At 40.7% G+C, this 59,659-nt stretch overlaps 1 protein-coding gene across 1 annotated transcript; it reads right to left on the bottom strand.

Annotated features, from left to right (window-relative positions):
• Positions 1 to 21,786: 21,786 nt before the first annotated feature.
• Positions 21,787 to 52,796, bottom strand: LOC135702728 (3 beta-hydroxysteroid dehydrogenase/Delta 5-->4-isomerase). Its single transcript, XM_065223779.1, has 4 exons — positions 52,757 to 52,796; positions 39,189 to 39,296; positions 38,679 to 39,092; positions 21,787 to 22,506 (listed from the first exon to the last, which is right to left on the bottom strand). The coding sequence occupies exons 1-4, from the start codon at positions 52,785 to 52,787 to the stop codon at positions 21,899 to 21,901; spliced, it is 1,161 nt and encodes a 386-aa protein (XP_065079851.1). The 5' UTR covers positions 52,788 to 52,796; the 3' UTR covers positions 21,787 to 21,898.
• Positions 52,797 to 59,659: the final 6,863 nt, after the last annotated feature.

The following is a 59,659-nucleotide window of genomic DNA, read 5'->3' as shown; positions in this document are numbered from 1 at the left end:
GGACGAGGGAGCAGTAAAGCGACTTCAAATAGTAGATGTCCGTGAAACTTTTAGCTATCCTGAAAATGAAGCCGAGCGTTCTGGATGCCTTGTCGATCACCTACGAGGTATGCTGGCTGTATGTGAGTTGACAATCTAAGTTGACTCCCAGTTCCTTAATGTTATTCACACGATGTACGTCAACGCCTTTTAGGATATAACTGAATGTAATTGGAAGTTTTTTTCCGTGAGAACGTAAAGAAAATTTTATTGGATTTACAACCATGCGGTTCAGTTGGCACCAATTAGCAAAAGCGTTGAGTTGGAGTTGGACAAGGTGGCAGTCAGCGATGGCTCGGATTTGGAGATAGATTTTCATGTCGTCTGCGAACGACAGTCGTGGACCGTCGAGGACGAAATTGATGTCGTTGAAATACACAAGAAATATCAACGGGCCGAGATGTCTACCTTGCGGAATACCCGAAGTGGCAGGGAACGATGGAGATCGGCAGTCGTCGATTGCAACTTCCAACTGAAGATCAGATAGATAGGATGCGAACCATCGTAGGAGACTGCTAGGCGGCTGATAGGTCAATGTAGATGACATCTGTTTGTCTGTCATGCTTTCCTTAATGTACGAGGTGAGACACAGAAGGTTGGAAGTAGTCGACCGCCCTGCCATGAAACCATGCTAATGGTTCCATAACAAACAACTCGAACAGTCAAACCCTTCTTATGCACTGGAAACATCTCAGCTGATTGAAGGAAACAGCCCACTGACGAGGGACATTTCGAACAGAAGGCAGAGAGGAGCCACCAGGCTATTGATGTGTTGCTTGAGAAAGACGGAAGGAATTCCGTCAGGTTCAGGCTTAAACGAAGACTTCAGTTGTGACGCCGCCCAAGTTATCATAGCGAGGTCGATGTTGATAGCTGTAAAAGACATTGGAACATTACTGGCTGCTAGAGAAACCTGCTCCTTAGGTAGGTTCTCATCCGTTCAATACCATAGTCGATGGAAGGCCAGACTCCTTTCGTTGCTCATTCACATAACTAATTCCAAAAAGTTCTCGGGTGAGATCGAAGCTTCCGTTGAACATCTCGTTGATAAAGCCACCAACATTGGCGACTGGTTCGTTGATACGCATGATTGATCCTTGAGTTGTAGGGTGTGGTACTTGGTGTATTTTCTTAGCGCGGCTCTTTTGGAAGCCTTTAGGAGTGATAGCTTTGATCGAAGAAACTTTTTTCGCTGGGGTAAGATCTTATATCCGTTATACTAATCATAACCCGCGCACTTTACCTCTCCTCTTTTTCGCACGGGTTTGAACAAATCGAAATATGTCCACTAAATATTCACTAAAGTTCCTGGATGGGAATCGAATAAGGTTTCTGCTATCACTTTCATTTCTAAATTTGGCCTTCCCAATTCTGGGAAAATCAGTCATGATAATACGCGAAGTTTTAGTATACACAATTTGAAAAAAAATGTAGCAAAATACCTAAGAAGTAAGTTTCTTCTATACCTTTCAAATGGACTTTAGAGAATCAAAATTGGACGTAAAATGGCAGAGATATGAACAAAAAACCTTTTCATGTTTTTTGGGGGTGGCCCAAATTTATGATCGGGAGTGTAGTACCGGGAACCTCCGTTAATCTGAACAATACTTCGTGCATATTAACGGGGTTTGTTTTTATATTTAACTTCTAGTAAGCCTAAGACCATCAGAAAAACGGGTTTCTGATACTTTATTTGCTGTTTTGTTTTGATTCTGCGTTCCGTTTCGGATCGTTCCATTCCAGTTTACTCCATTCCATGTGCTAAATGACGTTTGAGCATTTCGAGTGTGCACGGCGTGCAGATTAGCGGTGTACAAACTAAAAGGTGTTCAGATTAAAATCGATCGGATTACTGGGGATCCGCGGTATATTGCGAGTCCTCACCCCCGCTCTACAACTTGAAAAGAAGAGGTGAAAACATGTGTTGTCATGTTTTCGATCTTGCTGAAGACTTCTTCTCAAAACTCCTGGCAACCCTACCAAAGGCACCAATCGTCTAAATGTTAAGGACTGGGACACTTTCTTGCTAAATTCCTATCATGGACCACTGTGAATTGCACAAGCTTGATTACAGCCTTTCCGTACACTTTTTGTTCGGGTCATAACCACTGCGAGCAACACATTGATATTTGTGACATCTGTGTCCTTTTTGCCAAGCCAAAAAGTTGAGCACGTTTCTTCGAGACCTTCTGGTCTTAGAGTTACCTCTATGGTAGTACCTCGCCGCTATGGAAAACTTCGTTTTCGATACAGTTATCATACGCACTGCCTCTTCTCACAAGAAGCCTCATTCAAATTTAATGTTCCGCATAATTCAACGAGTTTTGGGGCTTTTACAAAGATGCGCTCTTTCCTCAATTCATTGAAGTCCCATTAACTTCACAACAATTGTAGGAACTTTGGAGAAGTTCTGAGGGATTGGGATGAAAGGAAATGCTGAGAATTCAGTGAAGGGGCGACCCCGGCATAGTGGTTAACATCCATACCTCTCACGCCAAAGTCACGAGTTCAAATCTCACCCCCGGACAAGTCACGAATGACCCAAAAGTGTTAAAGTGACTATGAAAAAAAAAAAAAAAATCAGTGAAATCAGTGAAGCTCCGTAAACAAACTGCGGGAACATAAAGGATGCTAACACGCATAAAGTATGAGGGAACTTACTTGAAGATTTAAGAACCTCAAAGCGGTTCTTTTAGAATCCGAAAATTTTCAGGAACTTTTATGAAGTTCCTAGAATTTCAGAGAACTTCACAGGTGTCAAGCGAACTTGAGAAATATAGAAAACTTAACTAGAAGTTCTAAGTACTTCAGGAAAGCTAGATCTAGAGATCTTTGGAGAATTTCATATCTTAATAGCAGTTCTCGTTACTTTAGTCCAGACCTTTGGAGCAGTTTAAAGATCTATAATCGTAAATTTAAAAAAAAATCAGGATAGTTCCATGATGTGCTGTAAAAAATTGAAAGATGTTCCGAGAATTTCATGGAAGTACAGAGACCTTTAGAGAATTTATGAAATATTCAGGAACTTCTCAGAAGTCCAGAAAATTTCTGGGAAAATTTAATGGCGTTTACGGGAATTTCATTTATTTCCGAGCAGAACCGAGACCTTCAATAGAATTGAGAGCTTTATGGAAGCTTCGAGAACGTCAAGAGAGATCTGAGAATCAAAGGGCAGTTCAAATAATTTCAAGGAAATTGTAGAAACCTTAAAGAAGTTTGGAGAAATTCAGGGAATTTTCGGAAACAAAGCTTCAAGAGAGCGTGATAAAATTTATATGAACATCCGGAAAACGTGAGAGTATTTTAAGGGTGTTATATTATAGACAGCGTTGGAAAAGATCGCGATATTTCACGAAGTTCACCAAGGGAAACGTTCACGAGTCATAGTGAGTTTTGGTGAACTTTTCCAACACTGATTATAGAGATATCACGAACTTAAAAAAATGCGAAAATTTAGCTCTGTTGATTAAAGAACATCAATGAAGTTTAATTAATGGACAGTGGCCTTCAGAGACATTTTGAGACCTTCATAGAAATCCATGAACTTCAGGAATTTTTATAAACATTATCAAAATGCGGGAGAAAGAATTTTAGTAAGCTCCGAAAATTGGATGAATTTCAGGGGGAGGCGTGTTTTATTATTATTCAGAAAATTAGTGAAAATTTAAAGCAGTTCCCAGATTTTCAAATAACTTCAGAGACGGTAAAAAATCAATTGAGGTCTTTGCATAAGTTCAGAAGTTCATTGAAGCTTAAACATTTTTAGGACGGTTCAATTGAATTCAGCGCAGTACAACAAGCATCATGAAAACTGCAAAAACATAAGAGAAGTTTTGAGAATTTCATAAAAGAACGGAGAACTTTAGAGCAGTTCCGTTAACATTAAAGAAGTCACATAAAGTTAAATGAAGTTTAGAGAACATCAGCGAATTGTTAAACCTTTAGAGGAGATCCATGATCGTTGGAAAAATTGAGGATGCTTTAGGAAGTCCAATAAAGTTCCGGAAAGTTTAAGGATTTGACCAGAAGTATTGTGAGCATCAGGCTAGTTTCTCGAACTACAAAAGAACTTCAAGGCAGTTTCATTAACTTCAGCAAAAATTTGGGAACTTTCAAGTAGCTCTGAAGACCTCTGAATAGTCCATTCCATATTCAACGGAGATTTCCATTGAAATATTCCTCAAAATTTCGATGAAGCTATCCTGCGAATTAAATTTTCTTTTAATTTTCCTCGGAATTACCTTGAAATTCTCCACAGGGGGAGAGGTAGCTCATCGACTCTTCCGGTTCGCCTCCTAGCATCGTGCTATAAGGTACCAGGCGATAACCAGGGTAGTTGATCGATAGCTCGATGACGTCATTTCGTTGGCGTCTGCAATGGGAAATTCTCATAGCAGGCGTTGACCATGGGACGTTGTCGAGTTGTTGAATAGCAACTATCGTGGTAACTCACTGATTACCTGTCGATTTGCCAAATTTGGAAAGACGTCTGCATTGAATTGTCTCATATAATAATATTCCGCCCACTATATCACAAGAAATTACGAGTAGCTGAGTGGAATGGAGATAAGTTAAGCATTGGGTACAGGACCAAGTCTCCCCTGGGTGGTGCCAAAAGATGAGCGCAATAGAATCATCAAGTTACCATAAGGCACGGAATGAGACTATTGCATGGCTGGGTAGTCAAAGTCTTCCATTCGTTAGTCATTTCAGGTGGATTAGAACAGGTTTAGGTTTAGGGTCGGCGTTGGCCAGATTTGGATTTTTCAGATGTAATCCTGGATAGGACCCTGTCATTGAACGTCGCGTTAAAGTGGAACTTAATGAAGGCCTAAGTACTTTTTCGTAGTTTTTAGTTTTCGGATTTGAAAGATCGTCGGTTACAGTGGCCTGCTTACAGAGCAGAAAAACGCGGTCCCAGGTCCTTACATATCACAGAGATTTATGGTAAAATCGCTTGTGTATCGTGTATTTTGCGAAACTCGTTGTTGTCGTTGGTTCCGGGTTTGAATGGATACACAAATTTGAGCAACGGTATTATGTGCTATGAAGGGCTCGGTGGCCTTAGAGCAACCGTTTTTGCTTACTGAGCAGAACATCATGAGTCTAATCTCAGGCCCATCCACATTCAAGATTCGTCAATGGTTGTTAATATGACTACATGGTAATAACAGCAACTCGGTGATTAAAAAGGTGCTCGTCTGCCTAGTGGCAAACGCTTTTGCTTACTGAGCAGAAGACCGTGGGTTTAGTCCCAAGCTCCTTCGCGTTATATGATCGTTAGGACATCAATTCAGCTTATCGTTTACCAAAACGAACCCTGCTGCAAACCCAACCCTCTTATCCAACATCCCAGTGAATCCTCGTGGAAGTGCAGAGGTGTTCTCGGCTTCCATCAAAGCGAGTGTCATGTCAACACAATCCTTCCCATTCCTTTCTTGACCTGTGTTCGGGCGCGGCCGGCGCTGGTATTGCCTTATTTAAGATCACCAGTTTTTACACATTGAGGATGATTGCTAGTCCCAAGCACCGTCTATTGGTTCTCTGTGTAATTACAGCTGATCTGGCAGTAACAGAGTAGCAACCGTGGGCGGTCAATCAAGCTCAAGCTCAAGCTCAAGCCCAAGGAATTACCTTGAAATTCTCCACAAAAAGAAACCCTTTGGAAAGATTCTCAGAATATTAATTAAATTCATTTTAGATTTCCTTTTGAATCTCACTTCTCCCTTGCAATTCTACTCACATTGAATGTCTCCTTAAAATTCAATGGCATTTCTCCTCACAAATTCCTTAGACTTCTTCTCATAATTTGTTTGGCAAACTCTCCTGAATTTATTTTCCGAATTCCTTTGAAGATGTCCTGGAGTTATTCTCAGATTTAATTGTAATCCTTCTTTTAGTATTTTCAAAAAAAATCCAAGGACTTATGCTAAATACTTATGCTCCGGATTCGTTTTCTTCCACAAACTTTATGAAATTATCCTAAGAATGCCCTTGGAATTTTCCTCTGAAGGTCACAGGAGTTGTTCTCCTCAGAAACTCCTAAGAGTTTTCATTAAAACTTGCTTTTAATTCAATTCAGGGTTTCTTGAAATTCTACTCAAAACAATAAGGCTTCACATGCAATCAAAAATTCATCACAACCATTGATGTTTTTTGAAAGATTTTTGATGTAGGATTACGTCTTTCGGCATATTGGGGGTGCAATTTCAAATAAACCAAAATCGACCGCGTCACGAAAAGTGGTCAGGCTTTGACCACTTATAACTCTGTCAATACCGGATGGATTTTAATTCTAAGCAAGTTAATCGATTGGTAATTTTTCTACGAAGCTGCTAAAATTAATACTTTATCAATTTTCAATAGGTCACTATTGAAAATTACACAAATGTTCAACTGTGTCCAATGATGATCAAAATTGTCACCGATTGCCTGCACAAAGCGCTTTCCCTAACACAGAACACAGAACTGATAATCATATCAGTTCCCATAAGTTTAAATCTGTCATACCATGTATTTTTCAAAAACTAAGTCGGTCGCGGCATAAAAGTGGTCTGATTTTGATCTATAGATGCTGGATTTTAATTCTTAATACGTCAATAGCAGTTGATTCCATCACCTTGAAACATACACTGATCTTGATTTCAATAACTCTTCCTCTGATGTTTAATTTTTATTCCTTTGTTACAACTTTGTTTAGAAAACACAACTAGCTGTTGAACTCACTTTTGCAGGTTGATTTTGAACATTGCATGAATGCCTGTGTTAAAATCAAAAAGCGGAAAATAATAATTCAAATTGTTAATAATGAGCAGTACAGAAGCTTGGTTTTTAGAGAGCGAACATGAAGATTTTTGTAATCTAAGAATCCAGCGAAGAGTTATGAGGGATGCATCTAATTGTAACATTCCAGATTTGTGCCGTATTTCAGAAATTCAAAAGATTTTTTTTCGTAGGTGTCTGCAAAATCATGTCCCAGCATCTCCTCTGGCCAAGGAATTAAAAATATCTCCAAATGCCAAAATGACAAGCGATCAACGAACCGAATAATAACGCTATGTCAGAAGTGCAAAGCAATAATGATATAATCTTCTTCCTTCTTTTTCATGACAAGCAGCCCGTGCGACACAGCTCACTCGGGGCGGTAGAAGGAAACGAACAAATTGTTGGCAAGCTGCTTCACGAAGTAAAGCCGAAGATGATAGACGTGTGTTAATGGGAATTTTTTTGTTATGTCTTTTCTCGATTCATATCAAGCTATGTCCTCATCCGTGTATATTGCAACAAAGCAGGCAAGTAATATATCATTATCCTTCTACCACTCGGATCAAGCTATGTTACAGAGCGAGTTTGTCATGGTAGTCGTAGCAACCGTTTTGTCTGTATCGTTGGTTGCTTTATGTATTTGGATTCGCTGCCTCTGGCGCTTTAACACCGATAGTCAAATTAACAACAGCTTTACCATAGAGGTAACTCTAAGACCAGAAGGTCCCGAAGCAACGTGCTCAACTTTTTGGAACAGCTCTGGTACTTTCTTCGGTCCCAAGCTAATCGATGCATCCCTCGAAATATAGGAAAATCCACGAACCCCTATTATCATCTGTCAAACTTGCATAGCGAATCAAAACAAACATAGTGTAGTACTAAAATTTCGACTAGAATGGAGTACGTTAATCGATTTGCTTGGGACCAATAGGCTAGTCAAGTAGTGAGCCAATTTAAAATCGTTAGTTTCCACTGGTTGGTGCTAGTGTGCATGCAAAATACGCTTGACGATATTTTTGAAGAATTTCCTTCTAAGAGTTATGTCTGTTTGTCTGTGGTGTTGGTTTGTGAGGCGGCCTTCACTTTGAGAGTGAAGCGCTTTAGAACGGCTTGTTAACAAATGCTGATGAGCCCTTTTCTACTGTCAATCCAGGTTTGAGATCGACGAAATTAAAAATGCTTTGAGGGTGCTGTACAAATGACGTAGCTTTTGATAAGGGAGGGAGGGTCTCAAGTTGTGACCGGCCATGTATTAGGCATAGCAAAATACGCTACAAAGAGGAGGGGGGGTCTTAAATTGTTCAAAAATTTGCTAAAACATTTATGGATTTTCCCGTAATACTCTGTTCACACAACCTACAGCGGAGATTCGCTATTTGGTGAAGACCTTTTCGCGTTTTTGACATATTTTATCAATCCGCGGAGGTCTATTATCACCGTCCCGTCACTTCACTTTTTTGTCACCGTGACAAAAAGTGACGCTCATAATCGCTCCAGTGACGTGACTCCGTCACCAAGTGACAAAAAAGTGACTCAAGTGACACTCATAATCGCTCCAGTGAAGTGATAACCAGGTGAAGTGACGGTGATAATAGACCCCTTATGAACTATCATTTCGCAGATTTCCTCATTGTGCGTCTCTAGTTCGTAATTATTTTTCAGTTACCGGACGCTGGGTGACAACTGGTTTCAAATGATATGGTAGGCATCTGTCATGTACCATGAGGGGGTGATTAAGCTAACGCTTCAAAGTTTATTTCAATTATCATTTTTTGCCATTTCATTACTTCTTTATGATTTTGTTTGTATTACCAAAAATAGATACAAAAGAAATGTGATTTCCAGCACTTAATTCTTATGTGGACAAGCAAAACATTCAACCATGTAGTGTTGTAAAAAAATAAATATGAAACGAATGTGTGTCAATTTGGTTCAATAGTTAGTCGGTAAGAAATTTACATGTTTACCTATTGCATTTTATCCTTAAAGTTACCATTGAACCTTAATATTATACCTGCTATTATTCCCTATCTTAACGATATAAAATTGAATTAGCAAAAACTATCTACACAAGAAAAATTGGTTAAACCCCGTTCTTTAGCAAGTGTTTCATGAAGCTTTATCCAAAAACAGACCTATAGTAAACTTCCTCGTTCCACAGTTCGATTGCAGTTAGTATTCTGTGCTTTTTGATGAAACGACAATAAATAATTATAAACGCATACGCAACTATCTTTTGAACGATAAAAAATCAAAATTAAACAAAAATCGAGAAACCTACTGATCTCCGAGCGTACACTTATACAGTCTGAAGTTTAACAATGTATCAAAATTCAGAAACCAAAGAAAAAGTATTTCCCAACCAAAAAATGCATCCCGCAAATAAAAAACTTACTGTTTAAAAAAAAACACGTTCCCCAAAAAGAAACAACGGATTAAAATAAATGCACATCAGCCAAATGAAAATAGCAAGTCGAACGAAAAAGCAACTATTAACCGAAAACAGGTGAGCATTAACGGAATTGAGAAAATAAAATCAGTTCAACCACAAAATAACAAATATAAAATAAAACTGCAGTTGTTCAGTGTTGATCCCTACTTGTGATGTGAAAATATCATTATCCTGATCCATTTCACCCGCCGTCAGATGGCGCCTCACGCAGTGTGTGACGACAAAAAATAAATTAAATTTCTCGGCGGTAAAAAAAAAACCCCAACGGATTCCTGTTTTGTAATGGTAAAAAAAAACATCAAGCTGAGTTCTCTCAAAAATGGTCAACGGGAGATAATTTTACAAGTTGGATACACAAAAAAAAAAGAAACAAAAACGATCTATAATTGCGTGTGGCCGCACGCAAATCCGATTGCGGGATCAACGTAAGCCGAACATGAATGGAAGAACGACAAGTTTGTTTGTTCCTGACTGCATGAATGCGGTAGACGGTGGCAGGGGAATGACAAATATCGAACACCAATTCAACATGAATACACGAAAAAATAAAAGGTTTGCATCAATTCGTTCAAGCGCGGCTGATCAGATTAATGCGGGGATTAAAGTGACACAAATGTGATAAGAATTGCAAGATGTTTGTGCAAGTTCGATAATCCATCAGTGTCCGAAAATAGTCATCATTTTTGAATGATTTTTATGTAATTTGAGATATTTAAAAACTTTTCCATGATAATTCAACTCTATTGGGGTGTTCTACGTCTTCGTCCATACTTTTAGCTAATATGATCAGAGGGTAAATCAAGCCCTTGAACGCTCAAATATTGCTAAACGATACCCGGGAACGTGATTCATTCTTATTAGGGTTAGTCAACTTTACAACCCCCTGCTCCCCACAGCCCTTTCGATTTGTTTTGAGGTCTCCAACAACTGTGCCAATTTTGAACAAATTTGGTTAGGATTTACGTATTTTCCAGATTATAAGTAGTTGAAGATGCTTATTTCAAATGTGGCAGGACACACCCCTCACCATCCCTCTCCAAAGGGGGAGTTTGGTAAAGAGAGATGATAAAACCGATTTGTACCTTCCTAAAAAGTTGCCCTAGCTCGCATCCTACTCTCTATATGCAATTTTCACACTGCCGTACTCTAAACGGAACTATCAATTCTATACTTTCTCCTCCTCATCTATCTTATGAAAATTACCACTTTAGTTTGTTATTTGAAATTAGCATCTTCAACTATGTAAATTGTTGACTTCACGCAGTAGTAATAATAATAAACAATAGTCAAAGTACAGATTTTAAGATTTTTTTGAGATACTGAACAAATTTTCGATTCCACTCATATTAAAAAAAAATCTTTTTGAATGATTATTTTTGGAAAACAGTCATTAAATTTAGGAACCAAATTTTGTTCATTTAAATCAAAAATATATATGTTTATTATATAAAAATATGAATAGTTCAAAGTAAATTAAAAACATGTTTTCATCAAAAATATGTATGTTTGAATAAAATTCAAAAGCATGTTTATTTAAACAATGCAAATATAGGTAAATAGTAGAGGGTCCGGAAACCCACGCAACCCCACAATATCAACGTCACCCATATCATCCTCACCCCCACCTGACGTCGAAAGAAAAACAGATCATCCCCCAACACCAAACGTAGAAAGAGGCCGGTAGGAGGACCAGTGTCAGAAACGACGGCCCCCCAGATCCAAACACCCACAGACCGGCCTTAATCGCAGGAATTTAGATGCCCTGTCTGCAGATTTCCATTTATTTCTTATCCATTTTATTTTGTTTTACCCGCATTCAAATGCTAAAGTAATTTCAAAATATTTTTGTTTATTTTAAACACGAAAAGCATGATTGAAATAAACATATTTATTTTTGATCACATAAAGTTTCAAACAAAAATATTCACGTTTATTATCAATGGATTCAAACATGGAATACGTTTGAAATCAACCAAGTTTATGTTTGTGGCCAGAACAAACTGAGTTTACGTTTAACCCTCCCCATGGACATGGAGGTTGACGGTACTGAAGCAAAGGGTTATGTTTAATTTCTTTATATTTGCAACGATGATGATTTCCTATAGTGACACATATCACCTTCTTAATGCTTCAGTATGTCTCAAACGATTAATTCTTGGTTGTTAATAGAACTTCCTTGATGAAATCGGCTGCTTCATGCAGACTGAGCAATTCTGATCATAGTATCAGATTTGTTCTGTATATAGAGGAACTGGGAGGGCTTATTAGAAACTTCTCACCAATCTTCTAGTAAATTTTGCATATAATTTATTAATATTTTATTTTATTTAAGCATATTATTTTTGTTACAGTCAATTAGCATTAGCATACGATACAAGATACGATACTTTTGATTACCCTTGAAAGTTTTTTCAAGTCCACAGGCCTAATAGAAAGATAGTCAGAAAAAGTGTATCATGAAGAATAGTTGCATGCAGGGTTGCTTCCACTCACTTGCTATAGATGAGTGATTTTCGGAGTTGTGAATTCGTTAGATGTTGTAATGGAGATGAGCGCTCGCGATTCGTAGAACCGTTGATTGTGACTGCAAGTGGATTTGGTGGGTTTTGTGTGACGACGCTTGCTTGTTGGCCTCTTCTTGTGTCTAACATGAGCAGAGTATCATTATAGCGTCTAATGGTTTTGAGATTCCTGGTTGCGTGAAATATATTTGTGAGAATATCTTTTTGAGATTTTAGTAGTCACTTTTTGTTTGTAGTTTATATTTTATTTCTTTCATGTAATTATCGTAAATAATAGTTATTCAATAATAAATAGTTCATCGATATATTCATACTTTGACGCGAAGCGCTGTGGATTATGAGATGCTCGATGACCCTGGAGGGATCGATTTTGTTTACTAAGCAGAAAATCATGGATTTAACCCCAAGCTCTTCCACAGCACAATAAATCGACACCATCATTTGTATATTTGATATTGAACATTAACCTCGGAAACTATTTGCATATCAAGCAAAAATATAGTCCTGTATTGTCACGAAGCGTTATGGTTCTGAGATGCTCGATGACCTAGGAGGGATCGTTTTTGCTTACTGAGCAGAAAATCATGGGTTTAATGCAAAGCTCTCCGTCATGACTGTTAAAATTCATGATCACTAAACAAAATGAATATGTTCTTTCGATAGCCGGCTATCGAAAGATTAAATAAACAACAAATAAACAATACATACGTTTGGTTGCATCGCCAACTTGAGGTGAATCCTAACCGAATACCCTACCCAACCCTCCAACTCCGTAGCACTTATGACGGTGTCGCTAAGTCGGTGGCCTCTCGTTAAGTAAGTACTACATCAACATTTCCTTCCCTATCCCTAGTTATGGTAAAGATGGGCGTGGCCGGGAATAGCGAATGTCGTGCTTCTGTTACTCTTGTTTAGATTGGAACCAATGTTTACTCCTCAGCATTATTCCTGAAAGTAGAGAAACTGAGAATTTCAGAAGAGACGTGAATGTCGCTAGTATCCAATCTACGAAGTATATCATAACAACGCTAACGCTAACGCTAACGCTAACGCTAACGCCAGAACAAACTGAGTTTACGTTTAAATTTACCTCAAATATTTTTGTTTCGACAGTAAGTTTTTCTGAGTGTATTTATGGAACGTACTCTATGAAAAGTTAGCAATATTGGTCCCGCCGCCATCAGAAAATAAAGCCGGGAATTTATCATTGAGCCGGGGCATAGCAAGCCGTTCCATAGCATAATTCTAAAAGTAGGAGGGACTTACAAGGAACGTCTTCAATAGATTATGAAGTTGCATAAAGTCGTGTATTTTAAAAAAATATTATTTATGAAACTTGGACATTTATCAACAACCATTTTTAAAAGCATTGTATGATATACAAAGAGAGTAATACCGTAATACCAAGCACTTCAAAGCATTCCCATCAACACAAAATGACCGCTTTTCACCGCATGGTTCACTGGATGCAAACTCTTCCTCTTAGCGAAACAGGCAATTCAAAGGAAATAGCTCACTTAATGGGTATCAAGAAAAAACAATTCAAGTAGTAATCTATAAAAGAACAAGAGATCATTTTAGGCGTACTTTGACAACTCAACTTTTACACCAGTAACTGAGAGTTTAAAACGGGTAGCGGTGAATTCCGTAAAAATTCCACAATAATGTTAAAAACCTAAATATCTCTAATAAGATTTTTGTTTATTTTTAATAAAGACAGGTAAGATTTTTGATTTTTGTATATGAAAAATGCAAGCTTTTGAAATGTTTAGAATTATGCACACTTACAAATTTAAACAAGTACATAAAAATGCGTACTAACGAAAAGCTCATAAATCTGATCGAAAGTCCTTGTTAACCGATATTCTTTTCACTAGATCGATCGAGGCCTCCCTTAGCTCAGTCGGTAAAGGCGCAGCTACAAAGCAAGACCATGCTGGAGGTGGCTGGGTTCAATTCCCGGTCCGGTATAGGAATTTTTCGGGTTGGGAAATTTCTCGACTTCCCTGGGCATAGAAGTATGATTGGACTTGCCTTGCCACACAATTATACAAATGCAAAAATGGTACAGGCATCGAAAGCTCTCAATTAATAACTGTGGAAGTGCACCTAGAACACTAAGTTGAGAGCACACAATAAGCTAATATGCGATATGCAATAAGCTTGAAATGCGAAGCAGAAGAAGAAGATCGATAAATTCGTTGTCGTGAGTGATGTGATTGATGATTACGATATAACTTAATTAGACGTAAAACATAAATATAAGAAGAGTTGAGGGTTGAATTGAACTCGCGACCTTCTACTTGGAAAGCGGAAACGGTAACCACTTTGCTACCAATTTCGACTAGTTGTTAGCCTGAAACAGTGTTGTGGATTGTGAAATAATGAATGAATACGTCCTTTATAAAGCATTTACAAAGCATCCAATTAAAACACGAACGCATAGTGGTATAAGAGCTATTATGCTGACTGTATTCACCTTTATTCAGCAATGTTGGAAAGCAATACAATGGAATCTAATAATGAAGCTAGAAAATAGTTATTTAGACGTCTGTAATGTTCAAATTACACTTTTTCAGTTTGTTATTAGATCAAACTTGTTGAATGAGGAAGACAGTCAACGTTTATAAAGTTTTTAATAAGTAATTTAATTAGATCAGAGCAAACAGCGGAATAAAGGCGCATCTTTCGATCTCAATGAGGTTTTTTTTCAGCACATAATTCGACAACCTGTTTTATTCAGCATTGTACACTGTAACACAACATTTATTCAATATATATGCTTATTTGCGATTCTGAATTGTTTGTTGGGTTAACTCGCAACTTACTTCTGCTGCATCTTCTTCGATTTCCTCCCTGGCATCCTTTTCCATTCATTATAGACTTCTTTTTTTCTTCTGCATCGCTTGCTTTTTCTTTATCTGCATCCGTGTCTTTCTTGCCTTCATCCATTATTTCAGCAGCCTTCCCCCGCCTCGTTTTCTTCCTACATCCTGAACGTTACTTTCTTTTCTATCCTCGCTTCCGGTAAACGTTGGTTTCATGCAGGAACATCAGCAGCCGATTCTCAGTATCCGTTGCCTAACGCCGTATAAAGGCTTGTGGAATCGATTCCGTATTTCGTCCTGGCCGCATCAAATTTCCTGCAGTGCAGAATAATGTGACGAACGTCAACAACGGTCCAAAGGATTCACATGCTGGCGGAGATGTTTTCTTCAGCAGAAACTCATGTGTAACACAGAGATGCCAGATCTACGGAAATCTCCGTAGATCTACGGATTTTACAATTTTTTTGCGGAAATACGGATCCGTAGGCAAAATCTACGGAATTCGGTATAGTTTCTACGGATTTTTTTTATCTTCAGAGTACGTATCCCTTCAGATTCGAATTTTACAATCTAGAGTATAATCTGATACTGAAGGGAAAGAAGCATAAGTAAAATACACCCTGCAACTTGTCAACCGTTCTTGCTCACTTATCCGTTTTTTGATAGAATTGGCGGTGACGGCGACTCTGTAGCTCTTCCCTCCTATGAAATATCCCGTAAGCAAACGTCAAACTGTGCGTGAAACATGGCGGCATTCGTACCTAGCAGCAGCGCTGCCATTTATACAGATTTATCTGTATTATACAGATTTTTTAATCATAATACAGACCCGATACAGAATACAGATTTATCACAGATTTTTAAATTACAATACAGATTTATACAGATTTTTATAAAATGAATGTTATGGTGTTTTTGACAGCATTCACAACCAGAGGACCAACCGCTTTCGGATGCATATGGAGCTGGTAGTAAACGATTTGAGATTGTATGGGGATTTACAGTATTAATTGAATATTTCCAATATAAGCATGTATGTTAAATACAAGAAAAGTGTCCGAGCACATTAAAATGGTACAAATACAAGTACTCGTAAACATTTTACTTGCATTGAAAATGTATTTCGTAAGAAATTGCGGATTTTCTGATATTTTCCATACTGCAAAAATGATTTTATCATCACTGGCGGTAACTACCACACAAATGATGTAATTAATTGTATTCATCTATATTAAAAATATCAAATAGTAATGAACTCGTGCACTTTTTTGCATTTAAAACTGCTTATCAGGAAGATAATGAATAGAAACTAAAATTTCCATACATTTTCAAACGGCTTCATATCACTTTTATAAATAAGTACGGACGATATCACAAATGGCGCAATTATATCCCGTATGGTTAGTACGATAGCCCGAATAGGTGGTTAAGCACTTTTTATGGTTATTTTGTATGCACTGTATTTGTAAAACAACAAAACATGATTAATTAAGAAAAAAATCGTCAATACAGAAAATACAGATTTCTTAATAGAGTGGATACAGATTTTTTATAAAACCACCTGGCAGCTCTGCCTAGTAGGTCCTGAAGAATAGTGCTCAAGTTTTTGGCTCAGCTCTGACTATCTTCGGTCCCAAGCCATTTCCGTGGATAATGAGACAGAATTGCTGCTTGGGAAACAGGAAACGTTTGGGCAACAGAAGATCGCTCCCGCGCAAAACAGAGTTCCTCTGTCATTATTATATACTTTTCCTGCCGTATGTTTCGACCATCACGGAAATTCAAGCCAGGGGTTCGGGTGACATATTTCATGATGGCATCCAGTGAAACTCGTCGTCAAGACAGGCGTGTGGCCAAACCACTACATTTTTTGTAAATGACAATGAAAGTTCTTCGTCTTAGAGTTTCCGAAGGCTTGCAATGCACCTTTAAGTTCACGGGGACCTCAAACATTAAACGCGTCAACCGCCTTATTCATGGAGCAGTGCATTGAGCGAAATCTATCCTTCCTCAAATCAATACCGAATTCAGCACAGTATTGGCAACAAAGGAAGAGAAATTTGTTCACCATGCTGCGACAATTGGGAAAGTCTACGATGTTACTCACAATCAGTGCAAATGAGATGAAGTAGCCCCATTTGTTGAATCTCCTACATCGATTGTCAGAAGGACACAATGTCAATGACTTAACAGATCCTATCCAGGAATTGACTACACTACAAAGAGCAACTCTGGTCAATGATGATCCAGTCATGCTGTGTGTACTTCAACAAGCTGGTTGCACGATTGGATTTCAGCACCGTGGAAGTCCTCACGCCTACATCTTGCTATAACTGAACAAGGATCCCCGGAAATCCATCAGTGAAAGTATGCCAAAAACTACAGGTGCAACAGTATCATGGTATTCATGCCTATATTACCATCGCCACTTTTCAGGGCCACTAAGATTTTCCAAAAGAGTTAAATTTCTGAACAGGTCCCAACTAAAATTCATATCAAAAGTTTCTTTTCAGGGCAATCATAGTCATACTAAAGAGTATAAACAGAGAGAGCCCTGATAAAATTCCTATTTCTATACAAAACACAAGTCCTGCTGCATTTATTATATAAGACCATGTAGTCCGACGGTTTGATGCTCTCGCCGCGATGACGGCCGACTTGATTGCAAAGGCCTCCGCCGAAAAACTCTACACTGTGCCGGAAGACCTATTGCTTGCTGAATACTGTTGCTAAATAAACCTGCTCCAACTATTTTCTCGCACTTAGAGCCATCCGTATAAATGGCCAAGGTAAGGTTAAACCGGACGGCCAGCAACTCCTGCATGATGGGGCCCACTGTATTCGGGAGATCTCCAGCTTTCACCTGCCGTTTCACATCCCAAACAATATGCGGTTTTGGATCATACCACTCTCGGTTCGCGAGATGTGTCCGTACAGCGATGTTTCGAAGCTCCACATCAACCGCCGCCAGGCAATCGGACTCTCGTTCTACGACTGGAAGATCGAAGAAGGATTTCATCTCCATCAATCGAATTGCGACACGAATTATAGCTTGCAGAATTATTAGATCGAACGGCAATGTGCCTGCTTCAGCCATGATCGCTGGAATCGGACTGGTGACGTACGCCCCTGAGGTGAACCGGACCATCCGGTTGTAGATGGGTGCAAGAATCTGCACCACCGAATCCTTTGCTGTACTGACGAGCCCGATACCGTAGATAAGTCGCGACGTTATGACAGAGAACCGCGTTGCCGTCGCGGAAGTTTAGCCCCAGTCATCTTCAAAATCTGCAGGTGTTTTTGCAATGGTGTTTGAAGGACAGCGACCGGTCGAGGTTGACGCCAACAACTTTCAATTGATGCGTCCTCGGTACAGCTGCGCGGTCGATGAAGATAACGTTGCTGGGTTCAAGACGGGCGTTGAGACTGCCGTACAAAATGTTTGATTTTGCCGCGGAACTTCGCTATTCGTCCACTTGTCTACAGCTTTAACTGCAGCCTGTAGATCTCGATATAGAGAATGCTTCTTATTCCTCCGTACCACCAGCAAAATATCATCCGCATAGAGAACCACGGTGACAGTATGCGGCATTGCTCTGAAAATCGGCTGCATCGCAACAAGGAATAGCGTGACGGACAACACTGACCCTTGCGGGACTCCGTTCTCCAATGGCATTTCACCAGATAAATAATCTTCCACGTTCATCCCGGAAGACTTGTAGACGAGGAAGCTGTTCAGCACGTTGAACATGCGCCCTCCGTTCTGCCACTTCCGCAGGCTGTGTTCCATTTGGTAAATTGTCACTTAAATGTGAGAGATGGAAAATTTGCAATTAAACCTGCTATTGTACCAGATTTATTTCTAACCGACCAGGAATCAATTTTGACAAACATTTTGTCGAAAATCGGACGATCAACAACAGAGATTTTTTTTATCTTTATTAAAGAGGCTTTCAGTCGTAGGCTGGATTGCCTTTTAACAACAGAGGGATTTTCGCACATTGTAATTTATTTTTGAAGTGCCAAATTTAAGTGAAAATTCACCAAATGCAACATCCTGAGAATGGATTGCTAATCCCAAGCCTTGGTTCTTTGATCAAATTTTGCTAGATCTACCCAATCCTCATGCTCATGTTCATCATTGAACGCGAATCCTGCTGACTTGATCGCCACACACATCGCGTTGCGGAGGAAAAGGCAAATTTTATGCCTAACAAGTGTTGTTTCAATGATTTTAATTCAGCCTTAGTTTGAATAATTGTTATACATATGCCACGTTAACCTTTGTTCAGCTTTTAAACATATACATCGGATAATTTTAATCAGCTGAAATCTTAACAGTAATACAAATTATAAGCTTTTTAAGGCATTAAATAACATCTCAATTGATTGATAGCGTTTTAGTAGAATAATTGTGTACCTTATTACGTTTAATTTCACTACTATTGTGTCACTTTCACTTCCACTAATTCACTTAAAAAAAACTAACAGATGTGTATTTCGTATACTACTTCCCAACAAACATTGTAAGCTGAATAAGAGCTTACAATGTTTGTTGGGAAGTACTCTGTCAAATATATAAAGCGAATAAAAAAAAAAACACAAACTTTGACAGATTCTTATACGATAATGGGGTATGCTTATAGATGTACTTCGGACCAACGGGCTAGTCAAGTAATGAACCAATTTAAAATCGTTAGTTTCGTATTGATTGTTGATAATACTCTTGAAAATCTTCTGCAGAACCCTCTCTGAATTCACTTTGCAATGCTCTTTATATTATTGATAATTCAAGCAATTCCCCGAAAAGCACTTAAAATCAATTTTAGTTCTTCTCAGCATGCACTTAGTATTCTCCTGAAATTACCATAGGAATTCCTTTTCAATTCTGCTCAGAATTCTCATTTATTCCTCGAAAAGCTCCTCGTAATTGCCTTGGAACTCTTTTTGAATTTTCTAAAAAATATCACCGGAATATTCTTGGAATACTCCTCAGAATTCCTTTGAAATTTTCTTCTAAATTTTGTTGGAGCTGTCATCGGATTTGAGGATTCAATTTACTTAAAATTACCTTAAAATTTGCCTTAAAACTTTTTTTTGAACACTCCTATGTAGAATTATTTTCAGTATTTTTTTCTTAAAAATGAAAACCACAAATTAAATTTATTGCATGGTAATTCGTTTGTTTTATTGGGATTGGGTGTTAATCATTTTCAAGGTAATTGGCGCTTTTATTCAATAGGTTCTCATAGCGTATATAATGTCATGTTCACGAAAAATGCTGTTAAAATCGACCGTATATTCATGTAACCAGGTTTAGTTTATTTGTGTTAGTGTGTCTGGGACTTCGATATTTGCACGAAACGAGATTTACGTGATTTTCAGGCATGCAAATCACCTAGCGTGACCCCTGAAATAGGGTGGACGAAAACTACCTATGTTTTCACGTAAATCGGACGTGACGATTTTTCAGAGTGCAAAGTTCTGTCCTGAGCCATTCACTTTCAGTCGCCATGTCGTTTAGACCTAATGTCCCCCTTAACTGAAAAAAGCCAACCTGTACGAGGTCAACCCCGGGTATCGCTCTTCTGGCATCCGTGCTACATGTTCAGCCCACCTTAGCCTGCCTATTTTATAAGCTTCACAATATGCATTCCATTACAATCTTTACAAACAAATTAAAGCATTACTCAACACATCTCCATCACGATGAAATAACTTAAAATTGATCGATTTTATCATATTTCAGCGCTTTGTGGTTAATTTTCAACAGGCCATTCATCGCAGCCATTGGTCGGTGTCATTATTTATGTTATCGTATACGTTTTTGCACTTGGACGAATCGCTTTCTTTGCACCCAATTGATGATCGGTAGCGCACTTAATAAATTATGCGAATATCAAACAGGCGAATGATTGAATCCTGATTGCATTATATTATATTATTATCGTATTCAAACATGGGATAATTCAGATGCATACTTTTTTTTTTATTTGCTTAATTCAGTCCCAATTCAGCTTCTGTTTTTATCACCAATTTACTACTCATTAGTTTCGACTAATGTGCACAACCTGTGATGTTCGCTTGACTCTTTCCCCTTAGTTCCACTTCCCTCGTGGAATTGCATTCACCAACCCGACGACGTGACGCATTCGAACGGACACACACACACACGCACGGAATTTGCTTTTAATTCATTTTTCAATATTTTAATTGCATTTTAATTATCCTCACGATTAAATGTTCAATGTGTTTCAACTTTTTGTCATACCCTTGCTACCTCTTACCTTGATCTCTTTTCTGGTGGGAGTGTTTGAATATTTTTTTCTCTGCCATCTGGAATTATTATCCTTTTGAACGGATGTCGTTTTCCTTTTATTTCATCGGTCATTTTTCATTTCATACGTTAACATTTTATCATTATGATCGTGGCTCATTATTGTAATCGCACAGCCGAAGCTTTTGAAAGCTTTCATCCGTTACGCACACATTTATTTATCCAGAAACCCGATTGAATTGATGCGTTTGGCTTCCTGCTTCAAGCGACGCTCGGAGGAGTGCAAATAATTGCAATTGTAGGACAATTCGAAAGTTGAAATAATTTCAGTTCAGATCTTCTACTTTTCTTTAAATTAAAATTGTGGACAGTTTCCCTTTCGCGAAAGTGGATATTATCTGAAACCTCAAGCTCCCTAATTGAATTCACGATTTTATACCATTTCCCCTTCTCTGCGCTAAACTGATACGCAACTCTAAACCCCGTGGATTATTACCATTTATTGAACATAATTGAATCGGAGGTAGCCTTTGCATCACTACTATGGTTGACATTTTCAGACACAGATGAAGCCAACCTGACTCGGTACTCACTAAATTTAGCCCTAATAAACGTTTAATTAATTCTGAAAAATTTTCATTATCCAGGGAAAAATTCCGCCACAACAGCCAGCGTCGGTTACCATTGTCATGGCAGTTTATTCAAATGAAGTCAATTTGAATTTTTTAATTAAAATTTGGGTAAATCTTACACTTTCCGTTCGATAACCACTACTGTAGCACTGGTGAAAATGGGGATCAAGAGTAAGGAGTTTCGGATTAGCGAATGTCTCGTCGTTGTATTCACCTTTTGCCTTAGTATATATTTGCTTTGCCTATACATGATGATATGTTTCGAGTATTGCCGAAAAGGACAATCATCCCGAAATTTGCTGACGTTCCCATAGCTAAAAATAGAGAAAACAAATTTCAATTATCGGACCGAGTCCGTGATCCCCCCCTCCCTCAGGGGAATCTCATTTGAGTTTCAGCTTCTTCAGATTACGCTCCTGACAGTAATCGTGGTACCACTTCTCGTACCAGAGGGCCGAATTGGACACGGCCTTCTCCTCGCTGAAGATAGGCTCATAATCCAGATAGATAGACGCCCGAATCCGATTGTAGAGCAAAATCGATGACATGTACGAGAGCAGTCCGCACGGGGGGAAGCTCAGTTTAATTTTCACAATCGGATTAAGTGCTTTAATCAGCAGCTCCAGCATGAACGCCAGGAAAAAGGACAGAAACAGCGGTATCTGGTACCAGGACGGTCGGAGCTTAAGCGTTTCATTAGCTCGGGATAAGCGCTGACAGAAGCGTGTGGTGTCCTCGATGCCCGATTCATCCGTAACGAACACCGGGTGGCCAGAGATTTCCTTCGGTTTGGTCAGGAGGGCCTCCTTGGCGCGCACGTGAGCCCAGGCGACATTGCCTGCGTACACCAGCTGTTGCTTTCCGCCGGGGCCGGCAATTTTCGGAATTTCTCCGTTGAATCGCAGCGCAACTTTGATGATTGAGGGGATGAACCGCTGGTCACCTTCACCGAACGTCACCGGTGGTCGAATGGCAATCGTTTTCAGCTTGCCTGTAATTGAAATATACGGCTTTGTAGAGATAATGTTCTATACTGTTCGATTCAGTCAGTGTGGCTATCGGTTGGCATTTTTATTGCAGGCCGGTGGAAGTGCACAGTCATCTGTGCTAGGTAGAGTTAGTTAATATTGAAAAAGTGGGATACTATTAATGTTAACGGTGAAAGCCAAGAGAGCCTGCTTAAAATTAGCTGCTTTTCACATTTAAAAATCAACAATATTCTGAGTTCTGTATGTACATTGGTGGAAGGATTGTTGAAGTCGAGAGTGGGTCATTCAATTCCCGGTCATTTTGCGCCAAATTCACCAAATAGGACTTATATGAACATGAAATAATCCGGACACGAAAATCTTGTTGGGGTTTAAAAATGCGTTTCATAGTTCAATGTAAGAGTTATACATTTTTAGGTATCATGCTTATTGTAAAGTGAACCCTGCGCTTTGGTCAGAGAGCGTATAGGGCGTCGTTGTGCCAATTTGGTCGTGGCACATTTCGAGTATGAGAGAGTAATTGCAGTTAGATCAAAAGTGCCTGAGAAAATGCAAGTACTTTCGCAGATTACCCGAAGTTGCGATAGTGAAGGTATGATCACAGAAAAGAAGACATAACACTCTTAAAACGTTCATCAAAATCGTTTTTAACGGTCAATTTAAATGTTTCTTAGTTGGTAGTACTGCCATTTGTGGTGCACATAATCAATTCCCTAGCGTTTGACGTTTACACACTACAACCATCTGTTGAGTGTATTGCCCATCAAAGTATATACGACAGATGGCGGTAGGGTTTACAATTATAAATGTTCAATGTGTTGTGTCTGATTGTCTGTGATATAACATTGAGGTAACGTTAGGATAAATTCAAAACATTGAGAAATATTACGCATCACTTTCAGAAATACTTCACTTCGCAACCGATGAACCATTCTGACGGCCATATGAGTACCCAAGTAACCATATAGTCGCAATATAGCTTGTTTATTCTTACTTTGCTTGAGTATGGTTAGTTGGGGAATCTGATGAAACTGTCACTTCTTGAAACTGATCCCTTTCGTATTTCTTTCATTCTCCTTTCACAAACGGAGCGCTCGAGGGGGTGCGACGCGAACACTGGCGCGGTAACCATAACACGGCGATCGAGGAAATGCTTCGTCAACCCGCAGGAGTGCCAACCGGCACATTAGGATCGACGCCAGTAAGATCCTTATTACGGCATACTGGATACGGCATGGAACTATGGACACGACACGGCACAATGGATTGGATACCACGCTACAGGGCTGACAGTCGTGCTATTCTGCTCCCTAAGTAAAGAAGGGTGACACCTTCTTGAAATGGCGAGTGGGCTAATAGTGCGGCTGCCCCCGTCCCGGTAAAACCTTGGCAGGCCTCCGGATACGTTCAAAACTCGTCACCAATTGGTGATTGGTGAGTAGTAGACTCAGATGTAACATTCCTGACTTACGCCGATCTGGCTCTGAACACGGCCCTCATGAAGGACCGTGTCAACCCTAGCATGGCCTCCCTGCTTGCATAGATAACCATGGGATCACGATAGGCGACTACATACAACGAGTGGAGATAGCGGCCCGGAGGGGGGACCCAACAGAATGGAGAAAAACGGAGAAAAAAACAAAAAAGAAGAAAATGAGAAAACCCAAAAAAATATGAAGGACGACGGCAAGACGCCAGAAATTGAAAACGGAGGAGCGAACGTGTTCGCAAGGAGCGGGATATTGCAGAGATCACCAGTGTTGAACCTGGAGGCAACAGCGAGTTCCAACAGCAGCAGTAAGCCCCAAGGTGAGCAGCAAGGACACCAAGGAGAGCTAGGTCTTATGCTAAGCCATGTGTTCACACCGAAATCCAGCAGTAGCACACCTCAAGAAGGATTGCAGCTTGGGAAGACCAAATTGATGGAGGTCAGGAGGAGGATCAATGAACTCCATGACTTCATCAAGGATAAGAGCAACGTCCACAAGGCAATTAAGGAAATGGTGACGGGCATCAAATCCGCCATTATTGCTGCCGAACGTGAACAGGATGCGCTGAGGACGAGGTCCGTAACTGCCGAAAGGGCACTGATCGAGGCCAAGGAGAAAGCAGCAGCTGAAATACAGGAGACGCCAAAGGGACCTCGAAATCCACGCTCGGAGAAGAGGAAAAGGGAAACTCCAGGAGAGGAAGAGGAGTTGAAAAAAGTCAAGAACGACAAAGAAGACAACAAGGAGGAAGGTTGGCGTACCGTCGAGAAGCTAAAGGAGAAGTGGAAAAAACGGAAGGAAAAAGACGTGAAGAAGAAAACTGAACAGAAGAAGGAGATACCCAGGACTCGTCGGGAGCGAAGTAAGGGCGATGCTCTGATCGTCGAAGCTAAGGACAAAACGTCGTATGCAGCACTCCTCCGGAAGGTACGAGAGGATCCGGAGTTGAAGCAACTAGGAGAGAACGTGGTGAAAACCAGGCGAACCCAGAAAGGCGAGATCCTCTTTGAGCTGAAGAAGGATCCTGCTATCAAGAGCTCAGCCTACAAGGAGCTCGTTGAAAAGTCTCTTGGCGAAGGGGCGAGCGTAAGAGCTCTATCCCAGGAGACAGTGGTCGAGTGCAGGGACCTGGACGAGATCACCACAGAAGAGGAGCTAAGAAGTGCGTTGAGAGTGCACTGCGATCTGGGAGATGTCCCGATGTCAATCCGCATGAGGAAGGCGTACGGCGGCATGCAAACGGCGGTTATACGGCTTTCGACAGCTGCAGCGAATAAGCTGTTGGAGACGGGCAAGGTCAAGGTTGGCTGGTCATTGTGCTCGCTGAAAGCCACTCCTCGGGTTACCAAGCAATTGGAGCGATGCTTCAAGTGCATGGGATTCGGTCACCAGGCGAGGAACTGCAATGGCCCTGACAGATCTGATCTGTGCAGGAAATGCGGAGAGAAAGGCCATATTGCAAGAGGCTGCACGAAGCATCCGAGGTGTATGCTCTGCAAAAAAGAGGACGGTAACGATCATACGACGGGAGGCTTCAAATGCCTAGCATACAAAAAGGCGATGGCAGGCCAACAGTAATGGAGGTAACCCAAATAAACCTCAATCATTGCGATATTGCTCAGCAACTGTTGTGGCAGTCGACAACAAAAACAAAGTGCGACGTTGCAATCATTGCGGAACCGTATCGAGTCCCTCCCGATAACGGTAACTGGGTTGCGGATAGAGCTGGGATGGCAGCTATACAAGTTATGGGCAGATACCCCATTCAAGAAGTGGTTGCGAGCTCATACGAAGGCTTCGTCATCGCCAAAATCAACGGAATCTTCATGTGTAGTTGTTACGCACCCCCCAGATGGACGATGGAGAAGTTCCACGAGATGCTTGATGGACTTACCGAAGAGCTGGTCGGACGACGACCGGTAGTCATCGGAGGAGACTTCAATGCTTGGGCAGTGGAGTGGGGAAGCAGGTGTTCCAATGCAAGAGGGCACAGTCTGTTGGAAGCTCTGGCAAAACTGGAAGTTATGCTGGCCAATAAAGGCACCAGCAGCACTTTTCGCAGAGATGGCCGAGAATCCATTATCGACGTTACTTTCTGCAGTCCGTCGCTGATGGCAAACATGGATTGGAGAGTGTGCGAAGGATATACCCATAGCGACCATCAGGCGATACGATATGGCATCGGTCAACGGAATACTGTGGCAGTGCGGAGGACGAGAACTTGTGACCGAAAGTGGAAGACGAAAGCTTTCGACAAGGATTTGTTCGTTGAGGCACTTCGTGTGGACGGGAGTCCCGTAGATCTAAATGCGGACGAGCTGACAGAAATGTTAGTGAGAGCATGTGACACGACCATGCCGAGGAAACTGGAGCCAAATAACAGACGGCGTCCAGTCTACTGGTGGAACGAGGCACTTAGCACTCTCCGCGCTAGTTGTCTCAGAGCCAGAAGACGTGTTCAGAGAGCAAGAACGGAAGCAGACAGAGAGGAACGAAGAGAAGTGTTTCGAGCGGCCAGGGCCGCTTTTAAACGAGTAATTAAGCAGAGCAAGTCGAACTGTTTTAAGGAGCTGTGTCGAGACGCTGATGCCAACCCCTGGGGCGACGCATACCGAGTCGTGATGGCGAAGATCAGAGGTCCAACGATGCCCGCTGAAATGTGCCCAGAGAAGCTGAAAGTCATCGTGGAAGGACTTTTCCCGAAGCACGACCCAACAACCTGGCCACCTACACCGTACGGAGAAGGAGAGGGAGATAACGTCGAAATCACCAACGAGGAGCTCGTAGTAGTGGCGAAAGGATTGAAGGTGAAGAAAGCTCCCGGTCCGGATGGAATCCCCAACGTAGCGTTGAAAGCGGCGATCCAGTCATCCCCGGACATGTTCAGGATGGTGCTGCAGAAATGCCTGAACGAGGGTCACTTCCCTGACAGGTGGAAGATACAGAAGCTAGTGTTGCTGCCGAAACCAGGAAAACCGCCGGGGGATCCAGCATCATACAGGCCTATATGCCTGCTGGATACACTCGGAAAACTCTTGGAGAGGATCATCCTAAACAGGCTGACGAAATACACGGAGAGTGAGCACGGATTGTCGGAGAGGCAGTTCGGATTCCGGAAAGGGAGATCGACGGTGGATGCAATTCGGACAGTGGTCGAGAGAGCTGAAAAGGCGTCCAAACAGAAGCGGAGAGGAGATCGATATTGCGCCGTGATAACGATCGACGTCAAGAATGCGTTCAACAGCGCCAGCTGGGAGGCCATCACCGAAGCACTGCATAGAATGAGGGTCCCTGACTACCTGTGCAGGATCCTGAGGAGTTATTTCCAGAACCGGGTTCTGGTCTACGAGACAGACATGGGACAGAGATCGATTAGGATCACAGCGGGAGTTCCACAAGGCTCCATCCTTGGTCCAACGCTCTGGAACGGGATGTACAACGGCGTGCTAACGCTGAAACTGCCCAAAGGAGTTGAGATCGTTGGCTTTGCGGACGACGTCGTCTTGACGGTAACAGGCGAGACGCTGGAAGAGGTGGAAGTGTTGTCAACCGAGGCAATCGACATGATTGGTAACTGGATGAAAGGAGCGAAGCTGCAAATAGCCCACCACAAAACGGAAGTGTTATTGGTCAGTAACTGTAAAGCGGTACAGCGGGCAGAAATCACCGTCGGGGAGCACACCATAGCCTCGAAGCGTGTGTTAAAATACCTGGGAGTGATGATCGATGACCGGCTAAACTTCAACAGCCACGTCGAATATGCCTGTGAGAAGGCTTCGAAGGCCATCAACGCGATAGCTAGAATCATGCCGAACAACGCTGGTCCCAGCAGTAGCAAGAGGCGTCTTCTGGCCAGCGTGTCATCATCGATACTGAGATATGGAGGTCCAGCCTGGGTTCCAGCGCTGGAAACGAAGCAGAACCAAAGGAAACTGAGCAGTACGTTCCGGCTCATGGCCATGCGAGTCGTGAGTGCGTACAGAACCATCTCGTCGGAAGCAGTATGCGTTATCGCCGGTATGATCCCTATCGGCATCACCCTGGCGGAGGACAGCGAGTGCTACAGGCAGAGGGAAGCCGGAAGAGTACGGAAAGTTGTGAGAGTGGAGTCATTGGCTAAGTGGCAACAGGAGTGGAACACGACGGAGAACGGTAGATGGACACATAGACTAATACCGATTCTTTCGACCTGGGTGAACAGAAAACACGGAGAAGTCAATTTCCACCTAACGCAGTTCCTGTCTGGCCACGGCTGCTTCAGGAAATACCTGCATCGGTTCGGACACGCAGCGTCACCCCTCTGTCCGGAGTGTGGCAACGTCGATGAAACGCCGGAGCATGTGGTCTTTGACTGTCCAAGGTTCGAGGCAGTGCGAACGGAGATGCCCGTCCTTAACGTGGAGAATGTCGTTGATGAAATGTGTCGAGAGGAGGACTCTTGGAATGCCGTCAGCAGGGCAGTCACACAGATTATGTCAGAGCTGCAGCGTAAATGGAGAGAAGAGCAGCGATCTAGCAACGCCAGCTAGCGCTGAGAGTACGACAAGTGCATGAGCACAGCCACCCCCCGAAGTAGTCGCTTCACAGTGGTCCCGGGGGGATCCAGGCAGAGGAGAGAGTAGGGAATGGGTTTTAGTGGAGCTGCACTAGGCAACTATATTGACGACAATATACAGTGTACGGTCTACTTAAGACCATTATTTCCAGTCTTCTTTCTTACCATAGGCCATTGTTCGATTGTTTCTTCGTACACGGCCCATCATCTTTTGCACGAGCCCACTTGTTTGGCTGCCAAATTATTCGTTTGAAATCCTTCAGGCCTTAGTTCCGGAGTATTGGCCGGATTCATCTCATTGGGAACCACTATGACGGCATTTTCGCTGTACCGTGCACGCTTATTCTGGTCAACTCAAAATTGAGTCGAAGGTACTCATCTCAGCGGCAAGTATGGCTACTCAAATTTGAGTAGCTTTATGTTGACTCACTTTTGAGTAAACGACGTTCTCACGTAGACTGAGTCAAATCCACTCGGCGGTATTTTCAGTTGCGGGGAGGGTTTTTTGTTTTGATTTTTATTCAAGGAAATGGAAATTGCCTGCTCCGGATTCATTCTACCGGAGCAGAAAATGGTTCAACACCGTTTCCCTAAGCAAAGAATTTTGCTGACTGAGTGGCTTTTACTCAGTTTGACATTTCTCGTTTACTCAATTTTTGACAACTTGATACATCGGACGAAAGTGAGCACGATCGACTCACCTGGTGAGTAAGCAGAAGTTAGCGTGTGGACCCCCGGTAATATGACCGGTTTTAATCTGAACACTTTTTAATTTGAACCCCGCTTATTTGCACGGCGTGCAAACTAAAAATTGCCTAAACGTCATTTTGCACATGGAACGGAGTAAAGCGAAATGGAACATTGCCAAACGGAACACAGAATCAAAACAAAACAGCAAATAAGGCATCCAGAAACACGCTGATAGGGTTACTAGAAGTTCAAATTAAAAATGAACCCTGTTAATATGAATGAGGTGCCGTTCAGATTAGCGGGGGTCCACGGTACCACTGTTTGGTAGAATTTGAGTAGTGGTAGCTTGCCAAGTCAGACCAGAATAGGCAATCCACCTCATGCTGCTCCAGAAAAGGCAGTAGTCTCTTCCGTTGGCACTCCTCCGGGTAAATTGGCTGATTCAGTTCCCAGAAGTAACGAAAGTTTCGCTTTTCAGCCCACAACTGCAGATTGCTGCCAGACAACGAACTTTTTGAATAATTTCGACTTCTTTTTGATTTTACATTCTTTTGGGGCACTCTTTCGGTCAACCGAGGTATGAAATCCCTGCCCAAGAATTTGATCTAAAACTGCCAGGTGCAGATAGACCGGGATTTTCGCTTCGAGCGTGCAGGATCGAATCGCGACGTGCTTGCTCCGGTGAAGCCATGATGTAAACAAAATTTGTTTATTTAATAAACTCAACCAATGCCTACTGTGATTATATACACTCTTAGCTTGATGCAGTGAAATATTGAATAAAATTTCTCAAAAAATGCCTGGATTCTAGATTTTTTTGTGTTCAACATTATTCCTTTTTTTCAAGCTATTATTCTCATACTTAACACAGCCCAGTGGCAGGCGCGTAAGCAACATGCTATACCGTGACAGCGGGTCCAGCACAGCAAAACAAATGATTTGAGCCCGGACATGCTGCCTACTGTCAAATTCTGCTGTTGGTATAGGCCTTGTCACTGACCTGACTTAACATGATACAGCTGTTTATGTGCGTTTAATTTTTTTCAAAGGACGATCCTTAGTTTGTTTAAAATGGTCGCAAATAAGAAAAATAAAAAGATCAATTAGCAGTGGCGGGCACATTTTCGTTTAATCGTTAACCGTTAATCAATGTCGTTAACGAATTAACGTTTCCGTTCAGTATGAGAACCGCTAATTTATTAACGATCGTAAAATTGTGCTTCGTTGAATCATTCGTTGATTTTATGTTTATGGATTTGTATACTAGGATTAAATCTACTGTGCTAGATATACTGATTAATGGGCGCTGAAAAACGATAACTTCAAACAATGAACTATAAAAAATTAACAGTAACTTTTCTGGAATGTAAAAATTTCTTATGAGCACATGTTTTTAACGACGTCTTTGTAGAATTCAACACTTTGGTTCTGTAAAGTGTAGCTGTGGATCGAAAAAATCAGAGCCTTTTCTATGGTTAATCGACTTTCAGTCTATTTCTAATTGTTTGGTCAAAACAATAACACAACTTCGATGGAAGTGTTCAATGAATTAGTTTTGATTTCTGCTCATAATTTTTTCCTCAGTATTCTCACGGAATCCTCCTACGAGCTTCTATAAAATTCCTATGGAATTTTTCTCACAACATTCCCATCGAGTTCTCTTGGTCAGAAATTTCTTCTTCTTTTTCGCATTTCAAGCTGTATGCTTATCGCATTTTAGCTTATTGCGTGCTCTCAACTTAGTGTTCTAGATGCACTTCCACAGTTATTAATTGAGAGCTGTCGATGCCTGTTCCATTTTTGCATTAGTATATTTGTGTGGCAAGTGGCCCAATGGAAGTCAAGAAATTTTCCATCCCGAAAAAATCCTAGACCGGACCGGCCACCTCCAGCATGGTCTTGCTTTGTAGCTGCGCCTTTACCGACTGAGCTAAGGGAGGACCCATAGTCAGAACTACATGGGAATTATCTTTTGAACATACTTGGAGCTCAATTAATTTGAATTCGTATTCTCCTCATATTTACCTTGGAACTCCCTAGGAGAATTCTTGACTCCGAATTTTAAGAATCACCTCAAATTCTCCTGATAATTCTTTATCCATTTTCCTTAGTATTTCCTAAGTGCATCATACTTAGAACCATCGTGAATATTTTCCTTAGAATTACGTTGGAATACCCCTAGAACTCTCTTCAAGATTATTTCGGGCCCATAGAATTAATTTGATTGTTTACTTGCCATTTCCTTAGAATTCTCCTTAGGTTTAACCAGGAATCAGGAAGTTTATTCCTTCAAGCAATCCATATATTTTTTTCAAGACGTTCTCCTCATAATTACATAGGAATACTCCTCCAAATTCATTTAGATTTATCGCTAGTATTCTCTTTATGACCGTCTAACAATTATTTTTCCAAGTCTAAATGCCTGGTAATGCTTTGTAACGTATATAGGGGTGGCCAATGTAGTCCTGGGTAAAGCCCTACAGTAAAAGTATGGACGACTGTCACCACAAAACTGAAAAAAAGCTGTTCCAATCGAGCAAAGCGGTGCATTTTGACGGTTCGATTGGAACAACTTTTGACAGACTGTCGATGTTTGTCGATGTAACTCTCATGTGATTTGAGGTGTGGCTTGAAGTGTTAATGTTTAAGTCCAAATGTTTTTTAACTACAGGGGGCTAATTACTGAATACGCATTTTAAACCAGCATGTAAGCAACCTTCCGATTGATTCTGAACCAAAACGTCAAATCTTATACAAGAACGTCATTATCAACGTCAATATGTTGGATTCAAACACAATGTAGGGGGTTTGGAAGCTGATCCCTGATTCCCGGAGCGTGTTTGATAATTGCCATTATCGTCCAAGGCACATGTTTCATTAGCGATAGATATTGTATTTCAATTCATATGCGTTTTTAAGTTTATGCTTGTAAAGACATGCTAGTTGTATTTTCCAATTTAGTTCAATTTGCGAGAAATACTTTTTCTAAAATGTTGAACCATTTTAAAGCCTGTAGATCATCGGTGTATTCAATATTATAACGGTGGCGTGTCAAAAATGATCATGGCGGTGTGCCGACTCAAAATCATCGGCGGCGTGTGAAAAAGTATCGGCAGTGGTGGCGTGGCGCAGAGGCGCAATGGTTTAGTTAAAACTTCAATAACAAAAACAGTGAGTTTTTAAGATTTTCGACCTTATGTTTATTTGAAAGTTTATCAAAAATGCAATCGGATCGGATTACGGGATGTAATGTCAGCCTGGCCCCTCACTTCGGTCGATCAAGCAAATAACTCATTCATTCAGCAATAATACACAATAGTAATGAAAAACTAATACCACATTTGCTGTAAAATTGTAATCCGTAAATGAATTGCCTATTTTTGGGACAAATTTAGAACATTTATTGCTCTTTTTAAAAGAAAAAGTTTAGTGAAATTTTCTTTATTTTCGATTTCTAGGCGCCATGACCTTGACATATTTTTGCACTAACGAAAATCTACACTGCGGTGGTCATCATAAAAGCTGATCATTTAATTAACTGAAAGGACTGAACTTTTTGGAACATGCTAGTTTAATAAACCAGTACCACACTTTTCACTCTTATTGTAATTTAGAAGATTTAACGCTTTCTGCGCTTTATAACTATGGGCCGAACATTAGGGACGTAATTTTGAGACGTGTTCCTAATTATGGCCTTATAAGCAAATGTTGAATTTCGTGGAACCTAGTGGATCGTTTCTTATCCTTTCACTCCACTGAAAAATCCCGTAGACAAAATGTTAATATTTGCGTGAAAGGACTCGTCGACATGTACACACGCTATTTCTAAACACCCCTAATTTGAGTAGGATCTACCCATATCCGTCAAAAGTAGGGTACCCCAACTTGAGTAAACAAAGTTGGAGATGACAAGATGGCTGAATCTGAAAGATTTATCATCATGTCAGTTACAACTTTGATTGCTCAATTTAGAGTAGCCCTACTTATGCCGGATATGAGTAGATCCTACTCAAATTTGGGTTGTTTAGAAATAGCGTGTAGTCAATCTTGCCTTCAAAACAAACTTCACGGCAAATGAAACTAACTCATATAATCCCGTTCACTCAAATTAAAAAAAAAACGTAGGTGTTCATCCAATGACGATAATCGAATGTGCAGGATGGCAGCTTCTACACCTGCGTAGGATATCGCACTAGAGTGATGCAAAATTTGAAATTTTCGCTCCACAATACTTAAACGATTCCAAATCGGATCCTGACTAACCTCTCAAAATTTGAACCCATTTGGTGAGAAACTGAGATTGCACAAACCATTTGAAGTTTGTATGGGAATTACTATGGTAAAACCAAGATTTTTGTTCATGTCTATCTAATAATTCACCATATCGGTCTGCTTCAAAAAATTTCAATTCTTCTTGTAGTAAATTTTCCCAGCTACAACTTTGCTGAAGACCATTTTTTAATTAAATGCAAGGATCGAAAGTTATCAATGGTTCAATGCGCTGATGTCTTATGATCATGCTCAATCAACTGCTCAGCAGGCAACATTGTTGTTTCTGGGGCGTTGAATAGGACACACAAATCATGGCTACTATGTCACACTGCAAAATACAGTGTTGCCTACAGAGCAGCTGCTTGATCATGTCATAAGTTTACCAATCTCTTAAATAATTAATAACTTTTTCCTGTCTCGTTTTACATAGAAACAATCTTCAGCAAAATTGTAGCTGAGAAAATTTTCTATAAGAATGGCTATCGAACTGTTTCGCAGCTCAATATGGAAAAAGACTAGAAGGCAATGAACAAAAAAGTTGAGATTTCCCATAGTAATTTACATGTAAACTTCAAATGGCTTGTGCGACGTCTGTTTTTAACCAAATGAGTTGTAACTTTGAGAGGCTAATCAGGACCCGATTTGAAACCATTTAAGCACTGTGGAGCGAAAAAGTCAAATTTTGCATCAGTCTAATATCGCACCCATTCAACACACATGGGCCTGGTAACAACGGCTTTAATTTCTCAACCAATGCCTGCTGTGATTATATACACTCTTAGCCAGTGCTGCAAAATCTCGACAGTACACGGTGATATTGACAATTCTGCTTTGGTCACTCATTGGAGCCAGCAGTCATAGTCAAGGCAAACCATGTCAATTGTCAATGACAATGCTGTCAGTGACGAACATGTGCAGATTTATTTATTAGCTAAATTTTTAACGAAATTAAATGACTTGAGCAAAACAATTACATGGATCCATTTTAGTGAATTAGTATCTACGTCCTGAGCTACTTGGATAACAATAATGTGACACAGAATGTACTAAATTACACTTTTTGTTACCGGACGAATCTTTGTCATTGACGAAAAAATGAATGAGATTTTGACGAAGGTTTTTTTGAGGATCAAGTCTGTCAGTGACTATGTGACGAACAATTTAATCAATATCGCGCGAAAGTCTGTCAGTGACAATGAAAAATCTCAGCACTGCTCTTAGCCTTATACAGTGAAATTTTGAATACAAATTCTCAAAAAATGTCGTAATGGCTGCGTTTTCAAACAGTCTAGATTTTATACTGCCCTTAAGGGCATCTTTAGCGGTGGTCTGATCTAGATCCAAATTTATGTCACATTTGAACCAACTAAAATTAAAAAGATTCGACGTCATTGTGTGAGATGTGTGGTTTTAAGGCCACAACTGCAGATTCCTTGCCAAGTCATTAGTTTCCGAGCAAACTTATCAGCAAAAACAAATTTATACCTGGAAGGGACATCCCCACGACCAGTTGCTAGGTAAAATTTTCGTCCGGGGATTTGTTTATAATCCATTTTGACATATGTTTCGTCCATTAAAATACAGCCATCAAATTTAGTCAAAACTCGTTCGTATAGTAATCGTGCTCGCTTTTAGGCCACTAAATTTTGTTTCAGAGAGCAATTCGGATATTTACTGGCACAAAATGACTTATATCCTTCTCTTGAAAGGATGTAACGCACGGTGGAAAAGTTGGAATCGTATTTCTTTGCCAAATCACGTATGGAGACAGCTGGGTTGCTTTTCACGTACCTCAACACCTTTCTCCTCAGCTCTTTGTCTCTAGTGCCACTTTTATGATAGATGCGCTGTGCTCTATCCACACCCAGAGTATTCTTGTAACGTTTGATTACAAGACTAACCGTTGACTTTGGGAATTTAACACTCTGCTATTTTTGAGGCAGACCACGAAGGGTTCTCTAGATGTTTGTGCACAATTAATTTTCTTTTCTCAAGTTCCATGATCCAAGTGGAACAGGATCTTGGAAATGTGGGACGGTCAAGAAATTGGAGGCAAGAAGCCACGGACCGAGTGAATTGGCGTAACATGAACAAACACCGTCTTTTTAGTTGCAAACTTAGCAGCTTCAAAGCTGTAATTTAATTGTTAACATTAGTTAAGATACAAAGGTAAGTATAATACAATAATCTTACATTTTCAGCGTTCTTCTTCTTTGTCACCGTCTACCACGGATGGACAATTCCGACACGATCGATAACCAACGGCAGGTATTTAGGTCCATTTTAGGTTAGGCAACAAACAAGGTAAGTACTATTATTCTAATTTTAGGAAAAACATACCTCAATTCTAATGAATGATCCACTTACTACGTGGAAAACCACGAAATTATAAAATACGAATCGAACTGTAATTACAATAAACGTTTTAAATCACAATTCTTCAATTATTAATCCCTAAACTTATAAGCTTTTTCACCTCACTAGAATTCACTTCTTTATTTTTCCTCACAAAGAAACCGAAACAAACTTCAATAGCGCTGATTAATCGTATGGGTCTACAACTGTATGCGTTTCTTCACATTCAATCTGTCATTCGCTTCGCCCGGGACTGGCGTTTCGCTCGCGAGGGTTCGGCCAGTTGGTTTACCCACAATTCGCCACGTCGAGGGGTATCGGCGACATCCCCCAACCCGTGAACCACTTCCGCTTCCGAAGCGACTACTTCCATACTCCTGTCGTTGCTCGCCACGTCCAGAACCGCCAGCTTCACCGCAGGTCTAGCGAACACTCCTCTAGCTGTCTGCACCGTAGCACGCCTCACCTGCCCAGATTTGTCCGGAAAGGTCTCACAAATACGTCCTCGCTCCCAATGATTCTTCGAATTTTCGTTGACTATCACGACTAGATCGCCTGGTTCCAGCGGCTTCACTGCATCGAACCATTTCGTACGCCTCTTTAGCATCGGGAGATATTCTCGTACCCATCTGCGCCAGAATTCGTCCACGATGTGCTGCGCAAGCTTCCAGCTGTCTCGAAGGATGTTACCGTTCACAAGTTCGGTTGCTGGTTGCTTGATACCGGTTGACCCATACAGCAGAAAGTGGTTTGGCGTTTGTGCCTCTTCGTCTGCTGCCTCCAAGGGAACGTAGGTCAGCGGTCGCGAATTGACGATCGCTTCAGCCTCCAACATCGTTTCCAACACCTCATCGCTTGGATGACGCGGACTATCCGATACTGCCTTCATCGCTACCTTCACGGACTTGACCATACGCTCCCATGGACCTCCCATGTGCGGAGCCGCTGGAACGTTGAAATGCCACTGGGTGTTCGCGTTGGTGAATGTGGCAGCGCAGTCCTCGACGATGTCCTGGATCTTCTGCTTCTCTTCAGACAACTGGCGATTCGCTCCTACAAAGCTCGTGTCGTTATCGGAAAAGACCTCCAACGGTGCGCCCCGCCGGGCCACGAATCTCCTGAAGGCCATCACGCAGGAAGTCGTTGAAAGGCTGTGTGCCAGCTCCAGGTGAACCGCCCTCACTGTGAGACAGGTGAACAGGCAAATCCACCTCTTCACCACGCTGCGTTCGACTTTGACTTCGAAAGGTCCCATGTAATCGACGCCGACGTAAGTAAACGGCCGAATGAATGGTGTCAACCGTACCTTTGGCAGTGGTCCCTTCAGCGGTGGCACCGGAGCAGCTTTCTGCACTTTATAGTGTTGACAAGCTCTGCTGACTTTACGTACGAGAGTCCGAAGCTTCGGTATGTAGAACCCTTGCCGTAGTTCATTTAAGCCTGTTTCTCCGTTGGCGTGAAGGAACCGCCGGTGAAAAGAATCCACCAGAAGGAAGGTGATACGATGATCGGATGCAGGTGCAATCCTTAGGGGTGTCGGACCAGGATAAGTAAGTAAGTAAGTAAGTAAGAAAAGCTTATCGCATTTTAGCTTATTGCGTCCTCTCAACTTAGTGTTCTAGATGCACTTGCACAGTTATTAATTGAGAGCTTTCGATGCCTGTATCATTTTTGCTTCTTATTTGCTTTATTTAACGTCGGTCTCTGTTCCGCAATCTAGTGCCAATCACCGACGGACATCAATTGCCATCCATTGACGGCAATCGAATGTGCAGGAAAGCAGCTTCCACACCTTTGTGGGATATCGCACCCATTCAACACACATTGGCCGGGACCAACGTCTTTACTTCCCTTCCGAAGGAAGACGTGACCAGAGATTTTAATTCCTCAGAAAAATACCACCGATCTCGGCTGGGATTGAATTCTGATCCATTGTGGTGAGAAAGTAGTCACGCTTACCACTACACCACCGGCGCCGGCACTAACTTGAAATTCACTTAACATAGGAAATGCACCCTTGGGCCGAGCGGTGCTCCGATCGGCACATTTTTTTTGTTTTTTAAAAGTTAGTCTGAAATTAGTGGCTCCTCCAACTTTGGTCCAAATCGAAAGAAGCCAATTTCACTTTTGTAATTTTTCTCAGTCACCTGGCGCGGAATGATCCAATATGTCTTAATTGAAAAAGTTCACCGTTTGATATTTTGGAGAAAGATCCCTTGTGCCACCTTTAAATATTAATTAAAAAGCTTATTCTTTGATATGATACATAATTAGTCCCAATAATCATTTTACACATGGGAAACCCGTGTCGGAACGGTTTTGAAAACTTAGCCCCACCTTAGTGCCCACAAGATTCCACCAGCTTGAATATACATTTTTCGTGAAAACGCACTACACTACACATTGATGGTGAGATCGACAGTTGAGTGTTTTTTTTTTAACTCAAAATCACTAGGTAGGTCATTCATAGACTGAATAACATTTTCCTCGTTTTTCTGGATATGAGAAAAAGTTCCGAAATGAACGGAACTCAAATATGAGTCAGATTCCATCTCAACTCACCCTGGTTACACCTGCAGCACAGAACAGAAGGGGAAGTGCAAACAAATCGGTGAATCAACAAGCGATGCGTTGTGGTAGCGTTCCACACGGGCTTTCTATGCGCACTACACTATCATAGCATGCTGCCTATCTTAACTGCAGGAAGAAGATGCCTTCTACCACTAGTATTAGTGTTTGCCAATGAAAAATGGAGCCACTTTTGATCCATAGTTCCCCTTCTGTTCTGTGCCTGTAATTATCCCCTACTTACCTCCATTTTCCAGCGGTGTATCGTTCACCCCGAGCACCAAATTTTCCGCCTTCAGCTTGGACGGTGCATAGCCGGGAATTTGAAACTCGCTCTCCTTGGCCGGTACTTTCGTCTTCGGTTCGGTCTGATTGCAAACAATCGTAAAATTAGCCCTGCCCATGTACGGTGTCATGTGGATCAGACAATCGCTGGTAAACACCAATCTCGGCACGCTGTACTTCCGGCACAGGTCAATCACCACCCGCGTACCGTCGACGTTAACCCGCTGCAACTCCTGATGGTTGGGCGGGAAGTCAAAGTTGATGTACGCCGCCATGTGAAACACGCAGTCGACACCTTCGAATGCGGACTCAATCTTGGACGGTTCGCAAATGTCACCCACGTACGAGACGACCTTGTGGATGTCGATGTGGCCTGTTGGATGGGAAGAAGGGAAGAAATGACATCCAATATTGCACACTCCATCATCGCCGCAGTCAGCAGCTTGATGTGGTTTGGCGGTCTTCTTACCGAGTATATTCTCGTATGGCTTCAAATCGACGACACGAATCTCGCGCACCTTTGGGTCACGTTCCTGCAGGGTTTTGATCAAATGTTGACCGAGAAATCCGGCGCCACCTGAAAGGAATACGACAGAAGGTCAATAATTGCCACTTAGTCTCTCAAGGGAAGGGATACACTGAATAGTGGTTACAAATGGGTTGCGAGGCAAACAAAAAAGAATACAGAAAAACCGGAGACAATCCTTCATCGGAAAAAGGATACGTCCTTGTGTGGTTTCCCGCACTACGAATCGTGACAAGAATTTCAATGAACGTTCGTTCCACATTTTTTTTCGGAGTGAAAAGTCTGTTCCGACTTGTGAATGAGACTGAAAATTATTAAAATGTGTGTATGTATGTGAAGCCACCAACAGAGCAGGACTTGCCATGACGGTCGGAAATCTGAAAATTATTGAAATGCTCATTTAATCTAGCTTATACCGTAACATTACGCTAGTTTAAATAATCCTTAAAAATTCCAATTTACAAAACAATCCAATGAAAATACATTAAATTTCACTGTTACTGCAACCACAATCTTAGCTGTGTTGTTTTCTAAAAGAGTAATTTTTATTTTTTGAGCATTGATTTCTAGGCAAATCAGAATAGTGTTTTAAATTTTATTGTAGCAGAAGATATACAGGAAATTCCTTAAAATTAATCGTGATTATTTTTAACGGGATTTTTTTTTCCGGAATTGAGCTGAAAATACAATAATTGGTAAGTAAGGCCGGGTAGCAATTATGGGCTCTCGAATTTCGAAGATGAGAGCATGCGTTCAGTACAAGTTGAAAATTTTATAGAAAAACAGAAAGCAAAAAAAATGGAAGCCTCACTCTCCTACCTTAAGCGAAACCAGAGCAGTGTGATAATCTACCGATAGAATAACAAAAATTATCATAATTATTCCAATGAAAAATCATTTGGCTGTTATCGGAGCAAAACTTCCCAGCATAACCACCAGAATCAATATTATTCCCGCATTTTTTTTCTCTCTCCTTGAAATCTGCCAGACAACTGGAGAGCGCTAGATAGCTACCTATAGAAGGATCGTGTGAGTGTGTGTAAATGCTGTGGCCACTTTTTCCATCCCTGCGGGCGGTGGCCGACCACGCTTGTTTGACGATGGCAGCTGGCAGGAGCCAGACCCTGCACGTAAAAGCGAGGTGTTACGTTATATTTAAAATTCAAATTATGTGTAAATACAAAATCAAAACGATGATGATTCTATCAACATAATGAATTTGTAATATCCCGCGAGAGAGTGGTGATGCGATTGCGATATTCGCTGGCGAGGGGGCACAAAGTGGGCGCTAGACTGATTTTCTCCTTTGAATTTTCCTCCGCACGCTGGATGGCTGGTTGGCTGTTTTCCGATCGTGCCAATTGCGCCAATTTATCTCTGTGCTTGACTGTTTCTGGTTCTGTTTGGTTGGAAATTTTCCATAGCGAGACGCTTCGGGGCTTTATTACTCGGGTTTTCCGCTCGGTACCGACCGGTATTAACCCTTGCGGCGGCGACGGAGAATTGGTTGGCTGCAACCCACTGATCCTGGTAGCAGAATCAGCGTGAAATCAGTGCCCCGGTATGGAAAGGCAGAAAACGGAGAGAGCATGCCGCGCCAGTAATGATTTATTTGATTTCCACTTGGCTGATTAAACGAATGCGTTGTGATTGATGTAAATTTCAACGTGCCTTGGAATCATTTTTTTTTTCGTTGGCATTTGTCTACCTGTTTATGTTTCAATATTTTTTTTCATAATCTAGCAGCACATTAAAAAAAGGGCTGCTTTTGATCGGCACGTGTGACATTTATTTTTGTCAGATGTCACACGTTTGAGAATTGACTTTACATTTTGAAATCATGGTTTAGCCATTTATACTCTTTGAAGAGGAGTGCTCTACCCATAAACGCATAACAGTCCCATGTGCATTTTTAGGGAAAATGAGTCATCCATTGGATTCGATTGCAGGTAAGCGTGATTGCTTCACACCCCAAAGGCCTGGGTTCAATCCCAGCACGGAAAACAAGATCGACGGAAAACATATCAAGGAGGTGGATTCGATTGCTAAATACCTATATTTTCCATGCGTTCGTAGATTTACTTGTTTTGTTCAGAAAATATCGTAATCAATAAGAACATATGGTTGCCTCAGCCATAAGATCCCAGATGAAAGATAAAATACTGTTATGCGTTTATGAGCAGTACTGGTCCTCTCTAGAGAGGGTCTAGATTAAGGGAGGATGGTTTTGAGCCAAACAAACTGTCAAAGTCAGAGTCAATCGATCAGCACCTATCTTGATTGAATTGACAGTGTTGCTAGAAACCATCTAGGTACAGTTGCCAAGACAGTTTGTTTTCAATCCGCTCCTCTTTTATACTAGACCCTCAAGTCCTCTCTATTACACTGGCATGAAGATTTACGATCTCTAAGTAGATGGGTGAAGTAGGGAAAATGGCTCTAATGTTGGCCTATGAATCTAAGATCGGGCCCATCGCTAAAAATCTGCTATTTATCAATTTTATCTAGATGAACGAGTCATTGAGACGGTACTAATAGATATTTTAGGTCGCTATTGAAAATTTAGTCCATTTCTGAATTTATGTATGGGCCCAAATTAGAGGCATTTATGCCGACATAACATCCATTTCCCCTATTAGCAATTGAGATTGAATGTAAGTAAAACTAAATTCATGGTAATTTCCGCGGAATGGAGTAATTGAGAACGTCTCCGTTGTAATTGATGATGAGACTATTGATCACGATCGGGAGATTAAATATTTTGGTGTGATTATTAATGACACAAACTCTCTAATTGACAATCCCAAGTAACAATTTTGGTTTATGAGGGTTTTTTTTTTTTCCTTTGGTTTGTTTTTTCCGTCGATCTTGTTTTCCGTGCTGAGCACCAATGCTACCGACGTGCCAGGAAGGCAGCTCCCACACCTGGACCCTACCTATCGACCCATCAACTCATGAACCGGGAACCAACGGCTTTACTTCCCATCCGAAGGAAGGCGTGATCAGAGATGTTATGCCTCAGAACATCCCGGCGGCGCCGACTGGGATTGAACCCAGGCCTGCTGGGGTGAGAGGTAATCACGCTTACCACTACACCACCGTCGCCGTTTTATGAGGGTTCTGTAGACCATAATTTTTGTAGCATGCTTTAAAACCACTATAAAACTTACAATGTTACTTGGGATGTCATCAAGAAAATTGCCAAGAAGTATGGAATTCTATGTCGACTGAAAAACGATTTAACTATTGCCACGCAGCGTTGCCAGTATTCCAGATTTATCTGGATTTTTCAGATTTTTAGTCATCTTTCCAGATACACAGACAGACCTCGTATATTTCCAGATTGTTTAAATATGTTCCAGATTTTCTTAGATTTTTTAAACATGTTGTGTGTGTGTGTGTGTGTATTCCCTCTAACCCCCACTGGCCAGCAGTGTTATTATGGAAGAGCTCTCCCTACAATGTCGCATTTATGGTCATTGTAGACAGCTTTAGTTCGGGAGTTAAAAGGTGAAAGCTCTATTGCAGATCCAGCAACCCATTTCCCAATGTCTGGAGAGTCACGCCCATTCTGAGGTTACTTTCACTTACAATAAGCGCCGCATGTATGCATCACCGTTATCAAATAGATATTGGTCTTACATACACGCTTCCAGGTTCGAATATATTCTTTTCAAACCAGGCACGTATTTAGTTTATGTTTTTAAATTGTAAAATGTATTTGGACTGGTCTCACCATGTTAATTTGATCCTCCAATCCATGGGTTCCGTAATTTTGATTTCCTCTAAGCTTCCCAACAAACAATTTTAGCTGTAGATTAGCTTATACAGCCAAAATTTGCCTTATGCAGCTAATTTTTGCCTGTAAAGGGTGATACGGTCAAAATTTGGTCAATATCAACTTGACGTATTTCTTTCAATTTTGCATTTAAAAAACCTGAACACCCCTCATTTTGAAGGTGTGTGTGTGTAGAATGTTGCTCCTATTTTGATTTTGGAATTCACTCTTCAGTTGTCAAAATGCCGTCCAAGCAAGAAGAGCAGCGTATCAAAATTTTGCTCGCGCATCGCGAAAATCCGAGCTACTCGAACGCAAAGTTGGCAAAATCGCTAAAAGTTGCCAAATCAACCGTTACAAATGTAATTAAAGTGTTTGGGGAACGTTTGTCGACAGCCAGGAAGTCTGGATCGGGGGGAAATCGAAAACCGGAAGCCGCTGAGACGACAAAGAGAGTTGCCGGTAGTTTCAAGCGAAACCCTAACCTCTCTCTCCGAGATGCCGCAAATAAGCTGGGTGTATCGTCTACAACCGTGCATCGAGCCAAAAAACGAGCCGGACTATCGACTTACAAGAAGGTAGTGACTCCAAATCGCGATGATAAACAAAATACGACGGCCAAAGCGCGATCCCGGAGGTTGTACACGACGATGCTGACGAAGTTTGACTGCGTGGTAATGGACGACGAAACCTACGTCAAAGCCGACTACAAGCAGCTTCCGGGACAGGAGTTTTATACGGCAAAAGGAAGGGGAAAGGTAGCAGATGTTTTCAAGCACATGAAACTGTCTAAGTTCGCAAAGAAATATCTGGTTTGGCAAGCCATCTGTACCTGTGGCTTGAAAAGCAGCATTTTCATAGCTTCCGGGACTGTCAACCAAGAAATTTACGTGAAAGAGTGTTTGAATAAACGTCTGCTGCCTTTCCTGAAGAAACACGGTTGTTCCGTACTGTTTTGGCCGGATTTGGCATCTTGCCATTACGGTAAAAAGGCCATGGAGTGGTACGCCGCCAACAACGTGCAGGTGGTTCCCAAGGACAAGAACCCTCCCAACACGCCAGAGCTCCGCCCAATTGAGAAATACTGGGCTATTGTCAAGCGGAATCTAAAGAAGACCAAAAAAACTGCTAAGGGCGAGCAGCAGTTCAAAGCAAACTGGCTTTCTGCGGCGAAGAAGGTGGACAAGGTGGCTGTACAAAATCTGCTGGCAGGGGTCAAGCGTAAGGCCCGGCAATTCGGATTTGGAAAAGCGGAAGCCTAACTGAATATTTTTCCTGAATTTTATACTAATTGAACTTGAAAAAGAAATTTAATTTGATTTTTTAAATAAACGATTTCACCGATTTACACGCGTTTTCCCTTGACCAAATTTTGACCGTATCACCCTTTATAAGCTAAGCTGCAGCTAAAATTGTTTGTTGGGTTTGCATCTCATTTCGTGATGCACCTTTGTCGTAATACTTCCTTTAACGATCACAAATTTTCTTGCATTGTCATGGTCATCTGGGAGGAGGTTCGCGTGTAGTGCTTTCCCCAGGAACAGTTCGCGGCCACCAACTGCCACCCGTCCAGTCTTGGGCGTATCCAGCGAGGCATCTTTCATATTGCTCGCAATCTTCGACACCGGCGAGACACCAGCAAGCGGGAAACCACGTCGGCCACCGAATCACCACCAAAACTCGCGACGGACACATAATCAACACGTTCCCGGGCTAATTCACCAACCGGATCGATCTCTCAATACACGCCGAAAGTGTAGCATCCGAACTTGGAGAACCGGGTTCCCGACATCGAACAATGGAACTGAATCTGCGTTGTATATTTTGGAGGTTAGATTCAAATTCAACCGAGCCACTCAAGGCAAACACAGGCAAAACACGATTTATCACTAAATGATAACTTTATGAACACTTTCAACTAAATGTCAGCACACAAATTAACAAATTTAAAGCCAAAATGTGTTTAATTCGCTTACGAAAAATACGCAGCAAAAGAAAAACACGTCAGCTTTCAAGCGCGGCCTACTGCAATCCAATTTTCCTAGATTTTTAAACATGTTGCTTTAAAAATATCGCTGCAACTGATTTAAACTCTAATAAAAAAAAATAAAAGTCAAACTTGCTACTTTAGTTATTAAAGGCCATCAACGTTGGACATTATTGGAATTTTAAGGTAATTCTGAAAATAGTTCACAGTTAAGTGTGAGGCGAATTCTTTGTGAAATCAAAGGAGAATTTCAAGCTACTTCTGAGTAGAATTAATCCATCTTTGTGGGCTTCGGGGTCGTGCGGCGTCACCCATCTCTTAGGTGTATTGTGAGTGCCACGAAGTGAGGGTTCGATTCCCGCTCCAGCCGGTGCAAATTTTGGCAACCTGAAAATTCTAGGATGATTCAAATTGAACTAAAAAAAGGCGAAGATATCCTGTGAAGAGTTCCAAGTAAATTCAGACTAACAAAAAAAAAATCATGATCTGGGCCGCAGGAAAAATATAAATTCCGGAATTTAGAATCATTGCAAGATCCTGATACTTTAAAAATGAAGCTATCAGTCTTTCATTTTAGTAATATAATAAAATTATTCTTTAGCATAAAATTATTCGTAGTGGTCATGCGAATGGTGGAGTTACCCGGAGTTTAGGTAAACTGTGTATGAGTTCCACGATGTAAGGCTTTGATTCCCACTTCAGCCCGGTGAATTTTGCTTCAAAATAAAATTGCCTACTGGTCTGCTGGGTGTTGTGTGTTGTATGATGTCAAGAATTAAACTGTAACACTCTGATCAACCTCAGAGCAATATTAGAATTATTTTGAACTAATAAAATCTTTAAATTCTGGTACTGCATCAAATAGTAAGGACTACATCGACTATTAGTTCAAAAAATCCATCCCATCTAATTTCCTTGATTCTTTGCTTCTCATTCTTTTAAAAAATGTTACAGTTTAAAAAAACAATTGTAACCATATTTTCTGCTGTTTTTACCCACATTTAACTCAATTTTTGAAATGCTGCGTAATGGATATTTGAACTTTTTTGGCACACCGTGTCAATACTTTCCAACTTCAGGATGATTTTAGCAATGCTTACAAGTTATTTGCTTTATATAATTTATTTAAACATGTAATTTATAACCATTCTAGTACTTTAAATAAATTCCAAATGATCATACTGACCTATTGTTAAGGGAGATTGGCACATCACTTTGATTTCAATGCATTATGTTAAAAAGAGGATTTTTTGGAGCATTCCAGATTTTTCCAGATTTTATATTTTACCTGGTCCAGATTTTTCTGAAATTACCTGGCAACGCTGAACCAGTCAAATACAGCTATACAAATCGATCATCTCTCCTCTTCTAGACTTTTGCCCTTCCATTTTATTTTTGGCCATTCCAACACAAATTTCGAGATTACAGTGCTAGCAGAATAAAATAATGCGTAAATTCTTTTATTTATTAAGGCTCAAATGTGGAAGCTTTACGGAGCCGAAATTAATTTTACATTTTACAATGTTTCTTAACACCAGAGTTAGAACAAGAGGGGTCCGAATACTAGCGCCTTAGTCGAGGTTACGAGGTACAATCTATTAACAAGTACACACTTAGAAAAAATCATGTAAATTTAGGTGCTCTGAGACTGACATATACGAGCGTCAATTTTGACATAAAATTGAGTCATAATAGACGAGAAATTCAGCTCAATCAAACGTACTTTTCGTCGAGTAACGAACTTTTCAGTCTCGGAGCACTTAATTTTACATGACATGTTTGTTTACGTCTCATCCTTTATGTCAAAGATGGATTACGTCACGTGTAAAATTAGTTATTTCTAAGTGTGTGGGATCAAGGAAAAGGTGTTTATCTCCACCCCGTTAGATCATGGGAAACGCAGTGCGGTGACGGAAAAGTGCTCTTGATTTCTGTCGAGATGACTGATGGTTGCTTATAACAGCTACGAAACATAAAAGGAGGGGCTTGGGAAGGGACAACAATGCGAGATACTAAAACTGATACACGAACTATCAAAACACTACCAACTCTCAAACGTTAGTAATTTTAAACGTGAAAGTTGATGATCGACGAAAACAATGGCCATTTAGAAGCTAGTTGCTTCAAAACAGTTTTCAACATTGGAATCATCAAAACAAAAATATTCCTCATGGAGTCAGACACATTCAATACTTTGAGAATGCCATCCACAATTCCAGAAAACGTGAACATGGCTTCATGTTGTCCCGGCTGTGGAACTGGTACATCTATCAAAATCAAATGATTTGAAACCCGGTGGAGGGGCTTTCGGAACATTGCCGCTACTTCAGGATTTCTTCAAGATGACTCCATACCAATTTGAGCAGGAGGTTTCAGCAAAACCGACAAGCGATAGATCAAGAGGAGGATCGAAAGCTGGTGTCCCGGTTACGACATTACTATTTACGAGTGAAAAGAGGAGAGACGTCAAACATAGATGTGGGAAATACGCTCGAAGAACTTCTCAGATCGATTAAGGAAACTTTACGCGGCCTCACCGACAAACCTTCAGAGGACGACGTAGGCACAGAGAAAGATGACACAACAGACCAAGACGGGAAACCTAAGGACTCGAATAATACTGGAGCAAAAATTAAACTACCACCTACACGACCAATCGAAGGATTCGAAGGGGAAAGATAAACAGCCAACCTACGAAGAGTTGCAGCAATATATTGTGGACCTTAAAAACACATTGCAGCGATTGGGTAATCTGAGAGCCAAGGATGACCAAAAGAAGACGAGTAAGGATCATGGGATAACAGAACGAACAAAACCAGCCAACAGATTATCAGCTAAATCTAATCAGTCACAAACCATAGATTTCGACAGCAGTGAGTCGGATAGAGGGAGACATAGTGGCAAAGGACAAGGAACAAGTACTAAACTCGATAAGGGACTTAGATCGTACTCAGACAAATCCAACCGTGGGATCGACGATCGGCAGCGTGACTGGCATCGTAACAGAAGGCAGGCCAACTATCGAGGAAGAAACGAGGGTAGGAGTTCCAGTAACGATAGTACCAGCGGATCGGACAGATACCGTAAAAGAATCAGCAGAGATTTTTGACAGTTTCGAAGGATTGAGCACTGGAAGCTCTCCTTTTCCGGGGACAACAGAACAGCATCCATAGAAAAATTCGTCTACAAGTTGAAGAAGATAGCAGAACAGAAGGAGTTTGTCAGCGGAGTTTACTTCGAGACATACACTTGATTCTGGAAGGTCAGGCCTTGGACTGGTTCTTTACATACGTGGACGAATTCGAGGATTGGGATGACTTCGAGGAGAAAATCAGGTTTCGGTTCGGGAATCCAAATCAGGATCAAGGAATTCGACAACGGATACACGAGCGGAAACAACACAAAGGTGAATCTTTAAGTGTATTAGTATCGGAAATAGAACGGCTTAACAAAATGCTATCAAAACCGCTTTCGAAACGACGGAAGTTCGAAGTTGTCTGGGAAAATATGCGCCCCCATTATTGCTCAAAAACCTCCATTATTCGAATACGAGACTTGGAACATCTAATCAAACTTAATCATCGGATTGATGCGGCTGATACCAGCTTCCAGCCACACCCAGAGATAAGGAATACGGAGCCTCGAAATCAAAGGAATATCCATCAGGTAGAATGTACATTAGAGTGATGCAAAATTTGAAATTTTCGCTCCACAACCTAACCTCTCAAAATTTGAACCAATTTGGTGAGAAACTGAGATGGCACAAACCATTTGAAGTTTGTATGGGAATTACTATGGTAAAACCAAGATTTTTGTTCATGTTTATCTAATAATTCACCATATCGGTCTGCTTCAAAAACTTTCAACTGTACTTGTAGGGAATTTTCCAAGCTACAACTTAGCTGAAGACCACTTTTTGATTAAATGCAAGAATCGAAAGTTATCAATGGTTCAATACGCTGATGTCTTGGCGTTGAATATGACACAAAAAATCATGGCTACTATGTCACACTGCAAAATACAGTGTTGCCTACAGAGCAGCTGCTTGATCATGTCATAAGTTTACCAATCTCTTAAATAATTTATAACTTTTTCCTGTGTCGTTTAACATGGAAACGATCTTGAGCAAAGTTGTAGCTGAGAAGATTTTCTATAAGAATGGTCATCGAACTGTTTTGCAGCTCAATTTGGAAAAACACTAGAAGGAAATGAACAAAAAGTTGAGATTTCCCATAGTAATTTACATGTAAACTTCAAATGGCTTGTGCGAAGTCTGTTTCTATCCAAATGAGTTGTAACTTTGGGAGACTGACCAGGACCCAATTTGAAACCATTTAAGCACTGTGGAGCGAAAAAGTCAAATTTTGCATCAGTCTAATGTACATCTTCCTTAGATGAATGCGAAGAACCAGAGGATATAGACGTGATCAAAACCAGACCAAACGTGGGAGGTCAGAGAACAAGCCAACGAAACCAACCGATGATGAGGAGGAATACAACAACGACGAATCAACAACAAACTGGACATTTGCAAGGGAACGTATGCTGGAACTGCAGGAAGGTTGGTCAGAACTGGCGGGATTTTAAGGAGCCCAGAGCAATCTTCTGCTACGGATGCGGCGAACTAGGTCGCACAGTCCGTTCATGTCAACGGTGCGTGGGATCAAGCCGCAGAAGGAGTGACCAGAACCAGGGAAACCAGTAAGGGGATGTACGTTGGGGACCCGCACATTCCGAAGGACGACAAGGTTCCCGAAGAATCAAACTTCGATCCAATTGACCGCATACACACCATTAACATTCAAACTAGAAGATGTCCCTACCTCAACGTAAAAGTATTTAATACAGAACTTACAGCTCTTCTGGACTCAGGGGCCGGAATAAGTGTTGTAAATTCTCTCGAGCTGTCGGAGAAGTATGGATTGAAACTTCAGCCAACTCGATTGAGAGTCTGTACAGCCGACAACACGGAATACAAATGTTTGGGGTACCTGAATATCCCTTATACCTACAAAGGTATTACAAGGGTAGTGCCAACAGTAGTTGTTCCGGAAATCGCGAAACCTATTATACTAGGCTGTAATTTCTGGCGAAGCTTTGGCATTACACCAATGGCTGACTTAGGTCATGGACCAAAACAAGTAGGTCAGTTCAGTGATGCGGATGAGATCCTCGCTTTTACTCTGGAACCTGTAGGAGAACTTCCAAAAATTCCAATCACGGGGAACGACACAACGTTGGACGTTCCAACTTTTGACATCCCAGAGGAGGCACAGGTACCTACGGTGGAAACAGTAGAGGTGGAGCACAATTTGTCGGATAGAGAGCGACAGGAATTAGTGCAGGTGATGAAAGGTTTTGAGTACACCCACAGCAATAAATTGGGACGGACGGTCCTCCTTGGAGGTGGCGCTTAAGCCGTCCATTAATCGAGCCAGGGAACGATTCAGAAGTCGGAAAACCGTTAGCCGCATTTTGCGCGCTACAAAGTTTCTGTTTCCGTCAATGATGGAAAGATGGTCGTGGCCTTCCAGATGGTGATGGTGAACAATTAATTTGGAATTCTCTCAGTACGCCGCGCTAGTGTACATGTGAACTTTCTGTACCTATAAGCTATATTTTGATAACCTGACCATCTAGGAAATTGGTGAGTTCGACAAACTTGTTCAAGTCAGCGACGCTTTTTGGATGGTAGACAAATTAGTTCACAATTTTCTCACTACGCGGTGCAAGTATGAATGTGAACTTTCAGTATGTGCTATCCCAAGAAACATTGCAAGCTTTATAAAGGTTTTATAGCATTCTACAAGTCTAAATCATGGTCTACAGAACCCTCATAATATATATGAAAACCAAAATCTTTACTTGGGATATCTTGAAAGCCCGACCATCTAGAAAGTTGTTGCTTTTGTTGGTAAGGTGACTAAGGATTTTCTGATGATTGACATACAAGTGCTGTGTAGTGAGATAATTGTGAACTTATGTTTCCTATCCAGAAGGTTTTAATCAACAGACACCTCTATGTCAGTGCGCAAATAACATTGACATTATAAAGGGACCACTGATATTAAAATTACTGCCGCAAATTTTTCATATATACACCAGCTAGAAAAATCATCAGTAATATTAAAACAATGTAATGGTTATACAAAAAAGATGATTTATTGAGATAAATGTAAGCTTTTCCACCTTTCCCTAGTGATATTCATTTGGATAGTAATGTCAAACCAGTATCGCCTATGCTTACTACGAATATCAGTATGGGAAGTGAAATTCCGTGCTAGGCCAATATCGTACGTCAATTGATATTATTGACAGCACGCAGCTCTGCTTAAGATATATTTTATATAGGAAATTGACTTGTACGTTAGCTCCGCATAGTTATATAATTTTGAACTACTTTTCTCTAACCAATCGACCTTGACCTACTATACAACTTTGCCGAAGACAGTAATCTTCTATATGTCCAGGATCATTTGATATTCCATGTGGTCGTCTTACCACAAATCAATACGAAACTAACGATTTTAAGTTGGCTCATTACTTGACTAGTCCATTGATCCCAAGCACATCTATAAGCATATCCCATTCCCGAATTAGAAGCTGTGTTTGTTTTAATATTCCTACGTTTCAAGGTGTGCTGCTGAGCGAAGGATTTGCAATATCTATGCATTCATAGGATCAACAGTTCAAAGAATAAATTAAAGATTGTACGTATCCTTATTGCGAAAGTGCCGCACTAGTCACGGTAGAAAGTGAATCAAGTTTACCGATTTTTTGATCGGCAAAAATCGTCAAAAATTAATCAAGTATTATTCTCTTAAGAAATACTATTGTGATAATTCGAATTCGAACGGCAAGCTTGAAAATAGATTCGAAGAGTTTTTAGAGATATTCGATGACATATTTAACCATGTTTCAAAGTTGTTGCAATTTATTACAATCCTTAGCAGGCACTCAAAACAACGTTGGAAAACACCCCTGTACCTGCTAATTAATATATACTTCTGCAAGAGATGAAGCACAAAGTCGTTCATTCATTGTGCCTTGTATCCAACCAGCATGTATCGTAAAATGATTGTATCACCACACCACACACCATCAACCTGACCGTGAAAGCATTGTGTCACTTAAGATCGTGCCCATACCCAATATGATGGAACGTGCGGAAGATCTTCCTCTCTCGCTTTGTGTCTTCTCGCTTCGTTTAAGTCGTTTGTTTGGGGTGGAGCCGTTCGTTGCGTAGGTAACGTTGAAACCGGCTACGTGATCAACTTGCTAAAATGCAAACGCCAACAATAGGGGCTAGGTTGAATTTGTCAACCTGATTAGATGCTTGGTTGGCCGACTTGGAATTTCGGCAAAAGGTGCACGGTCGTTCCACTTTGAGAGCTACGGTTGGTTGCATAAGCGTTCCAACAACAACGACACAGAATCAAAACTGCGGCTTGGATGCTGTTGCTGCGAACTCGATCAGTCTCCCCGAATTTAAACTTGCATTAGGAAATGGTTTGGGGTGGAAGGAGGTGTTTCGTCGTCAGCCGGTATTTTTGGGCAACGTTTTTCGTTTCTCGTTGATGGATGTTAGTATGGCTGTTGTATGTGTATATAAGATTTAAAACTAATTTAACGGGTGTTGTGAAATGTATACTGATTTGATTGCATTTTTGCTCAAAAGGAGAGTGTGGAAACTTGTTGGAAGGTTAGTTTATTCCAAATTTCGAAGAACAGTTAGCTAATAATTACCAGTTATAAGAATCACTTCCTTGGCATCCATTTCTGTGATTTATTTGTCCTGATATATGTCACTAGTTATACCCTTTATTACACATTCACAATGCAATTGCAGTTCCTTGATAAATTCTCGATAACAAGCACTCTTAAATATGACTTAAACTCATTTATGATACCATTTTTCACCAGAATAATCATTCATAACTTCCAGCTTTGCAAACAGGTCATTCACACAGTCCGTTCTTGTTCTTTCGATAACACACAAACAACTTCTGCTCTGGTGGCACAGTGAACCGAAACTGAACTCCCGAAATCACGTTTTTGGAGCGTCTTCTGCGTCGTTACTCAGCCCAAAACTCGATCTCTTGTTATGGCGACAATATCTTTCCCTTTGAAGTAGCTCCCTAGGAAACGGAGCGTACGATCGCGATCACTTCTTAGCAACGACTAAATGGCTTAAGTCTACAAGTGGCAAGGTCCAGCAGATCTTGCTTTTGCTTTTTATTTTATTTCGTAGTGACCTATCATTGATCAACCACCATCATCATCGTCTGATCAACGGTGTGCTGCGCAGTCAAAATACAAACCATGCCACAACTTTCGGTGCCTTTGGTTGGTGATATGACGTAAGAATCACCTAATACATGATCAAAACTTTTCTAGACCTCACTCCTTCCCCAGAAAATGCTACGCAAGATATGCATGGTCCCTTAAACGTTTATTGATCAATGAAGGGCATAGTAACTTCGCATATTTAATTACGAAAGAAGTGCATGACAGGGCAAAGTGCAACAGTGCCCTTCGGGAGGTCTCTGAACTAGGAGGTGCACTGAGCATCTTATGGAAAAAACAAACAGATATAAGAAAGGCGACACGACTGGTTGAAAGCTATTGCACTCTTCCAGATTTCAACGGTTGACCTTGACTTGAGGTTGTAATGATTACTTCGTGCTATGTCGGGTTGAAAGATTGCAGCAAGAGAAAATAGTCGATGCGAGTTCCTGTTGATGCAGGCGGTACTGTCTTCAGAAGTTAGGGTAGTTCTTATAGCTCCAATATTTGACCCTGGTGGGTAAATTTAGCAAATAATGGATTGATTTTAAAGGGAAAAAAATCGGTCGATGATTTCTGAGGTTAGGCAGTTTAGCATTATTGCTTCACTACTGAGTTGTTTTTTTTTAACCAAACGGCTAACAATGGGACATTTTGAATCTCGATGTATTGCGTAAAATGTAAAACAAAATATATTGACGTGATCGTCGAGTTAGGGATGTAAAGAGATTAAAGCGGCCTGGATTTTTCATCGAGTTAGTGAGATTATCGAGTAAGGAAAAGTTGACTGTAGTTACAAAACACAAAGTATTTTAATTTTCGACGTTATTTCATCAATTAAAGCGTGCACTAATTGACACTTCTTAGCGTAAAGTGGGATGATTTTGATCTTATTTGTAAGTGGTTTTGCATATTGTGTACACATCACATAGGGTGGATGTACCAGTTATGGTTTGTGCACCAGTTAGTTAGGCCCTACTCTATAGAAACTCCATGTGCCATAACTGGTTTTTTTTTTAATAGTGCTAGTATGTTACTAATATTCCTCTTCTACGTGTTCTGAGGTATGAAAATAACAGTTTTATTACACTTTTGATGTATTATTTACTTTACTTTTGATGATCTACTGAAAAAGTTGAGTATAGTGAGTTACTAGAATCGATGCCATAGTCATTCTATACCCAAACTAAAAATGAATTGCATTGAATGTTAGTTGCATTTCCTGTCATCCTCAGCAGCGATTATCGCAGCGAATGATATAAGTTGACCTTGCAGATGATGAGGTTTGCTTCTACTCACCTAAAATATTTTGTACTTGTAAGTTAAAAAAAAGAGGTTGCAAAGTATGTGTTTGACACATGAAACCTGTCAATTTTGCTTTCAGAGTGTCACAATCAGCGATTTTATGCTTCGTGAGCCTTGACTCAGAGTGAGCACTCGTGAGTCGTAAAATCGCTGGTTGTGACTATTTGAATGCTAATTTAACAGGTTTTATGTTTCAAACACTTGCCTGTCAACCTATTCTTGTATCTAACGAGAAAAAATATCGTTATAACATATAATGATTTCAAAATTCCGAAAATCATTTTTTTATAGCAAACGAGTGGAAGCAAGCCTGCAGACGATGTAATGATGGTTTATCTTTTTTATTTCGTGTTCTGTCTACGCTTTCAACTATACAAGCAAGCATTTATAACATTGTAGAACAACGCACAACGTAGAACGGGTGTGGCCAGATTCACCTTACGGTCCATGGCATGTTTTTTTTTTTATTATTATAGGTACTTTAACGCTCTTGGGTCATTCGTGACGGAGGTGAGATTTGAACTCGTGACTTTGGCGTGAGAGGTATGGATGCTAACCACAACGCTGTGGTCGCCCCCTACCATGCCATGATTGGGGTTGGTAATACCGGCCCATTTTTCCTAAAACCGGTTTTACGATATTGAAAATTCTAATACCGGTAAAACCGGTATTTGGACGAAGTTCTAAAAGAAATAAAAAGCTGCATAATTTGTATAAAAAGCGTTTATTGGTCAACGATTGAAGAAAAAAATTTACTATTCAAAGCTTGGCCTGTTCGTTAAAATAACCTTTGAGAACGCAAAGAGCGTTTATCGTATTATCTCCCAAACGAGAACGGAGCTTAGTGACAATGTTTCCGGATACCGAAAATACTCGTTCAGACTCCACTGATGTAGGACGTACAGTGCAAAGGGCATCGTAAATGATCTTCATGTATTTGCCTTTCAAACTCTCTGCATCGTAGTAGGCGAACTCTTGTCGAACAACTTTGGTCAAACTGTTTGCTGACGTTGACGTTGAGCCAGAACTAAAAAGCTGCAAACTTCGACTGCTGCAACCGTCTTTCAAATTTTTCCTTCACGGTCAAACCATCGTTCTCTGCATCAGCTGCATCATCTAGTCGATTGAGTTCCTCTCTTCGCTCGATCTCTGCATTCATTCCGTTCCCTTCCAAATCAATCAAACGATGTAGCATTTCAATCGACTGCTTTATCAAAGCAGTCCGCGAGGTCTTGAAAAATATTCCAAAGTCATTTGTCATTGTATCGCGGACAGAGCGGTTGCTCATAAATGCAAACAAATCTGAAATTCTTCCAACAAGAGACTCGAGGAGCTGTTTCGCGATATTTGAAGTTTGTTCCGAGAGCTGCTCTAGCATAAAGTGTAAGCCCATATCGGCTTCATAGATCGTATAATCCTTACGGCACAGCAGTTCAACAGAAGCCAGAACTGGTTCCAGCGCTTCAACAATTGTTTTGATTGTTATCAGTCGTTCTTCGCTAAAACTAATCTTGTTCTTGGTTTTCAGATCGAGCAGGGATTTTTGAACCGCAGTCACATTGCCAGCAGGCTATTCCATCTTGTTCTCCAGTCAGCAAGCAAACTTATTTCTTCTCCGTGGTCTGCTGTGACATTTTTCTGGAGTACTTCGTCATTTTTCACTGGAGATTTTCTGAAGAGCTTCACTGTATCTCGTACTTTTTTCACCGTTGTACAGTATTCGGGCATAATTGTGTGTTCGTCGTGGTCTGTATTGTCAATCGTGAAAAAATCGGCGTTTTTATCATCGTATCTGTGTCAGTATCACAGTCTGAACCTATAAATTGAATAATGAGGATCATAGTTTTACTAAAATTTTAAGCTAAATTACCTGTGCTCTCTCCGAATTCCATGTAGGCGGCCGGCTTAGATACTTTCTTGTACAAAACGTCGATTACTGCTAGGTGTATTCCATGAGCTAAACATACCTAATGCGTAGCGGGGGCCTCGTTGCCAACTTTTGTCATCACCGACGCTCCATCTGTTGTGATAGCCATCACGTCCTTCTCCAGTGATATTCCATACTGTTCCGTTTTCGATGAAAGTAGCTCAGCGCTCCGCGTTCATGGATCCATCTACTCTTTGCAGGCCTAGGTTCCACGCTTGGTTGGCAGCATGAGCATTTCCATTCATGTAACGTCGATTCCTGTTGGATGTCCACTCGTCAAACGTGAGACTTAGTTTCCTTCCATCCTTTTTTATGTCGTCGAATTCCTTCCGGTATTCGTTGACGACCTTCTCAAAAAACATTTCCACTCGATGCCTTATTCCTTGGTGAGTTCGTGGGATGTCGCTGAAACCACGGACAACTAACCCTTGCCTTATGTCCTCCGATTTACATATTGTGTGGAATTTCCGTCCTTAGCAGATAGTCAAGCAAGAACAGCATCGATAGGGCAAGCCTTTAAAAAATATTGAACGATGGTTCTCTTTTTCGCACTGGATCCGGATGTTGATGCAATTTGCTCAGATGTTTCAGACGGGGCAGATGCATTTCGTTTGGCCAATATTATTTCATGTTGTGTTCGGAGATGCACAATTAATCCACTTGTGCTAGAACCTTCACACTTGATAACTTTATTGCACTTGACACATTTTGCAATTTCTCTGTTCTGTTTTCCTCTTAAGAAATAGTTCCAGGCAGAATATTCTGGCACTCCTGGCTTCTCCTTTTCTTCAAAATCCATTTTGTAATATTGTTCTCACGGAATTGGTTCAAAATCAATGTTTGACGCTGCTTGCCAACTTGTCATCGAAAACGACTACTACACGACTGTGCAATTTTAACCCGAAACATATTCAATCATTCATGCCGTCTCTCTCATTCATACAGATTCATTGACCAGACCAATAATGACGTTCGTGAGTTATTCGTGTCATCAGAGCTTAACAAACCTTAAGTTCCACCTCTCTCGGTACACGCTAACATCATTTTACTCAGACGATTCAAAGAGATTACCCAGATTGGGCATAAAGCGGACTTGGTGGTGTAGTTTAGCCAATTTGGTTAACATGTTCAAAATTAAGAGAGCTGTTTAAATTGATTATACTTTTGCAATAAAACAACCGGTATTTCGGTATTGAAAAACAGCACGGTAATACCGGTAAAACTGGTTTCGGTAAAACCGGTTAACCAACCCTAGCCATGATGTCTTTTTATTTCTGGATGAAAAATCATAAATTTTGAGTCGTCGGAGGTTTTGGAAGTGTCCATTTGTGCCTATCGGAACCGGTGTCAGGTAGCCTAAACGGCCAAATTTGAAAAAAAAAATGCTTGGTAGGGTGTTATTTTAGGTATCTTTTGGTTTAAAAATAAATTTTTGGGAGCCAGTTGCAGTCTGGGTCTTTTAGACCCTAATGCACAATGTGACAATTTTTTTATAACACCACTCCTAGAGGTCGCTGAAAGCTTCTTTTCACAACAATATATTCGTTTCCGAAAGTTAGGGAAAGTGGGGAAATTTCAGATCTCTATCATATTTCGTTACAACGGCACAGCTTTTTTTAAAGTGACGCCGCGTCAAAACAGACTTTAATGCACTAGGAAGGTTAAGCAAGTTCATAAACGAATTTAAAAGAATTTTGGAAAAATATCAATAAGTTTTGGAGGATTTGGCTGGCAATTTCGAACATATATGCACAGAAACTCTGAGTAATGTTCTAGGAGATTATGAAGAAATATCCAATGGAATTCGAAAGCGAGTTTCTCAAGAGCAATTTGAGAAGCATTTCAAGGAAATTCTGAGGAAAATTTCGATTGAATTCTGTGGTGAAATCCATGAACATTTTGCAATAACACTTTTCTAAATTCAAAATGGCATATCACGAGATTTGCAGGAATAGTTCAAGCGAATTTTAACGAATATGATAGAGATAATTTAATGCAATTTCCCGCGAGAGTTTTAAAGAATTCGAAAATAAATGTTTAGTTATGTTCAAAACATTTTTGTACGAAATTCTTAAAGTGTTCTGCAAAAAATTCTGACATATGAAGATAAGATTATTGAGGGAAATCCAGAAAGTAAAAGTAATCCGGAAGACATTTTGAGGTGTTCATAAGAAAATCCTTGATAAATGTGCAAACATATCCTGAGATACGTTTCAAAGAAATACTGTTCTGATTCATATTTCAGACACTTTTGGCATGTGCTGTAAAAAACGGACATATCCTTCATGGTAACACATTATTTAGTTTCATTTCTTCTATAAATTTCTGAAGTATCCTTAAATTGAGCTATCTGCGATATAATTTTAAAGTAAATATCAATTTCGAAAAAAAAGTGTCTTAAGTACACGCTTAGAAAAATTATTATAAATGTAGGTGCTCTGAGACTGACATATACAAGCGTTAATTTTGACATAAAATTGAGTCCTAATAGCTCAGCTCAATCAAACGTACTGTCGAACTTTTCAGTCAAAAAACTTAATTTTACATGATATGCTTGTTTAGGTCTCATACTTTATGTCAATGATGGATTCCATCACGTATAAGATTAGGTATTTCTAAGTGTGTATGGCTACCAAGATTCAAACTTTGGACACTTGATTTTCAGGAGATTCAAATTTAGAACAAAAAAAGATTCAAATTTTGGACACCCAATTCTTCTTAAATCATATGACATAATTAATAATATTAGTAAAACTGGCTTGACCGAAATATGAATCACATTTTTTAACAGCTAGATTAAACATTCTAAAAGAAATATTCAGGACATCTGACTGAATATTTACTAATAAAAAATGATATGCTATTTCCCGATTGATTTCGATTCCCGGTTTTCTCTGATTATTAGGTTTTTATTTGTTTATTTGTTTATTTTTATTTTTGCATCAACAGACTAGAAATAGTCCCAATGATGCGTTGTAAAAAAAAGTACAGATTATACATACTACACACAGACAAACAGACATAACACATTGAATATTTCTCACTGTAAAACATCGTCGCTAAAACATTACCGCCATCTGTTGAGTACACTGTGGTGGGCACTACACTAAACAGATGGTGGTAGTGTGCAA

This window comes from Ochlerotatus camptorhynchus, unplaced genomic scaffold (assembly GCF_037179485.1).
Source record: "Ochlerotatus camptorhynchus isolate MF236.1 unplaced genomic scaffold, CSIRO-AGI_Acam_v1.1 ptg000196l, whole genome shotgun sequence".
Taxonomy (NCBI): Eukaryota; Metazoa; Arthropoda; class Insecta; order Diptera; family Culicidae; genus Ochlerotatus; species Ochlerotatus camptorhynchus.
This window is presented reverse-complemented; position numbering and strand designations above follow the sequence as displayed.

What these genes read in the sequence shown, in the direction of transcription:
- LOC135702728 (XM_065223779.1), bottom strand. Translation starts at nt 52,787, where the DNA reads ATGGATGCCAAGGAAGTGATTCTTATAACTG. An exon ending in GGAAGTGATTCTTATAACTG is followed by an intron (nt 39,297 to 52,756) that starts GTAATTATTAGC and finishes TATTCCTTTCAG; the next exon opens with GTGGCGCCGGATTTCTCGGT. An exon ending in TACACCGCTGGAAAATGGAG is followed by an intron (nt 22,507 to 38,678) that starts GTAAGTAGGGGA and finishes TTTCAATTACAG; the next exon opens with GCAAGCTGAAAACGATTGCC.